At 42.4% G+C, this 57866-nt stretch overlaps 2 protein-coding genes across 3 annotated transcripts; one reads left to right on the top strand and one right to left on the bottom strand.

The window, feature by feature from the left end:
• The first annotated feature begins 23291 nt into the window (after positions 1–23291).
• LOC149271045 (GTP-binding protein 4-like) lies at positions 23292–30898 on the top strand. Of its 2 annotated transcripts, none has more exons than XM_089507676.1 (17): positions 23292–23339; positions 24656–24826; positions 25046–25149; positions 25253–25389; positions 25522–25622; positions 25775–25871; positions 26318–26505; positions 26590–26655; positions 26905–26994; positions 27255–27365; positions 27471–27548; positions 27650–27701; positions 28017–28117; positions 28234–28431; positions 28599–28664; positions 28843–28983; positions 30746–30898. In XM_089507676.1, the coding sequence occupies exons 1-17, from the start codon at positions 23292–23294 to the stop codon at positions 30896–30898; spliced, it is 1902 nt and encodes a 633-aa protein (XP_089363802.1). The 2 variants fall into 2 exon arrangements, with proteins under 2 accessions (XP_089363802.1, XP_089363801.1); XM_089507675.1 differs by having other exon boundaries at positions 25775–25867; positions 26314–26505.
• A 2882-nt stretch (positions 30899–33780) lies between these two features.
• On the bottom strand, positions 33781–35898 carry LOC149271046 (isopentenyl-diphosphate Delta-isomerase 1-like). Its single transcript, XM_089507677.1, has 4 exons — positions 35757–35898; positions 35300–35392; positions 34795–34925; positions 33781–34098 (listed from the first exon to the last, which is right to left on the bottom strand). Exons 1-4 carry the CDS (start codon positions 35896–35898, stop codon positions 33781–33783), a joined length of 684 nt encoding a protein of 227 aa, XP_089363803.1.
• Between the last annotated feature and the right edge of the window lie 21968 nt (positions 35899–57866).

Genomic DNA, 57866 nt, shown 5'->3' on the forward strand with positions numbered 1-57866 from the left:
CTGACTAATAAAAGTCTATGCCATAAAGCATCAGCTCAGTGTGGTGTTTGAGCCGGGAAAGCCATCCAAAATATCACATGACCGACAACAATGGCCACCTCCAGGTTTGCAGACAAAGAAAGTTTACTAGAACAGGTAGATAAAACCAGGTTTTTGTAACAACTAACCGACATCACTGTATACAGCAAAGGATTGTAAATAAAATATTTTTAGTGACACTTCCCCTTTAAGACAATCCTTGTAGAGTTAATGTTCAAAAACCAGCAAGAGGGCCGGAAACACCAGAACATACGAGTTTGGTTGGTTTAAAATTCTAAGTACAGCATAGCAATATGATGTTTCTAGTTCAGAAACGGATGCAGTTAAGCAGAACGTCTCAAGTACTTGGACTCTCCACGCCATTCGAAGATATCCCTTAGCTGTGAGCCTACAACAACACGCATAGAGACGAGTGTCACGCGTGTTTAACGGCGATTACTCACGAGATGAGAAGTGTCTTTGGCTTCTTGAACTTGCTGCACCTGCGGTTCAGCCACAACTTTTGTATCCTGATCAGAAGTCATGAGCCGTCTGCTTCTTGGCTCCTCAGAGAAATCGGGTCACCCCAGAAAGCTGAAATTTACAGAAAATTAGTTTTCTTATTTTTCATGAATCTTAAACTCATTTCTCACATGATAATTACAGGTGGAAAGGGTTTCAAAAAAGGTCAAATTACAATTATATAATACATTTTAATAAAAAACAAACAAAAAAAAACAAAAACAATGTGCCATGTATGTGGTCATTGATTTAGATACCTAATCACCAAAAATTAAACACAGATTTGGAAGTTGTTGACCACAATGGTGCGAGAAGCAATTGAGCGCTCCTTAAACGAAACACATGGATTTTAACCCTTTCATTATTAAGTTATCTCTGTTCTATTTTCTAAACCGGTTTTTAGCATGGTTTGAAGTACTGAGAGAATATATAGCATAAACCGGGAGATGACAAAGAAGTGTGCAGAGGAGGCTGGTATCACTTGTATACCCCTGGCTTCTGAACCTTTCAGATGGGGTTCCTAATGCCCGACTCCCTGTTCGGCGTCAGCGGCTACGGATGCCGGGGTACTATGTGCCTCCGCCGCACCGCCGGCCATCGCTCCTCCAAGCAACACAACACGGCTTTCTCATTGCGACGCTGCGGATGGGCAACCGGGCAAAACTCTATGCCGCTAAACGACAGCGAGTGTCAAACATTCCGGAACAAAACATCCGCTAGGGTGATTACCGGGATTTGGGTTTGAATGAAATAATGAACTGTATTTTTATTTCCTAGCTGTAAAACCTATTTATTTCCATCTACTGGCCAGATGAACAGCCAATTCTGGCTCGGTTAAATGGGTCGACCACTGTGGGCAAAGAAAAAAAAAAAAAAAAAAAAGTCAGCGGTCATTGTGTTAAACAGATTTCAAGCCATCGTGCCAACTGCATTCAGCAGGGCCCTGAAAATCCAATTTATATTTAAAAAAAAAGAAGAAAAAGGCACCCACTAGGGAGATTAAAAATTTCCACCTATAAAAGTCAGTTGTTTATTAATATAATAGAAATCAAATTTTAAAATAGGAAACCAATGTAGTTTTAAAATTTTATATCGACATTTAAAAGGCAGATGCTTTTATTCATAGGAAGTTGGGTATAAAGCACAGGGTCGTCCGACAGTGCGGGGTCGGCCTCCATGTCCAGTGTTTTTTTATAAATTTTTTAAAAAAAAGTTTAATGTCCCTGGCATCCACGTGAAAGAAGAATACATGTTAAAGTAGCCGGTCGGTACTTTAATTCGCATTCTTCAAATTTAGATTTTTATTTATTTTTTTTAAACCCATTTACCAGAACGAGAAGTTGCAGCCCTGCTGCAGCAGCTGCCTTCCTCTTCCATGATCCAATATTTCTTGCCACTGACTGCCTGCTTGAAGCAGCCAATCAGTGTTGGGAAAGCACTCCCATAGTGATCAACAGGGATTGTTTTCCATACATGTGCATGGGGGGTCTACACAGAGCCCACTAGCTGCAGTCTTTGCCGAGCAAGTACTGGAGGCAAGTATACCAAGCGAAGGGAGATCTGTTTGGCCGAAGAAACCACGCCACCAAAACTTTAAAAAGGGATCACGCACCCATAGTGCAGTAAAATGCATACGATACCTGGAACAAAGCACCGCTGCTTCAAACAGATTATATTTTATGAGCAGTATCAATATATTCTCATGTCCATACTTTACATTTATTAATACTACGGTCTTAAGACATTTGGAGGATCTTTCATACATTGTGGATGCCAGTGATGTCATGGTGACATCACAGAGCTCCCAATACATTTTAAGTATATTTCATATTCCCTTTGATTTTTCTTTCATTTTCTTGAATGTTTTGGGGTTTTTTTCTCCCTCTGACTTGTCAGACTGGATCACACCGATTAACCAGCAAGGCTCCAAAGCCCTGCATTGATGATCGCAATACGTGCAATCAGTCACCAGAGGGAGCAATAGAAGATCGCAGCCTACTGGGTCTCTGCTGTACTCCAGTGACCTTTCAGTTCCTGTCTGCATTGACACCTGTCCGATGGGAATTGCCTGATCACGTAAGTGGATGTTGCAGACGTTTGTATCATACCTTTGTATCATGGTTAATAAAAATATTAAAAACGTATGGGTCCCAATAGAGATGCTTGAGGCACCCCACTAGTAACAATACACCATTAACTATAGCCTCCCGTCACACTGCCATTGCCTTATCCATTTAAAGTCCTCTATTTGAAATTGTTTCAAATAGGTTATTCTGTAGGGCCAAGGAAGAATTTAAGCAACTCTGGTGGAAAGTTCAAATGGAGTTAGATGTAATGTAAGAAAGCTTCTACCACTTCTGCTAGTCTCCCAGCAGAAGTGGTAGAAGCTAATAAAGTTCAGGAATTTAAACATGTGGGGCAGGCATATGTCTCCTGAATCTAAGATGAGACCAACGACTGATTAAGGTCTGAGTCTTTCCATAAGAAAACATGGGCAGACCGGATGGACCGAATGGTTCTTATCTACCATCGGATTCTACGTTCTCACATCAATGGGAATATCAGAAAGCCACAGCACTGAACAGAACGAAGGGAGCATACAACCCAGAAAAGAGGTGAACACACACACCAAAGACAGAAGGCTAACAGAATGTAAGTAGTAATGAAAAACAAACGGACATCCCCTCTAACATCGGAGAAAATGCCCATTATAAAAGTATGAGTCCGGCATTAAAGTCCGGCATTAAAGGCATAAAAACCAAGGAAAGGGCTTCTCTGATAACGAGTTCCATTTATGAACCACAGAGACTCAAAACAACCCAATCCAACTATATCACCCAGCATACGAACGCTACAAACATCTTCCAAATCAAATTTTATTCATCTTTACAACAAAGAAAGAAAGCGGGGGAAAGTACCTGTGTTTACAGCTGCCAGAAGTGTTCTACTTGCTGCACTATAACGATACGGGGGCCACAAGCAAACATGCGCCACTCATCGACTGTCCGGAGATCGAGCCACCTGCAACACAGAAGAAACATCAGTAACGCTAAAACACATGGCTGATTTTGGTTCAGAAGCAAAGAGGATAAAATATTTGCATTAATTCTAACCACATTCCACCTATGAAAAGATCAATATTGGCTGAAAGGGGGGTTTTTTTTTTTGTTTTTTTTTTTACAAAATAAACAAAATATTTATATTCATTTTTTGTGTACAGCATCAAGTCTGCTCAAAGGGAAAAGCACATGAACTAAAATTTACCGTATTTGCTCGATTATAAGACGAGGTTTTTTTTCAGAGCAAATGCTCTGAAAAATACCCCTCGTCTTCTAATCGGGGTTGTCTTCTAATCAGACTTCAAATAGAGGTCTGATTATGAGACTAAGATCCAGATCCCCCGCACCGCTGCAGGGGACCTGGATCTTCCTGTCTCCCCCCCCCCCCACACACACACACACACTTACCGGTGCTTCCTGCTGTATTGCCAGGGCAGCGGGGTTGACGTCTACGCGATCCGCGTAGACAACGTCCGCTGCAACCGGAAGGAGGTGGAGTTGGCAGCGGGGGTTGTCTGCGTCCGTCGCGGATACCTTCCCCGACTGTCAGAGATCAGAGCGGCACCGGTGCGGGGAACTCTGATCTCTGACAGCCGGGGAAGGTATCCGCGACGGACGCAGACAAACCCCCGCTGCCAACGGTAATACAGCAGGAAGCACCGGTAAGTGTGTGTGTGTGTGGGGGGAGACAGGATATGCCACTCTGCCCCATAATATGCCTTTTAACCCCCTAAATGCCAGTGGCATATAGGGGTATAAGGCATTTCTGGAGGCAGAGTGCTCTATACAATGCCTTTTAACTCCCTTAATGCCACTCTGCCTCCTGGAATGCCTTATACCTCCCTATATGCCACACTGCCCCATAATATGCATTTTAACCCCCTAAATGCCAGAATGGGATATAGGGGTATAAGGCATTTCTGGAGGCAGAGTGGCACATAGGGGGTCAAAAAGCATACCATGGGGCACAGAGGCATATAGAGGGTTAAAAGACGTATCATGGGCTAAAGTGCCATATTGGTGTGGCAAGCCTGGGGGCAGATGTGCGTAACTGGGGGACAGGTTGGAAAATACAAGGAAATAAAAACAAAAAATATTTTTCTCAATCATAGCTTTTATTTTGAAAAAAATAGTTTACATGAATTAACATTTACTGGTAAAACTTTTTTCCTTTAGGGTCGTCTTATATTCAGGCTTTTTTTTTTTCCTAAGTTAATATTCAGATTTTGGGGGGGGGGGGTCGTCTTATAATCGAGCAAATACGGTATTAAAAAATAAGTCCTTAAGTAGTGCTTTCACACATCACTTTGTGGAATTGTAGCCCTTTTAGCCTGTGTCACATTGCTTTGCTGGGGGGGGGGGGGGTGACCGTGATAAATATTGCAGTGTGTGTATATATGCGTAATATATATCAATATCTATATATTTTATATTAATGACTGCTGATTAGGTTGTCCACAGACGTACCCAACGTGCACACAACTGAATTAAATTAACGTACCCTTGTAGACTTTTTAGGTCACCCAAGGACACGACAAATTACATATACATACATATATATATATATATACATATACATATATAAATATATATATATATATATATATATATATATATATATATATATATATATAGTGTGACACACATCAACATATCACTTATGAACACTTCCTGATCGCTTATGATCTCCCATGGGAGATCAACTACAAAAATTACTTCCTGCGGCCATATAATATCACCATGGGAACATCACACCCCTAATATAAGTGAACATGTATTTCATTGGGACAGAGCATGACATAGGTAAGACAGCTGCTCACGATAAAATATTGATCATTGCAAAAATATCTGGGCTCTACTAAAGAGAAGCCACAATGAGAACGGAGTAGTTAGGCTGCTCAGGCTCTATGTACTCCGTGCCATGAGAATGAATCGGCATTCAAGAAAATATAAAAAGAGCAAACCTGGTGCAAAGTAGTAATTGGAATCTGAAGAAACATTATACTTGTTGCTACGGCAACTGCATCAGAACAAGGCAAACAGTACGCATGAACGCGATGGGCACCTCAGACATAAAAGCAGATCGCGTTCAAGCCACAAAAACACATCTGTGCGGAAAGTAACGATAAGAAATGCTAGAAACAATATATCAATAGAGTACATAATGATTCAACGCACGGCTACGGGAAAATGTTTGCAGTATGATTCACGAGACGTTAGCGATAACACGACGACGAAGCCTCCAACAGGTTATGCCGCTTTACCCCCAACACTGAAAGAAAGTATTGTTTACAGCCTTGATCTTTTTGGGTCAGTTTATATCAGTTACACATATATACACATTGACCATTTATTGCACGTCATCAGTTGTAATCAGCCTCCCTCCCTCCAACGAAAACTTGATTAAATTGTAAAACAAATTTATACCGTCGGCCGACCAATAAGCGTGCCTGGTGCCAGTCTGTTACCCGCCTTCTATGCGTACCGGATATAGAGAGGCAGCGAATAACGTTCTTACCGACAACGTGCGCCAATATGCAGGAGAATCACATGTCGGCGCCAACAAGCATAACTTATACTCAAACCTGCTGGACTATTTCAAGCAGCTGGAATGCTGGGTAATTTCTGACCTCTCTAGTGCTCAAAGGGTTCAACAAAAATTAACATAGAAACAAGCAAGCGGACACAATAGAGAGAGCCGCACAGGCAGACAACTCAAAGCACTGACCGACAATTCAGTGACAGCTTTACTTGGGCTGTAAATCCATGCCAAAAAACGTAATATTTTTTTTTTTTGAGACCTCGTTGCTCTGTTACATCCTAACCCGTTTGCTTTCATTTACCAAAATAACTCAGATTCTGTTCTAAACGGGTCATTTATATTTAACAGAAAAAATTATATTATATTATATTATATATATACACACACACTCTCTCTGGTATGTAAAGTTTCTGTGCATTATCTCCAGCAGAATAGGAAGAAACATTTCTCACAGAAACGCGGCGGGACAGCGAGGGCCGGTGACTGGCTCTGCTCTGCGTTTATTGGAACAAATGAAAAATGAAAGAAAAACACAATATTGTCGTAGGTGGGAAATTAGCCAAAGACTGAGTTATCACTTGGCCGGTATAACCGGCATGCAAACAGCGACCTCAGACAACCCCTGACCGGCCCGCAGCATGGCAGCCAGGGGGCAAACGCAGCACACACGCAAGCTCCCAGGTGATCTTGGGCTCGCGGGGCAAACCGGTCCGGAGGTTCTCTCAGAAGACTCTTTCTTCCCATAATGCCGGGCGCAATAGCCAAATCCTGACCAAATGACGAGAATGTCACTGAGTGTGGCCGCCGGTGCTGTGTCAATGAAGAGCATCAGCCAAGCTTTTCTGCCATGTTATTAAACACATATACACAGCGCTAGGACACCTTTTCTCGACCACAGCTCCCATCATCCCGAGACATGACAGAAGCAACGGCCACTTCATGCAAGTATGACATTTATATCCGAACGGTAACTACCCGCAATATTTCTCACTGCAACAAAATTACAATTCCACGGCGGGTAAGAACCATTCGGTCCATCAAGCCTTCACTGGTTTTCTCTTTTTATGTAGAGACTCTGTCCTGTCCTGCATGTATAAATCCCCGCATGGTACCAGCCCAGCTACAAACATTTTACCTCTACACGGTCGGCGTCTAACAGATCAGGGAGAGTAGATGAAATAGAGTTCTGTCACATTACCCCCCCCCCCCCCAATCCTAACGCCTACACCTAATAAAACTAACCTTTTTCCTCCAATTATGAGAATAAACATTACTTGTTGTATTATGCTGCATCGCCCTGATTTTTTGTGATGACAGCTACTGGGAAGCTCCTCAACTTCCTGCTTTGCCTGAGAGAATTCCATAGCAGCATCATGGGAAAGTAAGGGAAATATCACAGTGGAATAGGAAGGCATGCTCTAAGTAATAATATTAAACATTAAATAAATATATATATATGCATGCAAGTCTGTAAAACCGAGCTTCAGGTGAGAAAAATGTTACAAATCAAGGAGGAAAGAACATCTTTTCAGCAGTAAGAGACACGTCTCGCTTGCTTTGTGCACTGAGTCATACCGGTTTATTTCAACATATATTGATTAAATATCTTACATACAACTCTGAAATGCAGTTGCCAGACATATTTTAATAGCACTAATCTAGGAATGTATATTATGATGTAAATGCCAAACCTTAAGCTACCTTGCCATTAATATATACACACACACACACACACACACACCTCTACAAACTGCAATGTCACCACTTCCTGGCACCCATGGTTTTGCGGGACAATGGGGTAAGAACTGGCCAGGGCTGCATAATGCACACTGCCGGATTCACAATGGTAGAAGGCAGGCAGCGGCAGGCCTCCACGAGTTTTTTCTGCAGTGGACCACTTCATCAGAATTGTATACGTGCGAGGGCCGCACTCATTTTTCACTGAGAGAAAATATGGCCTTTAATAAGATATGCAGATTAAAATAAAGTAAATGACACAAAACCTTTACTTTTCCTCTCACTGATTTCTGGGCATAGAAAGTTTTGTGACTACAAATTCAGGATTCTGGATAAGTTAAAATGAAATAGTTCTATTTATTTTAGCGATGAACTAAAATGAAAATTCTGGACCAAAACCAAAAATTCAGGGTTCACTTAGCCGAAACTGAAAATGACCCCCCCACATAGTTTTAATAAAAGTAAGCTACACACCAAAATTGTACAAAAAAATTATATATTATGATTGTTAACAGCAATCTCAGGCATACCCAGATTCCAGCATGTACTGGTTGGCTGGGCATTGTATACTTTGTCCAATTTTAGTGTGTAACCACGCTTTATTAAAAGTAACACACCACAATTGGACAAAAAAAATCAACAATATGACTTGGCATGATATGAGTGTGATTGCTAACAGCAAACACTCTTTTTATACCCAGGCAACCAGTAAATGCTGGAACCTAGGCATGATGGGACTGTGATTGCTGTTAGCAGATTGCTGTTAGCTATCACACTCCTATCATCCCAAGTCAGCCAATACATGCTGGTACAGGGTGGCTGTGAGTGCAGACCCCATACTGCTGGCAGCCTCAATACACAAGGGGGGCAGCTAGCCAGGTTTTCAGCATGTACTGGTTGACTTGGGATGATAGGAGTGGGATTGTTAACAGCAATCACAGTCCCATCATGCCTAGGTTCCAGCACTTACACATCCATGCCATCACACACACAAATTAATTCACAGATTCATTCCCTCAATCAGACATACTCATTCAAACACCCTCCCCCACCCCCTTACCTGCACTACAGCTCTCGATGCCGCTCACAGACTTCAGCAGGGGGCGCGGCCTCCCTCGTTCTCCCCACAGAGGAGGCGGGACTGGAGCAGAGAATAGCCCCTCCCACAAGTAAGCAGCAGGGCTCTTGTGATCCTGGCTGCCGATCTCACGAGGGCCGCACCTCGAGGTTCCGCGGGCCGCATTTGGCCCGCGGGCCGCATGTTGGACGCCCCTGCACTATGGCATCAGTACGTATGTCAGCATTTAGAGTGTGTATTGGTGTTAGCGCATGTGTACGTATGTGTAGAATATTTACATGTGCGCTACTGTAAGCGTTTCAGTATAAGATAAGCGTGTGTTACTGTATGGGGATAGTTTGCATATGTGTAAGAATAATGTTTAAAATACATATAAATATATATATACATATACACATCTAGTCTTATCATACTCCTTGAATGTATGTATTGCAAGAAGCGCTGCATAAATTGTTGGCGCTATATAAGAAATATACAATCTGTTTTCCGAGGAAACAGAGAAAACAGACTAGAACTTTGTGTCATTTTTTTCCATTTTGATTTATAACCTGTAGTGTGATTAATGTTTAAAATGCACTATATATATATATATATATATATATATATATTATATATACATACATACACACACACACAAACAGTAGGGTGCATCAGACTTAAGAGCAAAAATGTATAAAAATAATTTACAAGCCATTAGGTTTAACAAAAACTGAAATTAAAGTAATAGGCAGAGTATTTTTTTGGCTAATGCCGTAAGTTTTTATTTGGTTTGTACCAAATAACCATTAAGTTCTACAATTGTCCAAGAGCGTAATCAGCCCTTCGGTCTCTCAGAAGTTGCCTTGTGGGGTAAACATTCAATATCCTCGCATCGAGAAAGCCAGATCTGCGATTTTGTATTTGCTCTCCAATTACTTTCTACCACAGCGTTGGCACCAGAGTGAACGCGCTAAGCGAGTTTTAATAGGAACACGTAAACATTTAACATGTGTGAGTGATCCATGATTATTTTGTTACTAATGTGTGCTGCCATTTAGCGCTTTAACAAAATACATCCTAGTAAAGGTTACTAACGCTGACGTATAAAGGAGCAGCCATTACTCTGCGTACGCTGGCATGTCCCAATTAGACTTCACTTGGAGTTACACATGGCAGACGCTGGAGTTAGATTGCCTTCTCTGTGTAATGGTTCACACTATAAGGCAACGTAGCCCACACGTGTTATGAACACAGTACACCGGGGTAACATATAAAACGTACTGATGTGGCATTTTACCAGCCGTGTTACATCAGTGTCACGATACAGAACATCTACTTGGAAAGGCGGCTGTTCCCCGGTGATCAGAAGTGACAGCCTGAGGTTCGGTTATTTCCTTTCATTCATCCGCCTTGTAATTGGCATTTAGGAATGAATGAAAAAAGGCCAGCATCGGGCCTGTTGTCTAACCGGGTTGAGGAATTGAATACCACTATTTAAAGCTTCCTAAAAACACATTCATATTACATTCCTACACAGCGCATTAAACACAATGCAACTGACTGGAGCGCTGGGGGGGGGGGGGGGGGGGTCACTGTATTTAATGCAATTAACCGTTTATTATCAATGACGCCTCAATGAAGACAAGTGAATTTAAGCCTTAGTGATATTCTCCACAAAGTTGCCCGGTTGTGTAAATGTAACCCAAGAAGGCATTTTTGTAAAAGGTCAGAACGCACACGTTACTGGATGGATGAGATTTGCACAATCTTATAAAAGGAGGTAACAATACTTAACACAGAAAAGGCATCCAATATTAACATATTTAATAGCTATGTTGGTGGAATGTGTTACCATGACATAATATACAGCAACAAACACTACCTGTATAAAACACAAGACACTTTTTTAGATGCCAGATTCTTATAATTATAGCAGGAGAAACCTAGAAGTTTTATTTCCGCTTAAACCATGGATAAAAAAACAAAACAAAAAAAAACCAGTGCCTTTTTTATAGGGGTAGTAGGTCAGTGTAACCCTTTCACGGCTGGTCAGTCAGTGTAACCCTTTCAGAGCTGATACGTTCACCCCTCTGGTGCTGTTAACGGAGCACATGGGTGGTTAACTGTGGGCAGCGGTGCGGAAAGAAGTTGGAAGTTAGCAGTTGTAGGATGCAGCGACGCAGTGCAGGATCCGCCGGAGCTGACACAGCGATGACTGCTTGTCCCACAGAGAGGATATAGAGTGCTAAAGCCTGGTCCCGTACCAGGCAGACAGTGGGGTGAGGCAGGAGAGCGGACACAGCGGCCGCTTTTGGTGTGCAGAGTCTGAATACAGAGAGAATGCCCTCATCGAGCTCAGGTAGGAGGCACTGGATGACCTATAGGGAAGAGAGCCAAAGCGACTACATTCCCCCTACTGAAGGACAAATCCAATTGTTTCAGGTGAAGTATACCAATCAGTGAAACTGTTTAAAGAACAAACCAAACAAAAAAAGAGGGGGATATAATTTAAGTAGACGCTGAAAGCAATGATATACTGGGCTCCTGCCCATAAACAAACACACAGTTATCTAACCCTACTGACTAATCACTGATACGCCAAAGCAAACACGTTTATATGGATCAAGAGTCAGAGTGAGCGTGTACAGTACTCAAGGAGTTAGGTGCACATGCGGACAGACTAATAGCCACAAACGTCATTCACTTGCACTGTTGGCTTTTGCCCTAATGGAAACCGCACCATGTTAATAAATAGCAAGCGGGGTACAAAACAATAAATGGCAAGCAGCGGCATTCCGTTGGTTTTCATGGTAACCGAAGCACATTGAGCAGGTCCCCAGCACTATTACTTCTATAAAAAGATGGCGAATGTCTCTTTCCCTCATACAGGTCATCAGAAAAAATAAACAGTGTTCAAAATAATTAAAACTCCGTAAAACAACTTGCTTTGTGCGGCCCTCCACCAGCTACTGGTTTTGTCAGCCAAATAGTGGAATCATTTTTTCAAAACAGCTTTAAATAAATGATCCACTTACAGAGGAAATAATCCAGTAGGCTGCGCCCCGGTCCATGAATCCTGGGGGCTACCTTTGCCCATCAGCGCTGTGTCTGCATGACACAAAGGCGCGTGCGCAGGAATGAAGGGTAACACTTACTATAGATACATTAAACGATCACTGTAATTATGTCACGTATGCCAGAAACGGGCGATAAAGCTACAACACGCGGCAGAACATCTTGTCACACATCAGCACAGCCCAGCAAACAAACCGAACGGGTAAATTACGGCGACGATCACATATTATACAGGCACCGTTCTAAAACTGCAAAAAAAAAAAAAAATTTAACAGTGCCGCTGAATACACGTGGAAAGGAAAATAAGATTAGAATTAAGTCAAGAAATACAAAGTCCCACAGATCCCAGATGTCATCTTAACACAAAAAAAACTAAGGATGTTACAGAATTAAAACTCCGTTAGAGCGGCAGACTAGACTAGTCGAAAAGGCTGCGGCAACGATAAACGACAATAACGTACATTATTAGTCTGTAAGCCCATAGGAAGGATTCTAAACTCATCGCTATATCTTCATAGAAACATTACACCTGACGGCAGATCAGACTCGTCTAGTCGGCCTGGAAGGACTCAAACCTCAAGTAGTTATTGGTCTCGGTCTTTGATTCAGAAGCCATATTGTCATCACATACATGTTTACCACCCACAACTTCTGCTGGGAGGCTGTTCCACTTATCTATCACCCCCTGTGTAAAGGAAACTTCCTTACAATACACTTAAAACCTCTGGCACTCTCTCTCTTTTTACATTATTTCAGAGGAGGAAAATAGTCAAAAGGCCATAAACTTCCCTCCAGTATTTTGTTAAATCCACTTATGTTTTTCAAATAAGTAACTAAATATGTTGGCGCCTGCAAGACGTCCTTATTACTGACACGGTGATGGTAATAAGGGTAGAGGGGACACAGTAACCCCAGGGACCGGGTACAGCGCCCCTCACACGGCCTGTATATGTTAACACTACCGAAGCAGTTAGAAAGGCCCTGGTGCCGCTAAAGGCTGCGTAAAGAGGGGCCCTCTCTGGCGGAATGGGGGTACTTGCAAGCCCCGAGAGTGTAATTAAGGCCCAGAGGCCGTAAACGGTCCCCTGCCCTGTGTGGGGTGATATGTCTGGCCCCTACAGGCCGAAGTGCCGCCCCAGCTGCTCTCACCTGTCCGACTGGCTCCCAGGTTCAGGCCTGTTATTATCGGGGCCTCCGGCCTCCCCTCGCAGTCTCGTCTCCCCTGAGTTCGCGCAGGGCTCCCAGTGGCTGTCAGGCGGGGTGGGCGGGGTACGAGGAAGAAGCGGGGCTCAGCTCCGTGATGACGGGGATGTTGAAATAAAACCAACGTGCACCACGAACGGACAGCAGAGGAGGGGCGGAAGCGCGATGCTGTACAAGGGACGGGAAAAGCAGGAGCGCGGGCCTCGGAGGGTCCCAGATTGCAGCAGGCAGCTAAGAACCCTCGGGTGACAGAGATTACACTATCCCGGGAAAAGAAGGAGGAAAAAAAAACCCGAGAGAGACAGTCTAACTTCCTGCGCCCGCCGGAAGTCCCACCTCTCTGGCCTCCGTCTATTGGCCGTCGTCAAGGGGGTCTGGGGACGCAGCAGCCCTGTGCGCACTGCGCCTGCCCCTCCCGCTTCTTTCCTGACGTAGGGAACTGCCGCTGACGTCACGGGGAAGTCCGGCGGCGTTGGGTGGTGGGAGGATCCTGGCAGGTGATTTTGCTGCAGGCTCCCCCCTCCCTCTTATCACTCACCTCAACGCCTTGGCAACAAGTGACGCAGGAGGAGGGGTTAGTGGTATTGGAGTTTCAGGCAGATCCCTTAAAACACGGACGTTAAGCTGTTACGGTACCGTTTGAATTTTCACGCTCCGTGTTCTGTACCCCTCTATTTCAGTGCTCCGGTTTGGAAAGTTCCGTCCGGTAGCGGAAAGAATTAATTATTTGGTCATGTATAGCAATGTTAAGCTCCGAGGTTTGGTCTAAACATTAATGTTCAGCTCCATTAGGAAGCGCTGTCTGGGCCTGTTTAACGTGCAGGTAATTACTTGAGATTTCTCAATGTCTCCTCCAGGGCCGGTAAGCAGCATTGTAGGCCCTGGGCAAAGCAACGCACTGGGGCCCCTACCCGCTCCCTCAACATAGAAAGATGTATATGTAAGAAAGGGGTGGGGGGCTGCTTTGCGTTCAGGGCAAGCACAGGCAAATGGTCCAGAAGCAGGGTTGGCCCCACCATTGGTCCTGTTGGGCCTGCAGGTGAGGTGGCCTACTGGGAAATGTCCTCATATCCTGGTAGGACAGTCTGGCCGTGTTCTAGGGGCTGGCAATGGCTTTTAACATGAGGCCTCCAGGCAACTGCCCGGTGTGCCCATACATCAGGACTGAACTGATAGAACCAGCATAAAGAGACGGCTCAGACCTCGGGAAGCTTGTCGGTGTCGGCCCTTTATAATATATATTGAAGTGAAGGCGTAGAAACCGCAGCTTTTCTGCAAACTCTCCTATACTGAATAAAACGCACTGAGTTGGCTTGGCAGGAGAGCTGCAGTTGCATTTAACTGTCTTTAGGTTCCATTATGATTGGCCTACCCCAGTGAGCTTCTGCTTCGGCAACTGCTCAGCTGGCCCTCTGTAAAGCATAATTAAACCAGATTTTTGGAAAGCTGCCTTTTTGATTGAGCTATACATGATGCAGGGCCAGCTCAGCCCCTTTGGAAGTAAAACAATCACAGAACAGGTCCTTTATAATATTCTACACGAACCAGTAAATAAACTGTGATGTATTTGCGTCCCTGGCTCCCAGAAAATCAAATGGTCCGAGAAGGATATATTCATTTTGACAGCTGGATTCACGACCGGACCCTTCAGCAACCCATCCTCGGCTCTGACACACACCAGCCAAGCTACAGTGCCTTATCAATCAAAGATGGCATCTGCTCTGCAAGGCATGGGGGGGAGGGGGTACAATCTTTCTATAGCAGGAATAGTCACATTATGAAAAATACATGGCTCTTCCAAGAAGGGTTAGGGTACCATTGGTGGGTTCATATTTCCTAATGGATAAAGCAGTACCGTGCGTGAAAGAAGAAACGCGTATACCCACGGGCATTCGCTAAACTACTTTCCACATCCACACATATGTGTTATGGGTGATTGATTGCTTCCTCCTGCAATTTGTATGTATAAATAGTACATATTTGCTTTCTAATTGCGCTATTAGGTCTTTGTCATTGAGTGCAAGCTGTAAAAAAATCTCCAGAAACGAGAAGGGCAAGCTAATACGGGAGGAGATGTGATTTCACCATAGAGTATTCATCTTATTAAACCGACCATAGAGAAATTCTCTCGGAGTTATTCACAGCCTCCTCCCTGCCATCCACTAAACCCCTGACAATGGCTGCACCACCCATTCAAACAAGGCGAGGAGCGCTTCTAATTGTAATGAACGAGTCAGAGCGTTCTCACAAGTAATTGAACCCTTTCAAAGAAACTTGGTTAGATGGATGAGGGAATGGTTACACTGAAGGCGACGTTACTGAATGAATATCTAGCTGTAGCCAGTTAGGCATTTGCCCCTATGAATGGGATTCATTTGCTGAAGCCTTGTTTTTCATAACAGTTTTATACTTTTTGTCATGTTCTTAAATATGCATGGTCCAGGATCCGAGCATAGATATATGGAGTGCCTCTGTGTGCAGTTTTATCTGCCCTTGAGGTATTGAAATACAACCCAGCCATCATGTGCACTTTTATGCATATTATCGCTCAAGTCTGTCTTGGTGCCCCCCTCGCAAAAGATGGGGAGTCTACCTTTAAAAGGCAGATGGTTTTTCTACCATGGTTGAGGAGGGTCAGTAATGTGCATCGTAACATCAGACCATCATCCCCAGTCTGGCCTTGTCTCGTGTTCACGATAGCCTTATGCCACACGGGTTTGAAGTCTGTCACTGTGCTACCATTGCTGCTGGAAGGCTCTTCCACATACTTCCCACACCATTTAGTTTTGCGTTGTCCCCCCTACCATCCCAGGCGCACGTGTTACATTGTGTCTTTACTGCTTGTTGAAATCAGACTCACTTTATTAATTGTTGGGGCTTATGAATAAAAAGGATTTTAAGTTCAAAGATGGTCTTATCACCACAGCAACCAAAGGAAATGTCCAATCAGCAGTTGCTATGGTGATAAGACAACTTTTCCCGCACTGCCCCAGAATGACTTTTCACACATAACCACCAATATATGAAGCTGTCAGAGCTGATATATATATAATTGGACTGCTATGCTAAAATGTATTTGAACGGACAGACAGATTGAATCATAGCGGAATATATGTCAATTACAATATTAATTAACAAAAACACGTACTGACACCATTAACAGTAAGAATAAGTGATGATTGCCTACAAAGTGGGGTTTCAAAGCTTATTTCAAATGCCAATCACATTTACTGGGAAATAGAATAATGACTACTCAGTAAAACAGTTTACTATTGTTGCCATGGCAACATACTCATAGTGGATTCTCCAGGAATGTTTGTGAAAACACATTATTCTATTTCCCATTAATCACCATTAAATGTCCAGCTAGCCATGCTTTCACATATTCCCCTCTTTGTTTTAGTAGAATACCCCCCCCACCACAAACTGCCCCACTTAACGCAAGTTAAGGAACAATGTTTCAGACTGTTGCTCGTAGTGTTTTACAAGCAGATAGTACAAGGCCTGGACTAGGTTTGTGGAGGTCCATAGAACATCATTAAATTGTGCACCACTGACCCCATTAATTGTCCGCCATGAGCAATGTTGGTGTCTCCCCCTGTTCACAGGGCGAGCTAATGATAGCGATGGATAATAATAATGTTGCCAATAAATGTTATCTGTATGAACAAGATTTTCAGGATCATCCTGCTTGCCACTTCCAAGCACCTTTCAATCATAACTATAACATTCCTATTTTATTCACAAGCGCACAGGCTTTGTGTGAGTCAGCCGTAAAGTGTGAAAACCATCCCGGGAGAAAGAACTATTACTGCGGTTCTCAGACAGATGTGTTTATACAAGCATTAAAATATGATTGACCTGTATACGGCATCGATTGTATGTGTGAAAACTTTTGTGATAAATGCTGAAGATCAGAAATTGTGTATTCCGCATGGGTTCGAAGGTACACTGCAGTCATCATATGCACTTTAATACATACAACAGGTGCGTGGTTCCTTTAAATGTATGTGGCGTCCCCCTTACAAATTCATTGGGATCCTGTAAAATGCCCCCATATGCATTTGCCCTTTGTTAGGTTTCATACACATTTTTTAACTGTACCTATTTACCTTTAGGAGAAGCTGCAGCTCACAGCCTCCGCTGTGGTCCAGTTTTCGTGTCCCTTTTAAAGAGGTTAAACCTAATCGTTGCATACATGTAGAGAAATATGTCAGAAGCATCCTAAGAATGCCCTAGTTCCAGTAGCTTGTGTTCGCATACAAAACATGCCAACCGTGCATATTTACACGGGCAGGCCGAGAGAATGTGACACTTGGACACCAGAGGAATCCCGATACGCAAACACCTTCATTATGACGAGGCCTCGTAAAGCTCAGGACACGGCCTTTTCTCCGGTGTGCAAACATCTTCAAAAATCAACACATTTTGGGATGACGAAATATCTCACTAGACATTTTACTATTCCCTATGAAGAGACACAAAGGACATTTTATGCCCCTTTTGTTACTCACTTTGGGGTTTATTCACCAAAGGGCGAGTTTTGGTTCTAACTATGTGACGTCTCTTTACGGAATTAAGCTCCAACCCCAGTGAGCTTCTGCTGTAGAAAGGGCTTGGCTGGACCTTGATAAGGAATGGTGAAATTAGCAAGATTTCTTCAACTTCTCCTTACACATTGACTTATTTAACAGGACCACGTCAGCCCTTCTTGCTGGAAGAACTTGCCAGTTTCTAAAGAATAGCGAAGTGGAAGAGTTGAAACCACAAATTCTCCATAAAGCAAGTAGACACCTTTACGTTCTGCTTACTTCTAGGAGAGGCGCACTACGTTACGTTAATTACCTTTACTCAACGTGGAAGTTCTGTTTATTCTGCAGGATTCCTAAACTTCTCCAAAGTGTGGAAGGTGGGTTGGAGTTTGTGCCAAGAGCCAGTATGGCCCTGCAAGAAGCCGTGGCAAACCCTGCACCGCAGAGGTTACTGGGGCCTAAGTTATACCCTATTACCTGTGCCCCAATGTAGTGTTAGCCTGATATTAAGTGATCAAAGCATCAGGAATATTAAACCCAACAGCAATATTGTTAACTAAGGGTAAAGTTCCATTTATGCGTGGGGTACAATGTGCTCCTAAGTTCTAAAACACGGTATTTTTAATAACGTTATGTTACCGTGGCTTCCTCTATGCTTTATTGCTGAACATCTTAAGAAACTGCATTGTTTGACATCGATTTAACAATAAACATAAACCTGTTTTATTTACTGGAAAATTAACACCACGGCTACAAATTCCAGGAATGGCATCAGATCTTACACATCTTCCTCCCAATGGGCTTAATAAACTGGTTATAAATCTGTCTTTTGTAGTTTCACGTTTAATTGCAGTAATGTATGGAAGCCTTGGAAGTATTGTAAAGTAGTTTTCTGGGTATGCGGTGATAACAGAGGGTTAACAATGTGAATCAATTAATCTTCATTGTCAACATATATTATGTGTTTTCAGGGAAACTGTAACATGTTTCTGGTAAGGGGCCAAATAATAAAAACTTGCTACGCAAAATGATATATATTGTAAATATTACAATGTAAATACATGAAACAAATTACCGTATGTACTGATTACTTTTGGAGGCCAAAGGACGTAAGACTGTGTGATGACACTGCCAACTGATGATGTCATGATATAACATCCCTCCCAATGGTTTAACTGGCCAGAGGGGCTCTGTGAGTTTAGAGGGTGTAGTCGGAGGCATGGATGTTTGGTGTGAACTACCAAGACTTATATGTAACATGATTACTTATTGATAGCCGAGTATTTAATTGAGTAAGGCATTTAGAAGACCAAGAATGTATTTTTATTTACTTCAATTTTAATTATGAAGGGCTGAACCCAGTGAGCTTCTCCATCAAGAAGCAAACCAATGTGATCGAAATCAGCACACCAGTTGATCGCCTCGTAAACACTTTTAAAACGGGCGTCCGCCGCCATACAAAGTATGGCGGATGTTGACGTCCCGGGGAGGGGCCAGAGATTTCCGTGACGTGCCCGGACCGGCAATTGTCATCAAGGGGTTAACTGCAGTCCAGGGGGTAATATAGGAAAATCAAAACATGATTTGGAAGGGGGAAAAAAGTGGGATCCTAGATCCAAAACAAATCTGTAGACTGCTTGGGGTAAGACATTATATACCAGCCCTAGCATTCTCCAAACCCAGGGCTAATCGGACGAAGGCAAATAAGTGTTCTCTGGTCCTTTTAAGGGAGGAATCTGGAAAAACGGTGAACATCTTGGCAGATATTGCGGTCGCAAAACAAATAAAAACCAACATTATGGGTTTTAGATGCTGTGAAGAGACATATTGAGAAATAACTTCATTTTGATTTTCTTTTAATAAAAGTATTGAAACTCCGAACGCTAGAACGCTAGAAAGCTCCAATAATAATTTTAAATTGGGGCTGGAAAAAGTTAATTTCTTTTTCCAATTTTGCCTCTGGCAGTTAGTTTTGAAAGCGAAGAGCATTCCACAGAGATGGCCGATTCTCCGTGGCAAGAGCGCAGGGAAGTCCAGCTCAGAGACCATAACATGTTCCGTCTCCAGGCTGAGGAGACATCATAGAGACGGCGAACCCTGCAGGAGACGGTAACCGCAATGTTACTTACTAAAGTATACAGATATAGGAAGTTATTTTTGTTACATTGTTATATCGCGTGATAAGCGTTACTGCGTTACTATAAGCGTTATTTTGTAGCTTTTGGGGAGGAGGAGCAGTTTGAGGCCAGTATTTCACTTGCCTTCCAAGTTGATTCTTGTGTGTCTGGAAAGAATTCAGCATCTGGACGTCTTATGCCCTGACAGTATATCGACAGCGGCTCAGAAGGTGAACCTACGACAGGAGAAGCCAACAGGCAATGGTCCAGGTGGTTTTGGAGCAATGATTCCACATTGCTGAGATGGAAACATACTATTTGGCAGCAGATAAGACCCAATCTGCTCTGCCTGTTTCTCCCCTTACTGTATTAACCTCTACCACTTCTGCTGGAAAGTCTTTCCACTGATCTACCACCTCTACCTTCTCAGTAAGGTACAGGAAGGAGCCTCCTGGCTCCAGCTCCACAGGTGATGTCTACCATCTCTGGAAGACACTGTAGGTCTGTCTGACTTCGAGGGACCCTCTTATCTGCAGGGCAATTATTTAATTATTAAGGACCAAAGACACTTAGCCATTCCCGATTTCGTTGCAGCTGAGTTGGGGACGTTCTAGACGGGGTCTTGGCTGATGCAGAGGGTCCCTTCCACACACTGTCATATAGGCATATAGATGCTCTTAATATTGTAAGGGGCTTCTTTAGTATTTCACCTCTACCATTAAGTTGTATCACATATTACCTAATATTTGTTTACTATTTTTTTTACATGATTATACATGGATATTTTATTTGAATACCAATTGGAGTATCCTTTTATATAATATCTGGTGTTATCCCTCCCCGGGGACTTCATTCCACTGGAAGAAAATAAACAAAATAACTAAACAATGAAACCGTGAGACTTCAGGGAAAGGGTTCTTATTATCACTCACCATACAGCGTTCACATCCCAGGAGAAGACACCGGACTTCCCAAGGCTCTGAACAGCATAACATCTGGGAGGTGAATCCATACGGCACCTGTTCCTGTACGCGCCATTCAACCAATTTCCCCTTATACCTTTCCTAATACCAAAAAACCACCCAACCTACACCTTTCTTCTCCATGAGACTGAACTTCAAACCTCCGTACAGAGACAAGGAAGACGGAGGGAACCCCGTAGAGCATGAAACACACGGAAGTGTTTTTACTTCTACCAGAAAATCATCCTTTTAGTTTCCACTAAACAGCGGAGGAACGCGCCCGCGATGAAAGATGCTCAGGACTAAACTTCAAACCGCTGTCCCAAAGCAACCTCTTCCAGAGAAGTGAATGGTAGTGTGTGTGTTTAATGTATTTGTGTGTATAATATTATATATATGTGCGTGTGTGTATATATATATATTATGTTTGTTTCAGGGAATTAATACACTTGTATAAAAATTCAATTATAACATTCTTTAATAAATCTTCCTTTTATTTTATTAAGCTGCACCCCGTCATCAGCTCACATTCTATATTTGGTTTAATATTGACGTATAAGTCACCTGAACAGGTAAACTCTTATACTAATAGCTCTACTTTTATTTTCTGAAAGCAAGTCTGAAAGCAATTTTTTTTGTTGTTTAAAAGGAGGACGCCGGCCAACTGCGACATCCCAGATGTTATTGAGCTGAGCCTTCCTGGCTGGCAGAGAATAATACGACATCAACATAGTTTAACAGCTATAGTGCAACAAGCTGTCTGCCTCTGAATGTACACTTTGGTTTTGGGGTCACTTGGCTGTTTTTATAGAAAACAAAAAGGAAATTTCTGGCTGTAACATAATTGCAAAACGTTTTTCTAACCATCAATTAGCCCTTTAAACTTAAACTCGGATCAGCAAACACAATGTGCCATTGGAACACAGGAGTTATGGGAGTGATAAAGGACCTTTGGAACAGAGGAGTGATGGGAGTGATAAAGGGCCACTGGAACACAGGAGTGATGGGAGTGATAAAGGGCCATTGGAACACAGGAGTGATGGGAGTGAGAAAGGACCTTTGGAACAGAGGAGTGATGGGAGTGATAAAGGGCCATTAGAACACAGGAGTGATGGGAGTGATAAAAGGCCATTGGAACACAGGAGTGATGGGAGTGATAAAGGACCTTTGGAACAGAGGAGTGATGGGAGTGATAAAGGGCCACTGGAACACAGGAGTGATGGGAGTGATAAAGGGCCATTGGAACACAGGAGTGATGGGAGTGAGAAAGGACCTTTGGAACAGAGGAGTGATGGGAGTGATAAAGGGCCATTAGAACACAGGAGTGATGGGAGTGATAAAGGGCCATTGGAACACAGGAGTGATGGGAGTGATAAAGGGCCATTGGAACACAGGAGTGATAAAGGGCCACTGGAACACAGGAGTGATGGGAGTGATAAAGGGCCATTGGAACACAGGAGTGATGGGAGTGAGAAAGGACCTTTGGAACAGAGGAGTGATGGGAGTGATAAAGGGCCATTAGAACACAGGAGTGATGGGAGTGATAAAGGGCCATTGGAACACAGGAGTGATAAAGGGCCATTGGAACACAGGAGTGATGGGAGTGATAAAGGGCCATTGGAACACAGGAGTGATGGGAGTGATAAAGGGCCTCTGTATGTCTATGAAGAGATTCCATTAAAAATCAGCTGTTTCCAGCTACAATAGTCATTTACATCATAAAATGAATGGATGGCTGCAAATAAAGAGACAGATTTTATTTGTAATAAAACACAGTTCTGCCAAGAGAACCCGGGAGAACAACCTGCGTTTCTGAAAAAGGTGCTTTGAATTGTCCTTTTCTCCATCACTTATATGAAACAATACAATAAAAGCGGGGTTCCCTGTGACAAGTATAGATTCGCGTTATCTCACTTTACATGTTTGTGGTTTTAGGGCATTTGCTGAGATTTTGGTAGGTCAAAGGCTTCTGCTTATACCCGCATGGGGGTTATTTTAACTATATCTATTCCTGGACTTTTGAGTAGCAAGCTGTGGGGCAGATGTGGATAACTGGCGGCAGGATGTCAAATAAAAGGAAATAAAAACAAAAAAATGCATTTTTCTGAATCATAGTTTTTATTAAATATAAAAAATAGTTTACATGTGAATTAATATTTTAATCTTATAATCAAGCAAATATGGTATATACGTGTGTTTGTAAGCTTGTGTGTGTATGGGCAGGTGTGTGTGTGAGAGCAGTGTAGATGTGTGTATGTTTATGGGCAGGTGTGTGTTTTATTCATGTATAGAAATGCAAGCAACCCTTAACAAGCAACAACACGGAGGCAGTCTGCCCACAATAGCTATGGCGGGGCTCCTCCAGCCTCCGCCTCCTTCCGGCTTGACACTTCCTGTCAGTGAGCGCTTCCTTTAGCTCTCACGCTTTCCGTTCGGAGCTGGGGCCGGGACACCGAGGGCTGCAGCCATGGCGCTTTATAACTTCAAGAAGATTATGATGGTCCCGTCCGCGAAGGTACGGCGGGGCAGAGCGTCTTCCTGCCCCATGTCAGGGTGTTTGTACCTCGCCGGCGGGGGGCAGAACACGGGTTTAAAGTCAGGGCAGGAGGCACACGTGGAAAGGAGTGATCGCAGGCTGAACATGGCTTCCCGGCCCAGCCAGTCCCTATTACCAGTGAATACAGCCCCGCGCCATACGTATCAATGCAGAATGTGACTGGTGTTCGATAACTTGCATTATATGTATATACATATATACACGCATATTTTATATGTGTGTGTATATATATATATATATATATATATATATATACACTACCATTATATAGTCCCTCCTTCCCCAATTATTTTTATTAAACCCTATATAGGTCAAATCATTTTGGGACCTTTAGTACATTTTCTGTTGCTCCTTGTCTGGACATTCTTCAAATTTCTGGCTAAGGCCACGGCGCTCAAAATAAAATATAAAGTATTTGTTAAATACCATCTTGTAATTTTTCTGCATGTTATTTAGTGATGATCGCTGTTGTATTTTCAACATATTTTTTGTCCATCATCTCTAGCTTATGCGTAAGGAGCGTTCCCTTTTCTTGCTGTTCTTGAAGCGTAGGGGTTAATAAGTATCCTCCTTTAGAGGCTTGTAATGTGATGACACTGTAACCAGCGCCAAGGTTCATACAATGTAACTTATGTTTTACCCACAAGACATTTAAACCCTTTCTGTAGCAAATTCTCTATTTCTTCTTAAGCTGGTTTGTTCATTATTATTATTATTATTATTATTAGCTTTAAGAAGGGAGCTTATTGGTGACTTATATAGCAGATCAGCCCCTTCCGGCCTGTCTAGTTGCCTGTCGACTGATGTTAATCAGTTGTTGGTCTTGTCTTAGATTTAGGATCTATATGCGTCCCATGCATGTTTAAATCCCCTTGCTGTATTACTCTACCACTTCTTCTGAGGGGCAGTTCCACATACCAACCACTTGCTCAGATTCAGATTTTCCAGCTCCTTTTACTGAGCAATGATCAGTGAATAGTCTTACCAAAAGCCATGCCTGCCAAGCTGTATAAATCCATTTCATCACGCTATTGATGCTTGATTTCTCTTTATAAGCGCACTTTGCTGCCGTTTACTGCTTTCTCAGCGGCTGCATTGGGCCAAAGTATTGTAAATGCCGCTGGTTGGCTGGCAGCTGCTGTCTATAGGGTTTGCCCATTTTTCTATACATGCTGCATAATGCGGGTTCGTATAGGGAGTTTAAAACACTGAGTGGGGGTTTCTACGTGCTTTTTTTCTGTTGTAACCAAATAGTGGCTTTTCTTTATCCGCAGGACTTCATAGATCTAACCCTGTCGAAGACCCAGAGAAAGACGCCAACGGTGATCCACAAGCATTACCAGATCCATCGCATTCGGCAGTTTTATATGAGAAAAGTCAAATACACTCAGCAGAATTACCACGACAGGCTGTCTCAGATCCTCACCGATTTCCCCAAACTAGATGTAAGTAACTTGTGCTTGATAACACCTTAAAAGCGGGTATTTAAGGAATTCTTCTTAACGTTTACAAAGGGTTAAAGCCTGCGGTGCATTTAAATAACGTAATGTTTGCTAGAATTGTATATAATATTCTTTAAAATGGAAACTGAGCTAAAAGTTATTAGCTGGTGGGGAATTGATCTGTTGATTATTTATTTGAAATATGTGCGTTTCTATTTCCAGGATGTGCATCCGTTTTATGCCGACTTAATGAACGTCCTTTACGACAAAGACCATTACAAACTGGCCCTGGGTCAGATCAATATTGCCAAGAACCTCGTGGACAAGTAAGACCCTTCTGTTTTATGGCACTTTTTTTTTTTTTTTTTTTATTATAATATGTTCTGCGACCCCCCGGCCGGTTGCTTACGTGCCTTCGCTCTGTTTCAGCGTCGCCAAGGATTATGTGAGACTCATGAAATACGGCGATTCCTTATACCGCTGCAAACAGCTAAAGAGAGCGGCTCTGGGGCGCATGTGCACCATCATCAAGAGACAGAAGCAGAGTCTGGAGTATCTAGAGCAAGGTATCGCGCAGATCTATATGTAATTTACATGGGTTTATTCAGGTTGTAAAATGTAGGAATTTTGGAAATAAAATGCCTATTTTTTTTCCCCGTTTTGATCTATCTCTTTTTTTTTTTCTTTTCTACAACCAGTACGACAGCATCTGTCTCGTCTGCCCACCATCGATCCAAACACAAGGACCTTGCTTCTCTGCGGTTATCCAAATGTTGGCAAATCCAGCTTCATTAACAAGGTTTGTTCTTGTTCTGGTTTGTTTTTTTCCCATAAAAATCCCAAAAGAAAAGCTATAAAATATATTTTTATGTATATGGGAAGAGTGCTGGCAGGGCTCGCTTTCTTTGTGACCGGGCGGAAAGTTAACGGACTTGTCTCTTCTATTTGTAGGTGACCAGAGCGGACGTGGAGGTTCAGCCGTACGCTTTTACCACAAAGTCTCTGTTTGTTGGACACATGGATTATAAATATCTGCGCTGGCAGGTTAGTATTCTCAATGTTGTTCGAAGTTTGTGGGATTCACACTTAAAGCCACTTTACAACTGGTAATGTGACTTACACCTCTGAGTGGCTTATTTATTTACTGGCAATTAAACAAAAGGTAGCGATAAAGTTTGGCTACTTTGTTTGCCGTCTGTTTAGTTGCCCTAGTTCCTACCTCCCAAAAATGGCGGTTACCAAGGAGCATTATTTTACTGAGCTTGGCTGGTAATGATGGCTGAGTTGTCTGTTATGTGTATATTACCAATCATGGTGGCCAGGCGCAGACTGGCGATGTGGCATCATTCATTGACAGAACAACCGAGGGCCAAACACGGCAGCTCTGATTATGGACTCGTCTTTAGTATTGGGTTGGGATTTTTGGGATTATCCTCACTGCCACATGACTCGGTTATTTAGGGTGCTGAGGCAACTTTTTAAAATTCCAGGTAGTCGACACGCCTGGTATCCTGGACCACCCGCTGGAGGAGCGGAATACCATCGAGATGCAGGCCATCACTGCCCTGGCTCACCTCCGTGCCGCGGTGTTATACGTTATGGACGTCTCTGAGCAGTGTGGGCACTCTCTGGAGGAGCAGCTGGAGCTCTTCAACAACATCCGTCCCCTCTTTTCAAACAAAGTAAGCGGTCCCTGGAAAAAAAAATAATCATGCTTTCTACGTGTTTAGTAAACAATTGTGATTTATATATTTATTTCTTTTTAGCCGTTAATCGTTGTGGTGAATAAATGTGACGTTAAGAGGCTTTCTGAACTCTCGGAAGAACAGCAGGTAAGAACCCTTCACAGCCTCTGCAGCTAGAGCGCTATCTGGATTCACCAAGCCTTTTCACTGCATCTAAATTCAACCTTAATGTCCTTAGAACCCCCTTTATACATGTAACCAATATTTCTTAGGAGTAAAAGGATGGGGGGGGGGGGATAAACTCAGATGTCTTCTACAAGTTAGGTTCCTATAACTGAAGAAAAATGACATCCCTTTGTGCCTTTTATTAACTATTTTTTCTAATTCTCTTCTCAGCAAATCTTCAAAGACCTGGAGAGTGAAGGCTTGCCGGTGATTGAAACCAGCACTCTTACAGAAGAAGGTGTGATCCAAGTTAAAACCGAGGTTTGTTTCATAGCTTTATGCCTTTCCCATGCATGTTTGAATTCTCTCTCGTTGAAGTCGCCTTTGCCTCTTCTGCTGTGAGGCTGCTCCAGTTACCTACCACCCTCTCAGTAAAGTAAAACGTCTTTATATTGCATCTGAGCCTCTGACTTTTTCTGCAAACCATTTTTGTAGCACTTCTCTGAACCCTTTCCAGAGATCTTATGTGTAATACTTTTGAGATCTGGTATATAATTTTTGGGGGTGTTTCTCCTTTATAGGCCTGTGACAGGCTTTTAGCTCATCGCGTTGAAACCAAAATGAAAGGAAACAAGGTGAATGATGTCCTGAACAGGCTGCACCTGGCTGTACCAGCTAAACGAGATCAAAAGGTGAGATTTTCATCTCGGTGATTACAATAGGTTGTTTTTTTAATGGACTCATCTCCTAAAAATTTTGCTGCTTGGTATCTTGATATTCTTGGGGGTCTTTTTCAGGAGAGGCCGCCTTTCATCCCAGAGGGTGCTTTGACAAGAAAGAAGCGAATGGAAACCGATGCTCCAAAGAAGAAGCTGGTGAGTCGCTCGTGGAAATAGTCGCGTGTTTAAGAATTGATCGCGTAGAATAGAGAACATCTCTGACTCTTCTCTTTCATTGATAATTTATTCCTATGCAGGAAAGGGACCTGGAGGTAGAAATGGGTGACGATTACATCTTGGATCTTCAGAGTAAGTACACCGTTCCAGTTACTGCATTCTTTTTACATTTCCACCTGTCCGTGTTTCATTTATTGTATTTGAAATATGTTTAAATATAAGATCGGTGGGATTTGTGATTAAAATGAATCTTTAGCTATACTCCATGCCAGACATGTACATGTATGATCTCTTGGTGCAGATCCGTCTAATGATCGGCTGACCCGTTTATTTTTAACGGTGATCCTACAAAACCTAGTTATTACTATAGAACCTTAATGCATTTTATTTGTGAATGAACTATCAATGCTGTTCAGAAAGTGATCATGAATGTATATATTTTTGAAGAATACTGGGATATCATGAACTCGAGTGAAAAATATGACAAGATACCAGAAGTCTGGCAGGGCCACAACATTGCTGATTATATCGATCCCGACATCATGAAAGTAAGTCCAGAAGTTACGTTAGAAAAGCTCTCTATGTGCTTATCCAGCGACTTTATGCTTTTAAATAGTGGGAAATTGACGTTTCTTAAAATTAACTGAAACTCTTTCCCCTTAAGAAACTGGAAGAATTGGAGAAAGAGGAGGAACTGAAGGAAGCCGCTGGTGAATATGATAGCGAAATAGAAAGCGAGGATGAAGAAATGACAGAGATCAGGGAGCTGGCTCAGCAGATCCGAGAGAAGAAAAGACTGAAGGTCCTCGCATCAAAGGAAAAAGATACACACAGGCCGCATCTTCCCAGAACAGCGAAAAGGGCAAGTGTTAATGGCAGATATGGGGCGCAGGTTTATTACCCACACGCCACGTGCTGGGAGTTTAGTGGATTGGTTTGGGAGTGTACCGGGAGTAGGTGTCTTGGAGTGAGTGTAGATGGTCTGTGTATTGGTATAATTCTAATGGTCTTTCCATGTCGTCTCTACAGGTTCAGCGCAAGACATTGGAGAAAGAGATGGGTGAACTTGGGCTCGATATGACTGATAAGGAAGAGGTAAAAACATCTTTCCGTTAATGTTCTTAGCATTGAAAGTTCTTTGCATTAATGAAAATGACCAGTTTACTCTTCCATTGTCAGAGCACCGTTTTGTAATATAATTAAATACAATGTGATGCTGGGGGTGACATGTACATTTTTACGTATATATTACTGATAACAATGTTCTCTTTAGACTCACTATGCAACCCAAGCCAGATCAAGGAGTTTGCAAAGAAAGCGCAAGCGTGACGAGTCCGAGCCTCCAACGTCCGTCACTCGCAGCCGCAGCAACTCCAGGACTCCGCGGGACCAGTCTGGAGTCCGTGATGTCAAGGTCTGTGTTCTTCTCTATTGTTTGCACACAACAGTTATATTACCGTATTTGCTCGATTATAAGACGAGGTTTTTTTCAGAGCAAATGCTCTGAAAAATACCCCTCGTCTTCTAATCGGGGTCGTCTTCTAATCAGACCTCAAATAGAGTCTGATTAGGAGACTAAGATCCAGATCCCCCGCACCGCTGCAGGGGACCTGGATCCTCCTGTCTCACCCCCCCCATCATACACACTTACCGGTGCTTCCTGCTGTATTGCCGGGGCAGCGGGTTGACGTCTACACGATCCGCGTAGACAACGTCCGCTGCAGCCGGAAGGAGGTGTGGCTAGCAGCGGGGGTTGTCTGCGTCCGTCGCGTAGACCTTCCCCGACTGTCAGAGAAAGTATACGCGACGGACGCATACAAACCCCCGCTGCCAACTCCACCTCCTTCCGGCTGCAGCAGAAGGCGACGTCAACCCACTGCCCCGGCTGGAAGCACCGGTAAGAGAGGGGAGAGAGGAGAGGGGAGGGGGGGGAGAGAGTGTGTGTGTGTGTGTTAGTTAAATGGGGGCATAGGGCATTTCTGGAGTGGCGTTAAGGGGGCATTTAATAGAGCACTCTGCCTCCTGAAATGCCTTATACCTCCCTATATGCCACTCTGCCCCATAATATGCCTTTTAACCCCCTAAATGCCAGAGTGGCATATAGGGGTATAAGGCATTTCTGGAGGCAGAGTGCTCTATACAATGCCTTTTAACTCCCTTAATGCCACTCTGCCTCCTGAAATGCCTTATACCTCCCTATATGCCACTCTGCCCCATAATATGCATTTTAACCCCCTAAATGCCAGAATGGGATATAGGGGTATAAGGCATTTCTGGAGGCAGAGTGGCATATAGGGGGTCAAAAGGCATACCATGGGGCACAGTGGCATATAGAGGGTTAAAAGGCATATCATGGGCCACAGTGCCATATTGGTGTGGCAAGCCTGGGGGCAGATGTGCGTAACTGGGGGACAGGCTGGAAAATACAAGAAATAAAAACAAAAAAAATATTTTTCTCAATCATAGCTTTTATTAAAAAAAATAGTTTACATGAATTAACATTTACTGGTAAAACTTTTTTCCTTTAGGGTCGTCTTATATTCAGGCTTTTTCTTTTTTCCTAAGTTAATATTCAGATTTTGGGGGGTCGTCTTATAATCAGGGTCGTCTTATAATCGAGCAAATACGGTATTAGCTGAACAATGCACGTACCCACCAACCTTTAAAAATGTCAAACTGTATTTCACCTCTGTTGTCCGATTCCCCTTTGGATTTGTAAATCCTCCTTTATCTTTGATCATCGCTGGACCGCATGGTTCACCAAGTGTCAGTCGTGAAGTTTGAATAGCTACAGCAGCTGTTCCTAGTCTGTATGTCTGGGGAGTTATGTGGGTAGCAAGCCTGGATATATTAACCCCTAGAGTTCAGCCTATTTAATTTTTCCCTTATATTTGACCGTAAACTCTACAGGGCAGGGACTACTGTACTTTTGATGGCATTTACTGGCCTTCCACTTGTAAAGCGTTGAATAAACTTGTCAACACTCATTAAGTATACACATGTATTTGAGTCAGGACAATGAAATTCTATATGATATTTAAGGATGTGGAACCCCCGGTTATCTGTACAATTAGGGTTTACTGCCGAGTGAGCCCAGGCATTGCACGGGTACCGTTAGGATCTCTGCAATCGTTGAGTTACAATCAGTTTGTTTTTTTCTCTCTCCTGTATAATAGATGGCTAAGAAAGCCAAGGCAATCATGAAAAAGTCCCAGAGGAAAATGAATCGCCTGGGCAAGAAGGGCGAAGCGGACAGACACGTGTTCGATCTGAAACCCAAGCATTTATTGGCCGGCAAAAGGAAATCTGGCAAGACAGATAGAAGATAAAGCTCTCCGTGCAACAAGGAGTCCTCTCGTTCCGCAGCTCCAAAGGACTGGTCTACAGAATCTCTCAAACCAAGGGTTCCAGCTTCTATCTGTCACCTCGCGCCACCCAACCACAAACTCTGTATACGCTGGAGGTTAACGGACTGTTTAATGAAAGATCGGTTTACTGTGATTTGCAGAATTTATAGGTCGGTTCTCGTAGCGCTACGTGCGGCGAAATATTAATTTGAGAACTGATAAAAATCCTTTCTATTTATCTCAGCTATTGAAAGGCAGGCTTTATTTTTACATAGAATCGTGTAACATGCCGGAGTCCACGCAAGGTACATGCCTCTGAAGCGGTCCTTTTAAGAAATAAATATGCAACATCTGTTGGTATTTATTTAATGAACTTGTCTAATTCTTTTCTGATGCTCTCATGGCACTACTTTTTGGTAGCATTAATACATAGTTTGTAATACCAAACAACTGGTACAGGAGGGACGGATACAGGGTGGTTGTGAAACTACAACACCTATGGTATGGGCCGCCAACAGCCTATGATGTCTGAAACCAGGTAGAAAACATAGATTATGTAAACTTTGTTAAATTGATGACTTGTCATTTTTGACGAACTGTGAGGTCTTACTCCTAAAACAGAATGTCTGCGTTGCAATTTTGTTTCTGCCGTTTCAGACCAAACATGCAGCCATATACACTATATGACCAAAAGTATATAGACACGCGCTCACCCTACCTCTATGAGCTTGTTAGACATCCCATTAAAAGCCATGAGCATTAATATTAATATCTAATTGCTCTCTCTCCCTCTCTCCCTCGGGGTCTAATAGCCTCCACTCTTTTGGGAAAACATTTGTGAGGTCAGGCACTGGATGTTGGATGAAGAATCATGACTTCTCATTCCAATTCACCCCAAAGTTGTTCAATAGTTCCTCCACACCAACTCCTCCAGCCTGGCTCAGACCACAGAGCACTCACTACAGCTCCTGATTTGTACGCGAGCCATCATTAGGACAACGGACAGACTGGCCTTATGTTGAGATGTTTGGTTTCTCTGCATGTGAGATTAGCCGGATGTAATGTTTTGGGGCATCTGCTGGGGGAGTCCCTGGTGCGGTTCTCTCTCCAAAGCAAGAGATAAGTGCACATCCACCAAATACTGTTTAAAAACACCTGAGACATTAATATTGGGGATCCCGTCGCACTATGCGGCTGGATATTGCTTCGCCCGCCACTACATCAAAGTACCCCACGTTTGGCGAGTTCAAATTTTTTCAGGCTATATTGCTTACCAATCAGCTGAATCAGTGGGACCCCCTGCATTTTAACCCAAAGAGACTCATGGAATGCAAAGCCTTTTCTGGACACCATTCATGGGGTATCAAAGTGGCAGAACCCCCAATTATACACAACAAAAGGAACATCCTAAAAAGCGCAACGATTCACGCTCTAGGGTGCTGCTGAAATGACCAACGTGTACACAAAACAAAGCTGGAGAGTAGAGGGCGCCCAGCAAGTACTATTTATTTAGCTCTGTACCTTTGAATAGCATTTGCTGGGTGTGATCTTATCTCTTGCGTTGCGTATGCAGCCTCAGCCCATTATGCCTTTGGTTTGGGATTAGAGGCCGTTGTGTATTATACGGTCAGAGCTTTCAATGCAACGTATGAGTATAAAACTCAGAAGGTGAATTCAAAGTGGCACTGGATCATACAGGGAGAGGGGCAAAGGAGGCTTTGAGGTTTAATGATGGGTAGAAGGATGAACAGCGAATACCTGCTCTGAAACTGTAATCAAATATTTATATCAATTTGAAGAGTATGAATGTTTGTGACATTATTATACTGCAGCCAGTATCTTAAATAAACAACCCCATCTTTTTATTATAATAACCGCTTCCTTTCTGACTTTTAGCATCTCACTTTTTCCTCCAGACACCAGTCCCATCAAACAACCCTAACCTGACCCACAGGCTGATGCCCACCTTTTATACCCACTGTGGTGAGATTTTATAGAGATGCAAAGTTTTCCACCTAAACATCAGTAATTGAGAAAAAAACAGGGCAAAATTACTTTATTAAAATTAACACATTTATAGAACATACACCTTTCAGATCAGATTTCTACAAAAAACAAATAGGAAATTATGAGAATTGCCCTTTACATTAACCCTTTACCTCTCACTATCATCCAGAATTTACTATAGGTGGAAATGTGCAGCCCCCACGCTATCTAAAGGTTTCCTCACAGTTTTTTTTAAAGTCAAAACACTGTTAGTTTACCAGCAGCTGATCAGAGGACCTTCGCCACTTGTCGGCTGCTTCTGGCCAAACTCTATGGACTACTTTATAAGAATACTAAGATCCAAGCAACGGTCTTCCCGTAAAACATCATTCTCACATCAAAAGCACCGGCTTCCAAAATGCTGGAGTAATTGATTCTTTTTTTCCCGCTAGCAAACAGGATTTTAGAAGATATGTTAGCTTCATTAAAACTAAAATTAAGTATAGGGACAGGACTGCGGTAAATTAATAACAACCCACAAGCGAGTGCCAGCAAAGATATAGGAAGGAAAGTTTTATTGGACGTTGCTGAAGATCTATTATCACGCTGATGTATTAGCTTCATCATAATCACGCTGCCTTCTCGGTGGAAGTGCCACACGAGTCCCACACAAAAATATAAATAAGACTATTATATTCTATTTATCCCATTGATTACACATTTTTTAATGCTCAACACAGAATTATTTCCTTAAGCAGCAACTATTATGTTAGTTTAAGAATTCACTAACATGACTATGAAGGTTGAATTCATTTCCTAATCCACATTAGAGCATCTCACTGCGCAGGAGGACGGACAGAGGTTTGCTCTTGTCCGTCTTACATTCTGTGAATCTTGTCGTGACTCTCAAACGGTTTGAGATTGTCGAGATTATCCCACCACTGATAGAGGAAAGTGTCTGCAATGAGCCGGAACCACGGGGTGATCTGAACCTCCCCGCGCGTCCCCCTTTCCAACAAGTTCTTGAGTTCTTCTTTGGACACGTAGCAGTGGCTCTTGATTTCGTTGGGGTCCGGGTTCAACGTTACGTCCTTCTGCACAAACAAGATGTAATCTATTTCATGTTCCCCCCAGATTCCATTCGACTGAGCTTTATAGTGAATTCTGGTTAAATACTTCAGCTCATCTGGCGTTATCTGTAAATAAAAGCACAAAATAAAATATTAAGTCTAATTATACCCAAGTTTTATAACAAACCTCAACTTCCAGAAAATAAACACATTTAATGTGGTCCATTTCTGCACCAACCAATTGTCATAACCACTTCAGATTTCATCCAGGCTATAAATTAGAATTAAATAATAATATAAAAAAACTATTAAATGTTTTTTTTTTTCAATTATACAATTATGTGAATTACAACTTAGTCTATTCTTTGATGGAGATCAGGTAGGCTACAAAAAAAACATAAAAGAACTTTTATACTGAAGGAAAAAATATCTTCAATGAGTATTTTTAGGCACAGGCTTATCCATTAGGAGATGCCAGAGATTATCTGTTCCAGTTAACGTCCAACAGAGCAGCTCAGTTACGTGTGGCAGCCTCTCGCCGGCCGTGGCAGCTCAGACACCTTCCAGAAAGCCAAAATAAAATTAAAAACGCAGCATAGAACTTATCCAACAACAGATCAGATGTGGGGCAGAAAATCTATATCTACCTGGATTCCACTTTGACGACAGTCTCTTCCAAGGGGGAAAAAAGTGAAGAAGAAAAAAAAAAGTATATATACATCTCTATAAAAAGAACATTTTGTGAATCGCGATGATCACATCCGTGCTACTCAGTCGATGCATTACTTTATACAGACCCTCTGACGCATGTACGAGCCCCACCTGATCCAGCGGGATCCCCAGCTCCGCTTTCATGCGCCTTTGTGCTGCTCGCCTCACTCCTATGGCGTCCCGCTCCTCTGTTTCATCCGGTGTATTCAGGGGATGGCTGCAGCAGGTGTTTGTAAAACAATCTAAGGACAAGACCAGACAAACGAGACATAAAAGTTAGTAAGTGACCCATGGCTCATACATGCACTTTCTATACTAAAGTGAAAAACCTCTCTTTTCACAACACTTTTTATTTTACGGATCTTTTCCAAGATGGACTCCTTACTTAAAAGTATATCAGGGTAATTGAAAGGGGCAATTCTCTTCTCTGAAATTAGCATCACTGCACAAACACAGCAGATGTGAGTACAAGGAATCAACTTATTAGATCTGTATTCTATTGACAAAATATTTCTACTTTATATAAACAGAAGAATACACCATCGGATACTATTTCTGCTTTGGTGCATTTTACCCAAACCACTTGACTTGATGTCACGGCGTGCGCAGAACTGACCTGGAAATGTGATTTTTGCATCTGATCTCTGCTGGAGTAACAGTTTATTTTCACTGTTAAACAAAAAGACGCTGAACGCTCTGTGCAGCAAACCTGTAATACAAAGCGACACATGAATCAACTGCAGACGGCAAGGCGACGATACATTTTATTAAATATAGCAAAAAGGCTGCAACAAGTATTTAACGTTCCCTGAAAACATTATTCAGTTTGTTACTATAGCAGGACAGATTCTGAACATAGAACTTTGATACATTTCTGGCTCAACGCAGGCTCGGCACTGAATTTGAAACACAAAGAACCATCAGATCGATCATTTGGGGAGACCAAAGTAGGTTTTCAGCATGATCACACTATTCGCTGAGGACTGTATACATAATAACTTATTACATATAAAACTATTTGCAAAGAGGCTATCTGGACCCCAAGCTTCACATCAAGGCAAGAAGGCGCTCACCTTTGTCAATGTTTTCATTCAAGTGGCAGTTTTTCTTGGTATCCGCGCCGATTTTCTTGTCATCGTCATTAATAAGGATGCACATCTCCGAGAGCAGCTGCACCTGCTGCGTGTCCAGCGAATCTGTATTTATTTCAGGCATCGTTGTAAGTTTTCTCAAACTAGGAGACACAAAAACAAATGCAAGAATAAGACCACAGCAAATGTACATTTATGTAAAAACATAGAAAAACCTTGTGACCAAAGCCAACGGTGGGAATATAACGGGCATTCCATTATTGTATTCGAGCGTGCGCAGGGTCTCGATAGACCCATCCACGGAACCCAAGGCAACTCTGGAGCTGACTGGCGGTAGACGTACCATGTGTCCAGAGACGTGTTTGGCCAAATTGTTTAGCAATGGGGGGATTCTGCAGAATCTCATATCCTTTCCCATGAGGGGACCTTTGTGTAAATGTATAGAGGCCGCCCAGCATGACGGCTGCAGAGTCACTTTAATGTTTTAAGTGGAACAGCACCTTTAATAGGATGTTTCAGGGTTTATTATTAGAGTAAATGTATATTTTAGCGCACAGGATTTATAATTCCCATGTAACCGGCCAGAAACTCCAGTGTCATTTTACATGATGTCTAAAAATTAATCAGCCACCCAATGAGGGGGCACTAATGTTTAACCCCTTGTTTAGCTTAATGTCTAGTCTTGGAACTGACTGCCCGCAATTAGTACCTAACAATGCATGGGGGACGGGTGCAAGAAATATATTATAAAGTAACCCGTCCGAAGTTTAACGTGAGTTTGTACAACAGATTTTATTTAAAGTACTATTGGCTTGAAGCAGCCAATCACTGGCAGGAAACCGCTACCAGCTAAACCAATAGGAACACATTTCCCACACAGCTGTCTGTCACCGTTTTTGCCAATCCAGTGCCAGAGCTGACTGGCGGTAAGAGTATCACCGCCTGAGAGGGGCAATTAGCTGGGGGCCGAGGAGGGAGCGTATTGGGCATTTGTGCAGAATATCGCCCGAGCGTTTACAAAAGGGACACCTGGGAAACTCGCAGCTACCACATGCACTACAGAGGTCAGAGGTCGCAGCTAAACCTGCAAATCAAAACACCCCCTGCAGGCACTTTACCGACAGCCAGAGGAGGAAGTTCAACCGAACAGAGCAAATTATTCAATAAGGGCCAGGATGTGCAAAAAACTTATTAAATAATTCATAAGTAAGAGTGACTCAGAAAACTCCAACCGGTTCTTTCCTGTCAGGCTGAGAGAAGACTTTTCCATGTATGAGGTTAAAGACCCTGCAGTGGGACTCCTGCATTCCCTCATAGGGTTCCCCATGCAGGCCTCAGGTGTCTGCCCAAGATGAAAAGTAAGTACAGCCCGTCTTACTGCCCCTCTCCGCCCCCACATGCACTACCGGTGTCCAGGACCTGGCTGACACCGGCCTGTCAGCTGCCCCTGCACCCCAGACACTGAATGAAAAATACCCACCCGAGCGCACACTGCCAGCTTCTCCCCGCTGTCTGACGTATCCCGGTACCGGTACCCGCAGCACATCCAAGTGACCAGAGAGTACCGCCTCCCAACAGCACGCGCAGCATGTCCCAGCCAATCACAGCCCGGCTCCACCCTCTGCCGATCACACCACGCCAGACCACCTCAGTCCTTGCGGACAGCCGAGTAAAGCGGGGCTACTGCGGGGTGTCCTAGAAAAGCGCGTAGTAAACAACAATCGGTCACCGCAACACCCGGAACCCGTAGGACTTCCTGTCCCTTCCCGCAACCCGTCTCTCCCCCTATCCTGTGTCACTACGCGCGTTCTTAAAACACGCCCACAGTAGTGCGCGTCATCATACCCATCTAATCTTCCCATGCTCTGTAGTGAATTCCCGCCCCCTGCCGGCTGTCACCTGTCACGTAGAGCTGCACTGTTCAGTTTAAATATGTGTGAGGATCTGCCTGGTCGCTGTGAGAGCGGGGCAAAAACCCCGACACTCGGGGCAAAACCGGATAATTCCCAGGTGTTTCAACAGCAAAATATGGCGCCGGCTGTCTCTGCCTTCTATAAAATATTTTTTACACGCTGAACAGACACCAAACAGTAGTACATTCCTGTGGGATTTAAGAAAAAATAAATTAAATTAAACTAGCTTTGTCAGTTTGTTCTGTGTTGACATTATCCCATTGGCTAGATGAATATATTTACCATTTACCCACTGGTGAAGAAGCAGTGAAAGTAATTCAATGCCTACATATAGAAAGTATGTCACATAATATAAATAGTCTATAGGCCTATGGAGATATGTGGGAGGGATGGATAATGGCATAGGGTGTATAAACAGGTATAGGTGGTTGTATTAATGCACCGAGCCTTTTATCTGTGGCTAAACTAATTTATTCGCTCAACTGGTACATTGCGTACAAGGGTTAGAAATATTCCTAAACCGACATGTAATCTTATAGCGTTTGCACTTATCTTAATCCTCTGTATATCTTTAATTTAAATGGGAACTCCCACCAATATATATATATATATATATATATATATACCGTATTGGCTCGGATATAGGCCGCCCCCGTATATACGCTGCCCCCGTATATAGGCCGCACCCTAAAAGTTTGGTGCTTTTTTAAAAATATTCTGCCACCCTGTCTCCCCCCCCCGAGATATGCTGCCACTCTTCCCCCCCCCCTCGAGATATGCTGCCACTGTCCTCCTCCTCCCGAGATATGCTTCCACTCTGCCCCCCCCGACTTACCAGAGGAGACTCCCGGGTGTCTTGCGGGGCCGGCGGGGGACATCTACACAATACGCGTATACAACTTCCGGTGCCGGCACTCAGCGGATGTTCTGGCACCGGAAGTTGTATACGCGTATTGCGTAGATGTCCCCCGCCGGCCCCGCAAGACACCCGGGAGTCTGCTCTGGTAAGTCTTGGGGGCAGAGGTAAAACGCATCGTGCGGACGGTCACCGGCTGCGGCGATGTGGGTAAACAACCTCCCCAGCCGGTGACCGTCCGCACGATGCGCTTAGACAACCTCCCGTGCCGGCACCCCCCCCAGTGGAAAGTGCTGGCAGGGGAGGCTGTCTAAGTGTATCGGGGAGTAGGATGCAGGTCCCCTGCACCGCTGCGGGGGATCTGTATCCTAACCCCGCTGCCTGCCCGGCATCCGGGACATGCAGTCCCCGAATATAGGCCGCACCCCCACTTTAAAGACTTAAAGTGGGGGGAAAAAAGTGCGGCCTATATTCGAGCCAATACGGTATATATATTATGACATTAAGTATGTATATGTAAATGCAAGAGCTGTAGCTAGATCCTTTTGTGCCTGGGGCAAGAACAGAAAATTGTGCCCCGCCTCACTATATTTTTACAGAAGTTATTTTGGAGAAAGTAGGTAAATAAATAACAAGGAAATTAATTATATTAGAACTGTTTATTTCAGTTACATAAAATTCATAGTGATATGTAACTTGGCATGAGTAACTTACATGTGATGAAAATCACAATCAACTTGCATGCAAAATAACCTGGCACTGATGGTGGTACAGCATGACTCCTATTATTATATAGTGATCCAGTATAACTCCCATCGCTATAAAGCGAGCCAGACAAATACTTGTGCAGCATAGTTTGCAATATATCATTACCCTACCTATGAAGCTCAGCGAGTATCACAAAATACTGGCATCATGGGGTCTGTGGTTAACAGGCAAACTACAATTCCCATGAGTCTGTTAGCGTTTAGTTGCTTTTTCACTCTCACAATCACACTCTCACTCCTTATGCTCTCTCACACTGTTACTCACTCTCACCCACTATCTCTCACATTATCATTCTCATGCTCGCTCACATTCTTACTCTCTCATGCTCGCTCACCCTCTCAATGTCTACCTAGCTTCTCCGCTGACCACGTCCATGTTCCTTTATCACCGTGGTCATATATTTTGACCTATTAATGGGTAGTTTACATTTGCCTCCCGCCAGGAAACCCCTTTCCTGAGCCAACAAAGCTAGGCAATGTGGAAGAGGTAGGGCGGTAGTGAGGTGGGAGAGGGGAAAGGTAGGGGAGGATATTTTGCTCCCCCGGAAAAAACCCTGTGGACACCCATGTCTGTCTCCTGTACCACGTGAGAGAGACATGAGACATATATATATATATATATATATATATATATATATATACATATATATATACATATATATAGATATGGTAATAGAAGTAATTGCCCTCTGTACAAGACAGCCTTAAGACAGTCCTAAGGCTGTCTTGTACAGCGGGCAATTACCTTCAAGGCATCCGTGTTTAAAGTGGATATAGAGGCAAAGGTTATAATTGTTGATCTTATTTGCATGCGCCTACCCAGAATCCCCTGTGGTTGTGGCAGCACCATGAGATTTGTGAGGGAACAAAAAGCCGTCTGGCTTGTCTGGTGTCTGCAGATGATGTTTAATAATGCTTATACTAACCCTTAAATTTAAATGGAAGTGTTCACCTTTACCCACCATAACTTATGTAATGGTGTATGTATATATATATTTTTTTAATTTTTTTTTATTTATTTTTTTGCTGGTTACTCTAATTTTTGGTATTATCAGGCTGCTGACAAACACAAGGTTTCTAAAAGTCAATGTGATGCTCTTTATTTCGTCACAAACATCGAAGCGCTGACACATTGATAACCCGAGACCAGGCATCCAAAAGAAAGGAGGGACAAAATATTGCGCTTATGAAACGGATGTTTGACATTTTGAAGCTGCTTGGGAAATTGCGGTTGCCATTTCATGCACACAAAGGACTTTATAATTTAAATAACTGTGAAATGAACCATGGCGACTCTACACAAGATGCGGGAATCGTAGACCAAGCTACAGTTGTAAAAAAAATGAAGCGTTTACATAGCGGCTCATAGCCGTTCTCCACGTTAAAGATGCTTTAAGGAGAAGATTCCATGAGCTTTTAACCAAAAATGACCAGAGAGTCTTTGATGGTTGCAGAAAATATGAGGAGTTCTTCTGTAGGGCCAGACGCTGTTCTAGTTAACAATTCACACAAACAAATTAATATTTGGAAAGATCAACTTGATGAAAGACATGGACAGGAAACATTTCAAGGCTATAAAAAGTAGCAGAAACGAGGGCAGAAGCCACTTCTGAGATCTCGTCTCTTTCTCCCATATTTGCTTACGTTTGATATGTTCCGTCTGACGTCACTTCCGAACCACCGGCCTGAACTTTAACTTAGCCTGGCGAATGTCTGGAAATGCAAAAGAACAACAAAAAGAGTCAGTTTGATGTAAAAACAAAAGGCAAAACAAATGTAAATAATACATACCGTATTGGCTCGATTATAGGCCGCACCCTCAAAGTTAGGTGCTTTTTTAACCCCTTCGAGACAAAGGCTGATTTTACTTTTTGTACCCTTTGTGACAATGGCCTTTTTAACATTTCTGCGCTGCTTGTGTTTAGCTGTAATTTTCTTCTTTCCCGTTTACTGAACCCACACACATTAGATATTGTTTTTTTCAGGACAAGAAGGGCTTTCTTTAGATGACATTGTTTTGATTGTATCATATTATTTACTATTAAAAAAATTATAAAATATGGTGAAAAATTTAGAAAAAAATGACTGTTTCTAACTTTTAGTTGAAAAATCTTTTACTCATCTATAAAAGGTAATGAAAAAACCTGCTAAATAGATTCTACTATTTGTCCTGAGTTTAGAAATACCCAATGTTTTTATGTTTTTTTGCTTTTTTCTACCCATTATGGGGCAATAAGTACAGGTAGCGTTTTGCTATTTCAAAGCCATTTTTTCCAAATCTGGTAATTCTTCCCCCCATGTGCCATTTCGGGTATCTTTGAACCCGGCCAATGCAATTTACCCCATCAAGTCATATATTTTTGAAAACTAGACAGCCCAGGGTATTCCAAATGCTAGTATTTTAACTCTTTCCATGCACCATATCTACCACCAGTCTTTGTCAAACTTTATGGTAGTCATTTTTTTGCATTTGTTTTGTCATACACATTTTACTTCAGGTATGAATTAAAATGTTCTAGTTTATGTCACTATCACAAAACACCCCAATATGTGTTCAGCAACATCTCCTGAGCGCAGCGATACCCCACATGAATGATTTTGCCTGGCTGTTTGGGGGCAAAAGGGCCACATTTGGGGCATGCGCATTTTTCAATGTTGAACTTTGGCATTTGGGGATCCACTGCCCATGCCCTATTTGGTACATCTTTGAGCCGGGCCATTTCAGTGTGCCCAATAAACCCATATATTTTTGAAAACTAGACACCCCAGGGTATTTCAAATGCTAGTATTTTAACTCTTTCCATGCACCATATCTACCACCAGTCTTTGTCAAACTTTGTGGTAGTCATTTTTTTGCATTTGGTTTTCCACACACATTTTAATTCAGGTATGAATTAAAATGTTCTCGTATATGTCACTATCACAAAACACCCCAATATGTGTTCAGCAACATCTCCTGAGTACAGCGATACCTCACATGAATGATTTTGCCTGGCTGTTTTGGGGCAAAAGGGCCACATTTGGGGCATGCGCTTTTTTCAATGTTGAACTTTGGCATTTGGGATCCACTGCCCATGCCCTATTTGGTACATCTTTGAGCCAGGCCATTTCAGTGTGCCCAATAAACCCATATATTTTTCAAAACTAGACACCACAGGGTATTTTAAATGCTGGTATTTTAACTCTTTGCATGCACATATTTTACCACCAGCATTTTTTCAAAGTTTGCAGTAATATTTTTGTGTGTGTATTTTTCCCACACACACCTACTTTATGTATGAATTTACAGCTCCTGGTATATGCCGCTGTCACACGACACCCCATAATGTGTTCAGCAACATCTCCTGAGTGCAGTGATACCCCACATGCATGGGTGTGTCATTTTTTGGGGGAACTAAAAGGCCACATTTGGTACGTGTGCATTTTTCTAATTGGAAATTAGATGTGTGGCCATCCTTCCCCCCGTGTTAATTGGGACGTTGTTGAACCCGGCCAATTCAATTTACCCCATCAAATCATACATTTTTTAAAAGTAGACACCCCACGGGCATTTAATATGCCAGTATTTTAACTCTTTCCATGCGAGAATTGTTTTAAGCTAATATGCTAATTTTAGGACTTGCTCACAAAAATATATTTTTTATATATATATATATTTTTTTTATTTTTTTTTTTAAAAAATGTAACATTTTTTTTCAACTTGGAGGTTCCCCTGATAGTGACATCAGTGGGAAATGATTTTTACATTTTACTGTTTTTTTACTATTTTTTTCTAATTATTATTAATTTTATTTTATTTTTTAATTTATTTTTACTAATCACACTGTGATTAGAAAGCTGGGCTCCATTGACTTGCATGGTGAATGCAGTACCTGTATTCAACCTGCAAGTGGAGCCAAAGTTCTCTAGATGGTCTGGACTATCTAGCGAACTTTTAAAATTTGTGGTTCCTGTTACAGGACGGCGGCCATCTTCCTTGATGGCGAAGATTGCCGGCAGCTGCGGCTGTGACCGCTCTCCGGAGCGGTCACAGCCCATCAAAAGGTTAGTGTTTGGTGTCGCTGGATGCCTCCTGATCGAGGCATTCCAGCGACACCATTTAAGTTTAGGAGGCGATCGTCGATCGCCTCCTAAACGCTTTTAAAACGGGCGTCCGCCGCCATACAAAGTATGGCGGATGTTGACGCCCCGTGGAGGGGCCAGAGATGGCCCCTTTGTGCCGATCGCGGCGTTGCTGAATGCCTCGAGGTCGAGGCATTCAGCAACGCTTTTTGGGTGCAGAAAGCGATAGTAGATCGCTTTCTGCACCCGTTTAAAGACGTGCCGGTCCTGGCACGTCAATTGTCGTAAAGCACATGCTTTTCCGTGCCGTGCCAGGACCGGCAATTGTCATTAAGGGGTTAAAGAAAATTTTTAGAAAAAATACATATTATTGGAATAGTAAAACACATTCTAACACACTGTATTTTAAAATTTTTGGTATCTATTATCCAGTTAGTCAACATATGTTACATACAAACAGAAAACCAATAGCCATTTTAATGCACCTTACTTATAGATATGCCCCTCGGCCCCCAGATAAGCCACTCTGCTCCAGCAGATATGTCACTTTGCCCCCCCAGATATCCTGCCACTCTTAAAGTGTGTGGGGGGGGTGCGGCCTATATTCGGGCAAATACGGTATTTAAAAAATATGCAAAAACCTATTCATTTCAAATTAGGCATAGGCTTCTATTATGTGCCCCATAACGTCCAAAAACATAAAAAAACGATTTATGTTAGGTTTTTTTCACATTTAAAACACGCGAATATCTTGCAAGCTGTCTTTTTTATGTAAATGTGTATTTCTCTGGTATTTTTTTGATATTTTATATACTGTGAGCTGGGATCATGTAACCACACAGTCTTAAGGTTTGAAATACCACATAAGGCTGAATTCTTTTTAGAAATTGTAGTCCTTTTATTAAAAGGTCTTTAAACAAACATAAATTAAACAAACAAAAAGAAAAACCTTGCTCTCTGAGCACTTACTGACAAACAACAACTAACTATCGTTGGACGGCTTACCCGCTACCAACAAAAACATTTAGTACAGACCTTTTTGCTTTAGGAACTGTTCAGCAGATTTGTTAGGAGAAAATGCAGTCTCACTCTTTGTGATGATTGTGATTTTTGTCACATGGTACGTTACAAGTCGCTATGAATTTTATGTAACTGAAATAAACAGTTCTAATATTAATTTCCTTGTTGTTTATTTATTTTTCTTCAAAATAACCTCTGTAGAAACATACTGGCGAGAGGGCACAATGTTCTGTTTTTGCCCCGGGCACAAAAGGAGCTAGTTACAGCTCTGCTGCCACCCATGAAACCCTGTTGACTCTCTTTTCCGCATGCGAGCGAGCATTCACTAAAACTCATCAAAACCCGACTCAGAGCCACAATTAATGCACCGAGGATCGTGTCTGCAGAAAAAGCTCTTCTACAACTTGTCCGGTTTCAGGGTGTGAAAGCTGTCCTTTTATGAGGTCTTTGTTAACCATTAGATAAAATGTTTAAATACCGTATTTGCCCGAATATAGGCTGCAGTTTTCCCCCCACTTTAAGTCTTTAAAGTGGGGGGGGCGGCCTATAATCGGGGTTTAGCGCAGGAATGCGCAATTCGTATCGGCCGGGACATGCAGTTCTGGGCGCCGGGCAGGCAGCAGGGTTAGGATCCAGATCCCCCGCAGCGCTGCAGGGGACCTGCATCCTACTCTCCGGCAGCCGGTGTATGTCTGCGCGATACGGCTTTCTGTTTGTATGTAATATATGTTGGCTAACTGAATAATAGATACCAAAAATGTTAAAATACAGTGTGTTAGTTAGAATACTGTTTTACTATTCGACTAATGTGTATTTTTTCAAAAAATATAAATTTTTCTTTAAAAAAGCACCTAACATTTAGGGTGGGTCCTATAATCGGGAGCGGCCTATAATCGAGCCAATATGGTAGCCGAGCACTTAATAGTACATTGTATGATTTCCGCACAGGCAGAACGTTTCCCCGCCAGTACAGGGGAGATCAGGGTGGGGGTCTCTTCGATCAGCAAGAGCTAGCATTGCTCACCACTGGAAACAATATTGAAAATGAAAAGGTTCCCAGAAGGGTCTTCCTCCTGAAACCCCTCTGATGATGAAACCTCTGATGCCTCACAGGTAATCGCTCTGTGATCAGCGGCAGTAGGGATCAAAGTAAAAAAATATTAAGTGGTAAAATAATTTAAAAATGTAACAAAATTAAAAAATGTTTTAAAAATAAAAATGGAAAACAATTTAAAAATAGGTGCCCAAACACCTCTAACCCCTCCCACTAGAAATAGTGGGAATCCAAACTTTAATTCAAACTATATTGGAAAAAACAATGTAATTTTTTTTTTGCTGTTTTTGGACATATTATTCACACTTAATGAAGGACTTTAAAAAAGTGCTAGCTGTCCTTGAAAAAAATATATATTTACGTGGTACACTAAACATGGAAGGGGTTAAACATCATTAAATTACTATTAATAACTTGCATCATGTCACAGCAGTGATAGTGTAAATGGACCCCTTGGCTGTACGGTGCTTGGCCTTCTCTGTTCCAAAGAGATGATGCTATCCATAAATAATGTACCTGATTTTGGGAAGTCTTTTGATCCCGTGCCTCACGGTATGTTAGTACATAAGTTAAAACACCGAGGATTGGGAGAGGGTATCTTTACACCGATAGAGAATCGGTTGAAAGACAGAATACCGTTAAGAGAAAACTTTTTTTTTTTTTAACGGATAAAGTTTTAGGTTTAATTGAAATAGAACAAGGGCTTGTCCTTGGCTCCATTTTCATATTACGGTAATTTATCAATGATCTGGAACAGCTGTCTGAAAAAAACATGTATTTATAGATTACAAAATTATGGAAAGAAATTAAAAAAGAAATTGATCTCCATCCCAGCAGAGGGATTATGAGAACGTAAGAGTGTAGACAGTACAATAACAGATGCGTTTCAACGTAGATAAAGTAAATTATGCAGTTTGGGAGGAAAGCATGGAATGCATATAAAATGAATGTTTGCTTTGTGGAGGGCTGAGTTTATATATACATTTTGCATGGCAACTTTCTTGCAGAAGAAGAATAGGAGGTTTTGACGTTATGTGATCTGCCCAGACCTTAGCTTAAAAAAATTCCTTTCTAAGCTAAATATCTCCAAAACAAGTACATTAAATGTAAAACAATAAGTGTACTACAGAGGTAGTGTTAGTAAACGAATTAAAGCTGTCGGTTCCCCTTTCATGAACAGGACGTTGGACAACTATCTACTTGGCATGTCTGAAAGATCGGTTTTAAACATATTTATAATATAAAATTGTTACATCCCCGTTTCTTCTGCTGAAGGGTTGGCATATCTCATTATGCCACTGATCTTCACTCCCTGATTGGCCGATCTCAATTTTGTGAAGTTAAAGAACTGGGACAGAACTCGGGAAATGGGAAAAGGACGTTTAACTGGGTTTTACAATAGGTGGGCTGAGATACATTATTGCAATATATGTTAAACTACAGAAAAATGTATTGACAGCACACTCCCGATGAAAGATGTTTCATAGAGGAATACGTCTCTCTGGGTTTGTGCCTGGAGTATGCAGTTCATCAGAAATCCACAAGGGGGAGATAATATCCCAGGCATACTGCAGAACACCTGATTATTAAAATTCAATTAATGATTAATGTAGTCAATAAATATTTCAGAGTAGTTTGCATTATATATAGACTACCGATCAAAAGAGAGAGACAGAGAGAAAACGGTTATAGATCCAATGGTTATTTATTTTAGATTTTCATCATTGATCATCTCTTCCTATATGCATATAAACAACATGGGTGTTGCAGGAAACTACAATCATGATTTATTCTTGAGCGCTCAATTATTATTATTTTTTTTACATTAATTTTGGGGATAAAATGTAAATCTGCTGCCAGCACTGGATGTAGACCCTCTGGTGTTTCTTTATTACATAGGGTGGACTAATGAGTCCTGCCTGTCCTGGATTGAGCTGCTCTTGCGTATACCATAAAGTAGCTTTTCGGTTACAGGTAAACATATCAGATACTTAAAATATTTATGATACATCCAGATAACATTACACCCAAGTCTTTATTATCACATATATTTATCCAAAATGGGATTTGATTTCATGCTTTCTTATATAACATATAAAAGCACTTTAACACATTTAGAACATAAGTCTGATCCACGGGAAAGCCATTGTCACTACATTGTTACCACGCTCTGTAGTTAGTTTTCTGTCTGATTTTTTGTTATAGTTGTCATAAAATATTTAAATTAGGCTGAAGTGGTTCTTCCATCTAATTTAATATACAATTGATATTTTGGGCACTTTTACTCTCCCTTCCCTTCTTGATTTATTATATAGCTATATAATTAAAAAATATATATTGGCAAATAAAAAGAGAAATGAAAGGCCGCATTCACTGCATACTATGGAGCGGTTTGATGAGACCACATCAGGCAGCAGTGTGAATGATGGGTAATTTGGCTCCCTCGTAAGTACGTAGACATAGTTAAAGGGATACTTCAGCCATTATATGCAATTTAATGTATATGATAGCTGCATCAGATATGTATCATGGCTGGATGCTGCCCTACGCCTGATCCAGGGCAGCAGCCCAGGCACCCTCCAACCGCTTACCTCCATGGCCGACACATACCGCATAGAGCACCAAGATATGATGTCATATACTAGCGGACTGCATGTGCGGTGTGGAGCGAGGTCATTATAGAGGTACAGTACACCCTAATGTATATGGGCTGATTACAAGGGAGATCTCAGATCTCCCCAACTGGCCCAAGGAGAAATTATGTTCCTGGGAGCATGATCCCAATAGGGCGATCTGCCACCATATGGATGAACAGGCTGATCAGCGATGTATTGTTGTATAGGCAGACTAAGTCTAGGGTGGCAGGTTCAGGAGGGAGCCATTATAAATAGACCATGCCTTGGTTGAGAATATACCACTGATCAGGTCCCTTTAAATTTTGTGTGCTGTGAAATCCTCCCCCCCTGTGCATTTGCCCCTTTCATGCCAGCTTCGTATGTGTCTTTGCAGTCTATATTTTACATGTCTTCATTTCATGGTGGAGATATGATGGGTTGAGGAATTCTCTTTCATGGTTTCTAATCTGATTGTGAAAAGGAATTATTGTAGCAGCTATTTGGTAGATTGAAATGCTGATACGACAAAGTAACAGCCTTGGGTTCATTACCCAAAACAACATTCTTTTCCCCAACTGGGGATTTCCAGCCCAATACAGACTTTATGTAAAAATACTTTAACTATAGAAGTTCTGTATGAACAGCCCATGAAAGAAATGATAGCCCCTGAAATGGGAAAAGGGCAAGCAAAATGTATGGATAGAACTTATAGAAAGAGGAGTAGAAGGCTATGGTCCATATGTGACACATCATGTTTTTTATTCTCCACCAACCCCCTGACATTCCTTCCGGCTTCATTGTGATAACATATATTTTATATAAGTACTTCTTTGCATTGCAATCCAGTAGATCTACAGCACAGCCAATCAGAAGGTAGGATATCACAGCCAAAGGAGAACAATTTGTCCCTGTGCATAATTAAACATGTGATAACTTCTACATTGTTTAGTACAGGATACACGAATCCATTATACATTAAATGAAATCATTCCAAGACTTTGCTAATGCATTTTTGTAGGGTAATAAAAGAAAGGTTAATTAACATTTCTGGAAGATGAACTCTTATTTCTACAAACACGCCTCCAGTTTTTACCATTGTTGAAACATTATATTTATTAATTGAAGGTGACCTCTCCTGCCTAATTATCAGTCTAACTGTGTCTTACAAATTACTTAGTTCAGCTATTCTAATTAATATGTCCCAACGGGAACTCGGCTACTCAGCTTTCTTTTTTTTTTATTCTTCACTAAGATCTAATTGCATCTTGTATTAAAATAAGGAAGAGCCCGGTGTCCTTCAATGCTTTCTCTAGATACAAAACCCAAAGAAGCTTCATTTGTATGAATCGTAAAAGATTCAAAGTATACGGCTGCTGCCAGACAAATTCCCTGGGAAAGGAATAAAACTTACAGTTACAAACATTATATATATATATATATATATATATATATATATACACACACATACATACACACACACTACTGTTCAAACATTTGGGGTCACTGAGCTGTTTTCATGGAAAACAAGGAATTTTCTATCTGTAAGATAAGTGCAAAAGTGTTCCTAACAATTAATAGGCCGGAGTGATGGGAGTGATAAAGGGCCATTGGGACACAGGAGTGATGGGAGTGATAAAGGGCCATTGGAACACAGGAGTGATGGGAGTGATAAAGGGCCATTGGAACACAGGAGTGATGGGAGTGATAAAGGGCCACTGGAACACAGGAGTGATGGGAGTGATAAAGGGCCATTGGAACACAGGAGTGATGGGAGTGATAAAGGGTCATTGGGACACAGGAGTGATGAAGGGCCATTGGAACACAGGAGTGATGGGAGTGATGAAGGGCCATTAGAACACAGGAGTGATGGGAGTGATAAAGGACCTCTGTACAGCCACTTCCAGCTACAATAGTGATTTATAACATTAACCCCATCTGCGCTGGATTTCTGATCTATTTCATGTTATTTTAATGGACAAAATGTTATTTTCTTAAATTTTCCAAAGGGCCATTGGAACACAGGAGTGATGGGAGTGATAAAGGGCCATTGGAACACAGGAGTGATGGGAGTGATAAAGGGCTATTGGAACACAGGAGTGATGGGAGTGATAAAGGGCCATTGGAACACAGGAGTGATGGGAGTGATAAAGGGCCATTGGAACACAGGAGTGATGGGAGTGATAAAGGGTCATTGGGACACAGGAGTGATGGGAGTGATGAAGGGCCATTGGAACACAGGAGTGATGGGAGTGATGAAGGGCCATTAGAACACAGGAGTGATGGGAGTGATAAAGGACCTCTGTACAGCCACTTCCAGCTACAATAGTGATTTATAACATTAACCCCATCTGCGCTGGATTTCTGATCTATTTCATGTTATTTTAATGGACAAAATGTTATTTTCTTAAATTTTCCAAAGGGCCATTGGAACACAGGAGTGATGGGAGTGATAAAGGGCCATTGGAACACAGGAGTGATGGGAGTGATAAAGGGCTATTGGAACACAGGAGTGATGGGAGTGATAAAGGGCCATTGGAACACAGGAGTGATGGGAGTGATAAAGGGCCATTGGAACACAGGAGTGATGGGAGTGATAAAGGGTCATTGGGACACAGGAGTGATGGGAGTGATGAAGGGCCATTGGAACACAGGAGTGATGGGAGTGATGAAGGGCCATTAGAACACAGGAGTGATGGGAGTGATAAAGGACCTCTGTACAGCCACTTCCAGCTACAATAGTGATTTATAACATTAACCCCATCTGCGCTGGATTTCTGATCTATTTCATGTTATTTTAATGGACAAAATGTTATTTTCTTAAATTTTCCAAACTTTTGAACAGTAGCATATATACGCTATATGGACAAAAGTATAGGGACACCTGACCATTACTCCAACAGGGACTTTGATGACATCACATTCTAAATACATAGACATTAATATGAAGTTGGTTCCCCCTTTGCAGCTATAACAGCTTCCACTCCACCTATGTACGTTAATATAATATATAATACATAATATTATATAATATATATAAATCATTTATCGATTTACATAGCATATATTCTGTAGTGCAGTTTATTGAACCCAGTTCACTTAAGTGATTTAGGAAATAAAAGACGGGTATGACTATCCCTTTAATTTGTTAGAGCTGAATTGCCAGCCGCAATCACGACATATAGATATACTGTAAGTGACTTACATCCTCTGGAACGTTGTAAACAAATTATCAGCATGAGTCACAGGAAGGCTCGGGATATGAAGAAAAAAATCAGTGCATTTAATGTACAAAATGTTTTCATTTTCTACCCACATATGATTGGTGGTGATTTTAATTCATGCTACTTACTTCACTTAATGCTGCATACTCGCTGTCATCGAGTAATAGCTCCGCTTTTTGCAGGGGAGGGGGAAAAGTGCTGCTACCTATAGCGTTCGTAGTTGGCCGTGAAGGTCCACTTTATCAGCTACATTCAATAAATGTAAATGAATGAGTGAATGAATGAATGAGAGCTCCTATGATTGAGGGGACCTCTACTGAGATTGCTTAGATTAGGTTTGTGCTTTTTGTATATCTGTATAGCTTTTATTAGCAGGAAGAAAGAAATAAGGAGTTTATGAGAACTGACAGCAGTGGCAGTTAGATAAAAGTTCATCATATTTGTATAAAGGGGTCGGTTACATTTAAATGGGAACTTTAAACAACGCAGGTTCTAAAATCATTACCTTTACTTATAGAAACTACCTGTAGTGTTTTGTTTTTTTTAATTTACCGACCATAAATGTTTCGGAGATATCTGGTTTAACGTTAATGGTCTGCTGGACCTTATAGAAGCTGATCTCTGAGGCTGAAAGTTGCTACGATAACATATCAGTTAGTTTTTCCCCCCGAATTCCCTCTTTTCTCGTCCTCCACCCATACAGATGCTGCCTAAACAAATCAATCAGCCTTACTATAATGGATCAATTATTTCATCTGTAGGAATAATCTTTCATATTCTGCCAGAGTAGTTAACATGGCTGTTCCGATAGTTTAAACGTTACATAATTCCCATATTTATTGTTAATGTATATTATTATTTCTTTTATCTATACGCGGAATTAATAGGTTTATTCACTGCGCTGTCTGGATCTTTTACCCAGGACACCACTTTACTTTGAATAACTTTGTAAATCCGTGGAGGTAGGTTTTCTATGTATAAGCGTTTTAAACACTTTATATTACTATACAGTGATTAATGTTATAAATACCGTATTGGCTCGGATATAGACCGCACTTTTTTCCCCCACTTTAAGTCTTTAAAGTGGGGGTGCGGCCTATATTCGGGGTCTAGCGCCCGACGCCCGGGACATGCAGTCCCGGGCGCCGGGCAGGCAGCGGGGTTAGGATACAGATCCCCCGCAGCGGTGCAGGGGACCTGCATCCTACTCCCCGATACGCTCAGACAGCCTCCCCTGCCAGCACTTCCCACGGGGGGGGGGGTGCCGGCACGGGAGGTTGTCTAAGCGCATCGTGCGGTTGTCTAACCGCACGATGCGTTTTACCTCTGGCCCCCCGCCTGACTTACCGGAGCAGACTCCCGGGTGTCTTGCGGGCCTGGCGGGGGACATCTACGCAATACGGAAGTTGTATACGCGTATTGCGTAGATGTCCCCCGCCGGCCTCGCAAGACACCCGGGAGTCAGCTCCGGTAAGTCAGTCGGGGGGCAGAGGAGGACAGTGGCAGCATATCTCGGGGGGGGGGGACGGACAGTGGTAGCATATCTCGGGGGGGGCAGAGTGGCAGCATGTTTTTTTGGTGCTTTTTTAAAGAAAAAACTTTTTCTTTAAAAAAGCACCAAACTTTTAGGGTGCGGCCTATATACGGGGGCGGCCTATATCCGAGCCAATACGGTATATATTGGTCCTTAAAATATTTCCCATTAGTTTGTATTTTTGTTAGACTCCTCTGGTCTCAATTTTTAATGATACAATAATTGATTTTGTGATATTATTATTGGTTGTTTTATATAGCACCATCATATTCCACAGTGCTGTACAATGGCTAAACAGGACATAACAAATAGTACATAACAATTTTCACCTACAGAAGCTCAAAGGAGCTTACAATCTAGAAGGAGTTGGGGAAAATTACACAAAAGGTAAAAAAATCTGTTGATAGGCTTCCCTAAAAAAAAGAGGTCTTAAGGGATTTCTTGGGGGGCCAAAGGCAAAGGGAAAGTCTGATAGACCAGGGAAGAGCATTCCAGGGTGAGGAGCCCTGGAGAAATCTCGTAAGCATAAATCAGAAGTGGAAATAAAAGTGGAGGAGAGACGGAGATCATTAGATGAACGGAGAGTTAGAAGTGTATTTAGAGATGAGTGAGGAGATGTAGGGAGGGGAACCGCTGTGAAGGGCTTCGGAAGTAAGAGTCAGGCAGACGGTGAAGAGACTGACGAAGGGGAGAGCTGTTACTAAAGCAATGGGAGAAGAAGATAAGTGTGAAAGCAGCGTTCTTGATGGATTGCAAGAGGGATATGAGGCAGATTGGGTTTGAGCGTTTCCACTTAAGAAGCTGTAAATTCACTGGAAGTAATTGTCTTGTCTTCGTTAATAAATCTTTTCCATCATGATGCGTCATATCCTCTGACTCTGCAGTTTTGAAGGCTGCATAACTCAGTACCTTGTCTATTAGACAATTATCGGAGCGCCTTGTCGACACCGACGCTGTGAACTTGATGTACAAAATTACAACGGGGTTAGTCATAACAACTTCAATGACTGCATCTCAATAGAAAATTCTCAAACTGGATCCGCCACTTTTACAATCTGAGAAGAATTCTCAACTTTCTGTTGTGGGGATCGGCAAATTGACTCCTCTGGGAGACCATACCAAAACTCAACCCAAGCCATAGCAAAGATGGCTGGGCGTATATCCATAAAGAGAGTGTGACCTTTTAGGTTACTGCCGAAAGCATGGGGAATAGGGTTTTTATGGTTTCTAATATAATGTTCAACAGCAGTCAGACTAAATACGGGACACAGAGGACTTTAATTGCCACCCCAGCGTAACAATGTAAAACCATAGAAGTTAATTTGTATCCGTTAAAAAATATTACTGTATAATTCTGTTTTTTACCGGATACAAATGAACTTCTTGTGGAGTGACGTATAGCACCTTTGTGTAATGAAGATATTAATTTTCCAGAACAGACTAGACACCATAAGCTTTATTCCCCCCCAGCATTCGAGGCAGGGCTTATGTGTGATGTTGGCTCTGCATGGAAAAAATAGTTGTGAGATGCCTGATAATGGAGAGACCGCAGAACGTGTGACTCAGGTGCGAGCGCGTTTGGACTCGTGTTAATCCACCTCCTTCACCCACTGATTGAGACCTAGAAGTCCAGGGAACGGAGGCGGCCAAAACCCAAGGTGAGCCCCTGGCTTCATTCACAGGTAAGTCGAGCTGGGCTCCTCAGGGAAGTCCTAGCGAGGGTCCCCACCGATACACCCAAAACACGAAGAGGAGCCTGAGCTGGCTCATTTTCTTCATTCTTGACACAGGCCGGGTATAGAAAGGGCAAAAACTGTAGAATGTATTCAATTCTAGGTTCACTAAGCCTCCTGAGCTCCTGAAAATATCGAGACCAAGGCCAGAAAGTTGATTCTGGATTTTAAAGGCAGCACCCGTATATTTTATTCTGCTTTTGCATATTAACCATTTGTATGTATTTCAACTCTGTCTAATTTACCAAACACCTTGACTCCTCATCATAATGTCCGCTATAAGCAGTAAACTTTGCTCAAGTCTTTAACTTCTGGCTGGACTGTCTGAGAAAAGTCAACCGACTTCATTAGAATTGCCATAAAGTAATGACTGCCTCCGGCCTGCAGATAAAGGGAGTTTATTGCAATACTGACCGACATTACTGTATACAGCACTGGGGGTATATTACTATATACAGCGCTGGGGGTAATATTACTGTATACAGCACTGGGGGTATATTACTATATACAGCGCTGGGGGTAATATTACTGTATACAGCACTGGGGGTTATATTACTATATACAGCGCTGGGGGGGTTATATTACTGTATACAGCGCTGGGGTTTATGCTTAAGGAGAAAAATATCCCTTTCCACAGGACTTCTTATTTAAGGTATGGAAGTATTTGGTTGTGTCGGAGACGTGAATGTCGGTTTCCGTACAGATCATATTTCAAACCGAATGATTTTCTTGTTGTTAATTTCCCATCTGACCGTTATTCGGCTATAAAAACAATAACAGCACAGTCTTTTGGATGTTTTTGATAATTATCTATAAAATTCATCTGACAGCTTGTATTTATTTCTTGCATTTTAATTCCCATTTGTAAATATTCCTCTAAATCTTCACATTCCATCGAAAAATGAGCTTTGCCAGCATAACCGCCAAGGTTTTCCCGGGAGAAGACATGCCGATGGTCCTGAAATGGAACTTTGACTTCATTACTAACGCGCAAACTACTAATAGAATCTTTAATAATGTAAGAACTTAAGGTAGAAAATAGACATGCGATAAAGAAACACAGCGGGCTATTTAAAAGAACTATTCTTGATGTGATTTTATCGCCATAGCAACAAATTCAGTGGTTCCGATTGAGTTTAATCACTTAAAGGAATTGTAATTTTTTTTCCACAATTAAGCACTTTTTGAATACTTTAATACACATTCTTTACATTTTTTTTTTTAAAAAAGAACTTACCTTAAAAGAACAAAGCTGTAACTGCCCTCTGTCTGATAACACTCACCACTGATTGGCTGCTCTGCAGCTCTCCTTTTCACATTCAATGGGACCGGAGATCCTCATCGGAATCAATGGGAGAAGCATTCTTCAGTTGCATGTCTGCTGGCTGAATGCTGTGCTTGGCTGGAGCGCTACGGAGCGTGCACACGGAGCTCGCACACGGAGCATACTTAAGTATGCTTTCTTCTTTCAGCAGTGACAGCTGGGAGGGGTCGCTCTTTTTGGATGTCTTTTTCCGGACAAAAATAGGTGTTTTATGGGCTTTTTTTCTCCAGTTCCGTTTGGTGAGGAGCAGGAAAGGCTTACTCACATCCTGTAAGTGTCCGCTCATCTCACCCGTGTGACAGCAGGGAATTCAGCGGATGTTAGCGAGTATTGGTGATCTCCTCCGTGGAGTAAAGCAGTCGTTTAAAGAGAATTTCCTTCTGTCCTAGAGAGTGTTAATTACCGCGGTCACTCGCACTGAGTTGGAAGCCACGGTTGGGAGCGTTAAGCGTAAAAATACCGTATTTGCTCGATTATAAGACGACCCTGATTATAAGACGACCCCCCAAAATCTGAATATTAACTTAGGAAAAAAAGAAAAAGCCTGAATATAAGACGACCCTAAAGGAAAAAAGTTTTACCAGTAAATGTTAATTCATGTAAACTATTTTTTTTAATAAAAGCTATGATTGAGAAAAATATTTTTTTTGTTTTTATTTCTTGTATTTTCCAACCTGTCCCCCAGTTACGCACATCTGCCCCCAGGCTTGCCACTCCAATATGGCACTGTGGCCCATGATATGCCTTTTAACCCTCTATATGCCACTGTGCCCCATGGTATGCCTTTTGACCCCCTATGTGCCACTCTGCCTCCAGAAATGCCTTATACCCCTATATGCCACTCTGCCTCCAGAAATGCCTTATACCCCTATATCCCATTCTGGCATTTAGGGGGTTAAAATGCATATTATGGGGCAGAGTGGCATATAGGGAGGTATAAGGCATTTCAGGAGGCAGAGTGGCATTAAGGGAGTTAAAAGGCATTGTATAGAGCACTCTGCCTCCAGAAATGCCTTATACCCCTATATGCCACTCTGGCATTTAGGGGGTTAAAATGCATATTATGGGGCAGAGTGGCATATAGGGAGGTATAAGGCATTTCAGGAGGCAGAGTGCTCTATTAAATGCCCCCTTAACGCCACTCCAGAAATGCCCTATGCCCCCATTTAACACACACACACACACACACACACACACACACACACACACACACACACACACACCCTATACCCCATTTAACTAACACACACACACTACACACACTCACTCTCCCCTCCCCTCCCCTCTCAGCCCTCTCTTACCGGTGCTTCCAGCCGGGGCAGCGGGTTGACTCGCCTTCTGCTGCAGCCGGAAGGAGGTGGAGTTGGCAGCGGGGGTTGTCTGCGTCCGTCGCGTATACTTTCCCCAGCTGTCAGAGATCAGAGTTCCCCGCACCGGCTGCGGGAACTCTGATCTCTGACAGTCGGGGAAGGTTTGCGCGACGGACGCAGACAACCCCCGCTGCTAGCCACACCTCCTTCCGGCTGCAGCGGACGTTGTCTACACGGATCGCGTAGACGTCAACCCGCTGCCCCGGCAATACAGCAGGAAGCACCGTAAGTGTGTGTAATGATGGGGGGGGGGGGTGAGACAGGAGGATCCAGGTCTCCCCTGCAGCGGTGCGGGGGATCTGGATCTTAGTCTCATAATCAGACCTCTATTTGAGGTCTGATTAGAAGACGACCCGATTAGAAGACGAGGGGTATTTTTTCAGAGCATTTTGCTCTGAAAAAAACCTCGTCTTATAATCGAGCAAATACGGTACATTCCATGAACTTTTTTAAACTGGTCTCGCCGAGAGAACTGACAGACGTCTCTGCTGGTCGCCAAACCTGGAAGGCGCTCCATGAGGATTAGTACCGTATTTTCCAGCGTATAAGACGACCCCCAACTTTTCCAGTTAAAATATAGAGTTTGGGCTATACTCGTCGTATAAGACTACCCCTCTATCCAG

This window comes from Sceloporus occidentalis, unplaced genomic scaffold (assembly GCF_023333645.1).
Source record: "Sceloporus occidentalis isolate IW3139 unplaced genomic scaffold, rSceOcc1.0.p SCAF_587, whole genome shotgun sequence".
Taxonomy (NCBI): domain Eukaryota; kingdom Metazoa; phylum Chordata; class Lepidosauria; order Squamata; family Phrynosomatidae; genus Sceloporus; species Sceloporus occidentalis.

What these genes read in the sequence shown, in the direction of transcription:
- LOC149271045 (XM_089507676.1), top strand. Translation starts at nt 23,292, where the DNA reads ATGGCGCTTTATAACTTCAAGAAGATTATGATGGTCCCGTCCGCGAAG. An exon ending in GCCAAGAACCTCGTGGACAA is followed by an intron (nt 25,150 to 25,252) that starts GTAAGACCCTTC and finishes GCTCTGTTTCAG; the next exon opens with CGTCGCCAAGGATTATGTGA. An exon ending in ATATCTGCGCTGGCAGGTTA is followed by an intron (nt 25,872 to 26,317) that starts GTATTCTCAATG and finishes AATTCCAGGTAG; the next exon opens with TCGACACGCCTGGTATCCTG.
- LOC149271046 (XM_089507677.1), bottom strand. Translation starts at nt 35,898, where the DNA reads ATGCCTGAAATAAATACAGATTCGCTGGACACGCAGCAGGTGCAGCTG. An exon ending in TGCAAAAATCACATTTCCAG is followed by an intron (nt 34,926 to 35,299) that starts GTCAGTTCTGCG and finishes TCTTGTCCTTAG; the next exon opens with ATTGTTTTACAAACACCTGC. An exon ending in TGGGGATCCCGCTGGATCAG is followed by an intron (nt 34,099 to 34,794) that starts GTGGGGCTCGTA and finishes TTTTATTTACAG; the next exon opens with ATAACGCCAGATGAGCTGAA.